Source organism: Saccostrea cucullata, unplaced genomic scaffold, assembly GCF_032062105.1.
Source record: "Saccostrea cucullata isolate Sc308-1 unplaced genomic scaffold, CSIRO_AGI_Scuc_v1 ctg7863, whole genome shotgun sequence".
In the NCBI taxonomy this organism is placed as follows: Eukaryota; Metazoa; Mollusca; class Bivalvia; order Ostreida; family Ostreidae; genus Saccostrea; species Saccostrea cuccullata.
The window spans coordinates 1-57,084 of NW_026933277.1; the positions used below are offsets into that span (position 1 = coordinate 1).

General features: G+C 33.1%; 1 protein-coding gene and 1 pseudogene across 1 annotated transcript; one reads left to right on the forward strand and one right to left on the reverse strand.

Moving 5' to 3' along the window:
• Positions 1–16,729: 16,729 nt before the first annotated feature.
• On the forward strand, positions 16,730–41,797 carry LOC134237881 (organic cation transporter protein-like). Its single transcript, XM_062720033.1, has 10 exons — positions 16,730–17,073; positions 33,093–33,333; positions 33,939–34,042; positions 34,267–34,421; positions 35,288–35,456; positions 35,913–36,125; positions 36,208–36,434; positions 36,559–36,740; positions 40,989–41,140; positions 41,473–41,797. The coding sequence occupies exons 1-10, from the start codon at positions 16,928–16,930 to the stop codon at positions 41,549–41,551; spliced, it is 1,668 nt and encodes a 555-aa protein (XP_062576017.1). The 5' UTR covers positions 16,730–16,927; the 3' UTR covers positions 41,552–41,797.
• LOC134237882 (uncharacterized) lies at positions 19,223–20,852 on the reverse strand (annotated as a pseudogene).
• Positions 41,798–57,084: the final 15,287 nt, after the last annotated feature.

A 57,084-nucleotide genomic window follows, 5' to 3' on the forward strand; every position in this document is an offset into this window, starting at 1 on the left:
GGTCCCCTTACTGACCTGTAAGGTGATTTATTTTTGAGCCCCCTATTGATGTACAATATGAGGTTACCTCTGGTCACCCTTTATTACTTTCATGTTTCTGCTTATATATATATTAGAAAGTTGATCTTTATAAAGTTATAAATATGATAATTTTTGAGTAAGACAAAGAAAATTGTCTATCTTGATAAAATTCAATTAATATATAAGGTGACCTGAGGTCTCCGTATTGATATCGATGAATTTACTTTTGTGCCTTTGATGCCTGGAGAGTTCCTAGAATGTTTTATTACTACGCAAAATGACGAACTATTTGCGGGGGACCCCAGGTCCTAGTTGAGCGTACGTTTTTCCTTCTGCGCCATACACATGTGTTTTCATTACACGATAAATTATGTTCCAAAACACAACAAATTGCGCTGGTTACTTTATAGTTAATTTAAACACATCCTTGACATTCCCCTTTCCAAATGACACTTGATATGCCCTTTAGAGCAAACAACACAGACATACAAAGATTTATTACATGTACATATCAAGTAATGCGTAAGCTTGCATAGAATACAGTTTCGAGATTATCGACCATGGTGGGCTCATTTTTCGAGAAAACAGACAGATCGATATGACAGATATTTATACATTCAATTCCACAATCATTTTTGTAGTCTTTTTGAAAATTGCAATGCATTTGGTCAATTTTTGGCAATTTCTCGAGCATTCGAAATGGGAAAGTGGCAAACACAACGCACAAAAAATGGCGACGTTCTATGTCATAAGGGCGCAGCGGAGAACAGTTCAGTTTAATTAAGATGTTGTTATGACACCTTGAGAGACTTTAAATGATTAAAGAAGAAAAAAAATATAAAAAAAATCACCAGATTTTAAGTATGCAAATGAAATGGGAATATTTTTAGCGAAGTATTTTTTTATCGGTTGCCTGGTAGCACAAACATATTGACAAACTCCATTTGTAATACCAAACGACGCTGTCACAGTCGACCGCCCATATGAGATTTTCTATTAGTTGAATGATGGCGAGAATATTGAGAATAAATCTTCAGAAGTTTTTTTTTGTGCTAATTGGTTCTTCAACCGTTGAAGGAGAATCGAGTATATATGTTTATCAATGAAATTTTTCAATTTAAGTCGGACTTATCCAACTTCATTTTTAGCAAAGATTAAATTAAACATGATACTAATTTAGACACTTTATCGTTATAATCCTTGCGCCATAAGGCGATACAATACATAATATAAAATCTCATAATTTGTTTATTTATGTATATATTTATTTGAAATTTATTTGAAATATATTAATAAAATATGTACTAAATAACAGTGAAAATTTCAGAACGCAGCGATATTTATTTCTTACATTAGACAACTTGTCCACGATTTTACCGGACAACCCTCGCATTATATCTTTTTGGATGTCACATTTAAACGTCACTGATACACAATACATGTATGAACAAAAAGTATCTAGAGTACCTTGAATGGTTAGATTTTTGAGAATGGCGTGTCATTCATGTCACTTGAAACTCCCTCCATATCATACCTTAGGGCTAGCAGAACTTTTCTTTCACACATTATAAGTATACTTTTTTATTCTTATATCACAGCAATAAATTTGAAAACCCAAGGATAATCATTCTACACGAGAAATACCAAACAATACATTATTACATTTATAGAGATGAATCTGTTGTAGAAGCTTTTCTTTTTGTTCATGCCATTGGCATACCAAATTATAGGTAAATAGGTAAAATGAGAAGAAAAATATGAATTCAATCAAAATGCTATCTAATAGATATAAATACACCAAATACTTTTGTTGCTAAGTCCCTGACATCTGGCGTCAGATATAATTACAGCCTTGAGAAATTGACATGCTTTTACTATGCACTTGCATTTCACTTGGCAAAATATAGATTTTGTAGTAAATATCGAGAAGGCAGCACACTTAACACGCAAGAAGAGAACACATAATTTATCAACTTCATTTTACACAGAATATCTCCTTTTTTGGCTGAAGTCTGTCCACACCTATTGTGATTGCAATGCCCCAGTTATCATCGCTGGAACTTATCTTGACAAAGTCAAAAGCCAGGTATGCATGCATAGTTTTTAAAATTTAAAATTAGGAATATGCTCTTCATTAAATTATAGCTTTTCAATTTGTACCTACACATTTACTTATGCTCATCCTAAAGAAAAAAAGCAAACTTTGCACATGATGTCCCTTTTAGAAAAAAAAATTACCATATAATATGTATATCTATGTCAATTTTTGCAGAATTCTGATGCGTTTTACAACAAAATACTGGATCACGTGCAGTTCAACAAACATTTGAAGGCGCACTTAGACAGGAAGAGATGCTTTGTTCTTGGTTTCCATGCAGACGGTACACCATTTTTTGATGGACTTTTTGATTTAGAAAAGTGTATTATTGAAATTGCAAGAGAAGAAAGATGGAAAGAAAGCATCCCCATAGACTGGGCTTTATGTGAGGTAGTTTTTCGAGAATTGAGAAAAAAAGGGAAAAAAATGATGTCAGTGGCAGAATTAACCGACAAATGCTTTGGTCAAAATAAAGCAAAAAGTGCGCAAATAGAAGACATCTTGAAATTTTACCATGATATTGGGGTAATTCTTTACTTCCATGAGGGAGCACTTTCTGACACAGTAATCCTTGATATCCAGTGGTTCATTGATTCTTTCAAGAACATCATTACAGACCCAAACCACGTCAGGGATGTTGCACAAAACAGGCGTGATTGGTTAGATTTTTACAAAAGTGGTCATATATTAGACACACTTTTGAATGACCTATGGAAATTGGGAAAATTCAAATTGAAAATCTGGAATAGACACCTGTACAAAGAACATATTCTTCAATATATGGAACGTTTAGGTTTAATTGTTGTTGGAACAGTTGCTCATTATATTCCGTGTGCAAATAAGCGCACATTTGGATGTGCTGAGGAAAACTATTTTCACTCTTTGGAGTACAAAACACCAGTGTTGGTCTTTCGATTTGAATTCCTGCCATATTTCTTCTACTTCCGTCTGATCGTTTCCTGTTTGACAAGGACCAACAAAGAATGGAGAGTTTTACAAGACAATGGACTTTGCCTTTACAAAAACGTTGCTTGTTTTGCGTATAAGCTGCATGCAGTCGCTTTGGCCGTGAATCCTTCCTCCATACAACTACAGGTGTTTCAACCGACAAATATTTCAGTTACCAAGAAGGTTGCATTGGAAGTTCGTAAGATTATCACACATTTATTGAATGATTTGCTGGAGAATTATCACAAAAAAATCGACATGTACACTGTTGGGTTCCAATGCTCAAAGCAGGAAGTATTTCATGAACATGATGATTGCTTCGTTAAAGAAGAGCAGTTGTTAAAGGAGGGGACTATGCTGTGCCCAAAACATGAACTGAATAACAGCCATATTCTACATGAATCAACTCTGCTATTTTACTGGAATCAGGTAATCATCACTGATGTTCTAAGTATATGTGAATAAAATCACTATAGAACATGCATATAATTACTTGTTGAATACCTTGCCTTATATAAAATATTTTTTCACGTGAATTTGGTAACTGAGAATCACATTTATTCATATATATTGAAATTTGAATGCTAAAAACAGTCGATCATCTTTATTGTTCATGCCGTATTACTTGATCATCCTGAAAATCTGACATAAATATATAAACTCAAAATTGAATCTTAAATATCATTGAACAAAAAATTTTTTGCATTCTTACATGAAATGCTTATTTTGAAAACTTATGGTTTACTAAGATATTTCTAATATATCATTCAAAAGTTTGTTTCATATTTTTTAGGATGTACTTGCAGAGTCAACAGGTATTTTTTCATCGAAAAATAAACATATTACATGAATTTGCACCTTAACTCAAAAATGACCTTGAAATTTCTTTCAGTAGAATTATATGCATTTCTTTTCACTTCTACCTCAGACCCTGACGCTCTAGTTGAAAATAGGGCTTGTAGGAATCTTCCAGAACCTGAAATGAGAAGATACAGAGTTCAGTGTTTCGAAAAACTCACAAAAAGTGGCAGAGAAGCTCTTCAGATGTACTTTGACAAGGTCTTCCCTCCGGCAGAGCTATTTATGTTACTTCAGAAAAATAAAGAAAACCTACGTAAACAGTTCAATACAGACCAATGTGATCTACTGTTTCCAGGTATCCCAGATTTTAAATTATTATTGCACGGTTTTTATTTTTGATTCACCAAGTAAACATCTTTGACCAAAGTTTAAACATTGTTTGTCTTCTTATGATGTGCTGAGTCTGTCATTATTTTTGTTTCTTTATAACAATGCAAAATTTCAAAGAATACAGCAAAAATATCATTGATCTTTCTGGAATGATAAGGGAATCTAAAACTTAAGGAAGAATGCCACACTAACTTTTTTATTTTCTAGATGTCTGAGTCAACCTTTGAAAACAATGGTTTGAGGCTTGAAGGCCGACATTAGCTCTTAATTATTTTATGATTTTTTTGTATTTTTTCAAAGAAAATTCAAAAAATTATTTACATCCAAAGTAGATGCTTTCTTTGCTTTCTTGTAAAAATTTTGCTGTAAATTAAATGAATGCATCACATGAATACCTAATAAAATATGTAAAGAAAAGCCGTAAAGATATCATTTTTTATATATATATATATATATATATATATATATATATATATATATATATATATATATATATATATATAAAGTATTTTTTATATGAAAATAAGCACACAATTTGTGAATATTTTTTTAAACTATCGTTAACATTTTTTCAAAACCAGTCACAACTGGGGAGAACATGTTCATCAATTATATTTCTGAAAGAAATTGAAACAAAATAGCCAAATTTTAGAGAATATATATATTTTTTTAATTTTTGGCCACGCCCGATCATAATTAAAACGATTTCAACCATAATTGTACAATTATTGGAAATAAATAACTTCCTCAAGATCACTAGTCAGATTAGGTGATGTACGGGCTAAAACTTTATTGTAAAACCTGACAATGAAATAGATTTCTTCATTGTAAAACATGAAAAGGCAATAAATTCGCATTTTATTCATTTTGTGTTAACTTTGATCGGGATGAGTTTAATTTTGATCGGGTTAGGTCCAAATATTAAAAAAATTAATTTCTTTAAAATTTCTCCATTTCATATTAATTTCTTTTTAAAATATGATTGACAAACATGTTGTCCTTAGTGATTCTAAAATTAAAATTTAAAATTAAAAATTTTGTTTTATATTCATAAATAATTTATAAAAAAAAAATTAAAAAGTCTAACCAGCCTCTCTTTACATATATTATAAGATATTCATAGGATGCATTCATTTACAGCAAACTTTTAATTCGGAAAAAAAACTTATTTGGACATAAATATTTTTTGTTTCATTTTCTTTGAAAAAATACAAAAAAATTAATATAAAATAATTAAGAGTTAATATCAGCCTTTCAATTCTGAAACCATTGCTTCAAAAGGATGACTTCAAGATCTATAAAATAAAAAAATTGATGTGGCATTCCACCTTAAATAAAACCGTGGTTAAATCATATCTTCCGTCATCAAGAAGTTGTGATTATGAATATCGCCTCGACTGACCTAAGTCAATAAAAAAAAATGCGTAGCAACTGAAGTGAAAGTTGTGAGTACTTCGAACGAGACCTTAAAAACTGAGGCCCCGCGGCAATGCGGTTGCACGATAGAGATCCCCACTGCTGAATGCCCCTGAATGCCTTGTAAAGGTCGCAATTTGAAGGCCTTCATTGGTATATGGTGACGTCTCTATAAAAAAATTTAAGGAAAAAAAACAATAAATATAGGAGAAAACTTCGATGCACAAGACTGCCGCTACGAAATATTAAACGAAAGTATCAAAATGCTTATTTTTTAAAGCTAACTCCTAAGGGATTGAATTTTATTTTTTTAAAATTCTAATTCATTAATTTATTTTTGTTTGATAAAATAAATTTTTTTTAAAAAGTTATTTCATTTACACAACATTTTTATTTTAAAAGTTTTCTTTCAAAAGTTTATCTTTCAGAAAATATTTATGTTATTTCATATTTTTGATATGATCATACAGTCGATAAATCGATTCCAACCTCTTCTGCCTTTGATGTGACCATCATGTACAAACTGTTGAGGAACTACGGACCAAACCTTCCTACCCCGACCAAAGGCTGGGGAAGACACCGGACCCGGGACAGAAATCTCCTACTGATGACGTAGAGAGGATCCGAGTTTATAGGAACGAAGTGGAACATAAAACTCCGGCAACTAGTGTCATGGAGAAAGAGGACTGTCGTCTGAAGTGGAGGGATTTATGTCAGGTGATATAGGATAAATCTATTTTAACTGTTACAATTGTAGGCTGAAGGTGAAAAATTAAAGAAAAAAAAATTAAGTGTTCGCATCATTTATATCATTTATTTTGAATTGTATCAAAATTGCTAAGTTATTTCTTCACTGCATTACAATGTATCATCAACTAGTGACTGCTTATATTTTGCTTAATTAATGCAAGAAAGAAATTCCTTTCTATCGATCTATAGGCTAGAAGGCTTGCAAATGACACCTTCTCTTGCAGGTAGTGATTTATTTATTAGAATGTATTCCTGTCTTGTTGATGGAGATACAAGTTTTATGACGGCCAGTTATTACATTTCTGTAGGAGAAACAGATATATCTGCTAATTTTCTTGTAAACTCAATCTATCAGATTTAATGGTATATAATCTATAACAGTACAGCTTTACAGAGTCAAAACTTCTAAAATTTTGTTTATACAGGCAATACTACGACTTAGCGAAGGAAGCCTGGAACAAGATATAATGGAACTCATATATTGAGGCACCAAGACTGAGAAAGTATTAGCGTCATGTTGTGTTATTGCATAACCATCAGACGTTTACTCTCACAATCTTTTCTCTGTTGTATATTTTCTTTAGTCAAGATTTTTTTATGATTTGTTTTCTGTGAAAATCGTTAACTTTTCAGTCAACAGACTGATACAAAGCAAAATTTTTAGCAAGGATTTAATTTTGGCATTATTAGCGAAGGTGATGAGACCGCTAAAAAATTAATTGCGTTTCAGTTGTAATGGCTTCTTTAGTGGGCTTTTTATAATATCTCTTAATTTACTTCTCGCTTAAAATGAAATACCTATTTCTAAGGATAAATCGATAAATATGTCTCTCGCTACCACTTATACGGTATATTAAGCGCACTATGGACATTTATAGAAATAAGCGCATTTGGCTGTCTATGTTTCTATCTGTCTTGTCTTTGAGTGTTCACATATTTATAAAACTAAAATGTTAATTCCCTATGGCACCTGATCCGACCAAACAAACGTCTTTAGTGAAATGGTTTACTGTTTTGCAAATTTGTTAATTTTTTTTTTAAATCTTTTGTTTTCATTGATTGTATTTTGGCGATTCCCCTTATTTCATATGTACCAGTCATAACTTGTTATTGAAAATATGTCTTAGTTAGAGTGTCCTAGTGAGAGATTCAATTTTTTTTTTTTTTTAATTCTTTATTTATTTTACACAATCTGTTTTATAAATCAAAATACACATTTTATCATAGTACAGATTGGTTTTTCAGAGAGAGAGAGAGAGAGAGAGAGAGAGAGATGGAGAAAGAGAGATAGAGGGGGAGAGAGAGGGAGAGGGAGAGATGGCATGTTATTTCTTTTACATAAATAAACAAAAAAACTTTTTCATTTCATAAAAACAATTGATTCCACTGATTCCAGTCGGTGTCAAAAATCTCTCTGTCACCATTTTTATATGCTAAATATTTTTGAGTTTCATAAAAAAAATTAATATGTGAAGTCGCAAGTCTGACATCTAATTTTTTTCCTAAGCATCTCATTGTATATATATAATATTTTATCCATAGGAACAGCAAGTTATGAATGTCTTTGTTTTTTACTAGAAATCCCAAAATAAAATTTTGCTTTGTAAATGAAAGTTGTAACCCTATCTTTTGCTCACAATATGTTTCAAAATTGTTGAGGAAGGTTTGTACATTGTCACACTCCCATAAAATATGTATTATTGTTTCTTCTTCCATATTGCAGAAAGAACATAAGTTATTATCTCTTTTCCTTATTTTACATAGATATGAGTTTGTACCTAGTATTTTATTTAGAATTCTGTATTGAAACCATTGCAGTTTACTATTTTTTGTAATCTTAAATGGAAGTTTAAAAATCCTTCTCCATTCACTTTCCCCTAAATTAAAAATATCATTCCATCTTGTTTTCCCAGTGGGTTCAATATCATTTACATTGATTAATTCATAAAACTGTTTCGCTTTTTTACACATTGAAAGAAAATGAGTGCTGGACAAAATTAATGGGTTAGGTAATTTTGCAATTATATCATTAGTGTCTGTTGCTTTCATCCATGCCTTTACAGCATGTATTATACCTGCAAAATCTAAGAAATTAAGCCTTAAATTTGGATATATGCCACAAAATTCCTCAAAACTATAACAGGAACCATTTTCATCTATAAGATCATTAATAAATCTAATATTCAAGTCATACATATTTTTATTATAAATAACTTTCCCACCAATGACAATTTTAGGATTATAAAAAATTGGTATGTCTCCTGCAACCTTGGATAAACTATAGTTTTTATTATTTAATTCAATCCAAGCCTCAAAGACATCTTTCCAAAACTTGTTTTTAAGATTCTTCATGATGTTTTTAATATATTCAATGCCGCATGTTAATATTTTTATCAAATCTAGATTAGGTAAAAAATTTTGTAAACCTTTATCTGACAGTATAAGCTGTCTCATCCAAAATAATTTAAGTGATGCAGTGAAAGCTCTAATATTTATCATTTTTAGTCCACCTTCTTCATATTTTTTCACTAAGACATCTTTCTTTACTCTGTGTTGAGGACCATTCCATACAAATGAGAAGAATAATTTTTCCAGTTCCTTCAAAAGGTTTTCTGGTGGATTTGGAATAGCCATTAGTATGTGGTTTAATAGTGGTAAAACTAGAGTTTTAAGAACAGTTATCTTTCCAATAGGTGTCAAATATCTTTTACTCCACTGACTAATTACAGCTTTTATTTGTCTTAATTTTGGTTCATAATTGAGTCTTTCAATTTCATTCAAATCAACATCATAATGAATTCCAAGTAAGGTAAATCTTGTACATCCCCACTTAAGATTATACTCATTACTTAGTATTTCTTGACTAAATCTTTTGGAACCGATCCAAACTGCATGGGATTTCGAACAATTGATGTACAAACCAGACATTTCTGAAAATTTCTTTAATGTTTTCATCACTTCTGTTAATGATTCTTTGCTACCATCTAAAAGGATTGAAGTGTCATCTGCTAATTGGGATATTTTCTTTTCCATATTTTTTACTGTAATTCCCTTGATTTTTTTATTTTTTCTTATCATTATTGCTAAAATTTCTGCACACAAGATAAAGATATAGGGTGATAGGGGGTCTCCTTGTCTACACCCTCTCTGTATATTAAATCTTTGTGAAAAATTACCACTTTGATTAATTGTGGAATTTATATTGGTATAAAACAATTTCACCCATTTTTGTATTGAGGGACCAAAATTAAAAAACTGTAAGGAACTCTGAATAAAATTCCATGAAATAGTATCAAAAGCTTTCTCGAAGTCAATCAAAAGCAACAAGCCTGGTATATTTTCTTCTTCTGTGTACTGCATTATATCATAAATTAAACGTGTATTTTCTCCTATGTACCTATTTGAAATAAATCCGGTTTGATCACTATTTATCAATTTGTCCAATTTATTTTTTATTCTGTTAGCAATAGAACCTGATGCAATTTTGTATACAGTATTTAGGAGTGTTATTGGCCGCCAGTTTTTTAGAAATTGTCTTGGCTTATCCCCCTTAGGTAAAAGCGTTATTATACCATGTCTCTGTGTGATAGACATAAGATTATTCTCATATGCATAATTAATTGATCTAACAACAAAGTCTCCAAGGTATTTCCAAAAAACTTTAAAAAATTCTGCCGAAAAACCATCAGAACCAGGTGATTTGTCTGCTTTCATTTTATTTAAAGTGCTAGAAGCCTCCTGTAAAGTAATGAAACCTTCTAATTCTTCAGCTTCTGCATTAGATAATTTTGGAGAATTCTCACTTATTAGATCTGACTCAAATTCTTTCAGTGGTTTACTCAATACAGATTCAGAATATAATTTGTCATAAAAATTCTTTGTTTCTTCTAAAATTTGTGCTTGATCATGGATTATCTCCCCTGTATCTAATTCTAGCATAGGTATTATTTTACTAGTATAGTTTCTAGATTCTAGAGAACAGAAATATTTTGTAGGTTTTTCTCCCTCATCTACCCATCGTGCCCTACTTCTTACACATATACCTTGTAATTTATGTTTTCTTAAATTTTCAAGGTCTTGTTTTTTGTTTTCCAAATCAGAAATATTTTCATCTGTAATATTTTCTTCAAGTTTATTTATTTCTTCTCTTAATTTTTTTTCTGCATTTTCATTTTTCTTTTTTAGGTATGAAGAATATGAAATACTTTTGCCCCTGATTTCCATTAGAAGAGTTTCAAGAAACAATTGATCATTTATAGTAAAACATATGTCTTTGTCGTGAAGAGAATCTATACATTTTCTTTCATAAACTGGTACAGCATACTGCTTTTTAATATTACTAATGACCTCTTTAATGCTATCTAAGTACTCTTTGTCCCTTAAAAGAGAATTATTAAACTTCCAGAAGCCTCGTCCTTTTTTAAAGTCATGAAATTTTAACACCAAAGAAATCATTGAATGGTCTGATCTATAGCTAGTTTCAATGTTACATTTATTAAGGTGAGGTAAAAGTGTTTCTGACATGACAAAAAAATCAAGACGACTCTGTTTAAAAGGCTTTTTCTTGCGCCAAGAATACCTTCTGTGTTTTTCATGTAGTTGTCTAAAGGGGTCTATATATCCATTGGACTCCATAATTTCTAATAATTTACTTCTAGCCTTTGGGTTGTTTACATGTTTATAATTAAAATAATCGAGTTCTGGATTCAATACTAAATTAAAATCCCCGCACCATACAATATTACTACAATTCATGTCCTCTAAATATGATTCAATATTCTCAAAAAAACTCGGAGTGTCATTATTTGGACCATATACAGTACATATTACTAATTCATGACCTTGAATACAAGCTTTAATAATATGAAAATTTCCATCTTTATCACCTTTTTCTGATAAGACCTTGAAATCAAAGTTGTTATTTACAAGAAGTGCAACACCTCTGGAGTTGCTTGTAAAAGAACTAAAAAAACATTTATAACCCCATAAGTTTCTCACTTCATTCTCAATTTCAGATGAGAAGTGAGTGTCTTGTAAGCAATATATGTTATATTTAAGTGTTTTTAAATATATAATGAAAAACATCTCTACGTTTTGCGACATCACCCAGACCTTGACAGTTAACTGATAATATTTTAACCTCCATCAAAACAGAGTAATGACATTGGGACTTGACACCGACTGGAATTCAGACTGTAAATGAAAGGTTTGATTTTATCACTTTGTTGAAAACATGCCGTACGAAAAGAGAAAGAAGAGGAAAGTAAGAGAAGAAAAACATGAAAAGAAAAATAAAACATATTTTGCGTTACAGTAATGTCAGTAGAGGATTGTCCTGGCAATAATTCATACCATTAACCACATGTATGGAATGTCCGTATAGGTAGTAGCTCAATACCGGTTGTTTATCTGTGCCGTGTAATCTCAGAACCTGTGCGTAGTATAGTAATTTCCGGATTGCAGATTTTACTCCTGGTCTTCTTTAGGATTTATTTTTTCATCTATGTCGTCAAAGATGTCAAACACCACCTTTTCCTCCCCCACTTGGCCATAGATGTGCCCGTTGAAATACCATGCAGCCTTGATTTTGGGGTTTTCGAGTAGGTTATTTATCAGTTTGCTGTTCAAGTAGGTCACATCATCACTGAGGCGAATCGAAAAATCCGTGTTTTTCTTCATGGCTGACCGATGGATCATAATCCTGGTTTTGGCCGTATTGTTTCTCATTTTCATCAGAATTGGCCGTTGATAACCCGGTCTTCCCGGAATACGATGTATAGCAATGATATCACTCTCCGGAACTTCCACCCCTGTGTTTCCCTTAATAATTTCTTGTGCGACCTCCATGACATTTTCTCCTTTAATTTCTTTCACCCCATGTAATTTAATGTTGTTTTTTCTCGAGTATTGTTCGTTCCAGTTTGATTTGGCCAGTGCTGAGTTGGCAATTTGTTTGATTTCATTGTTTTCTGTTTTCAGTTTTTCTATGTCGGATCTTTGCTTATCAATAGTTTCTTGTAATGATTTTATTCTTTCCTCATACATTACTTCCATTTCTTTATTGTGGTCAGAAATGATTTCTTTGACAATGGTACTAACAATAATTTTCAGATCATCATTTTTCACAGTTTTTTTGACGCTTTCTTTCAAAGACTTTAGATCCGCCAAAATACTTTTCAATATCTCACCACCTTCTGATTGTTTTTCCGACTGTTTTTCACCGATTGTATCATCACTAATACTAACATTGGCAGATGCACTCCTATTTCCAGACCTTTTATTTTTACCCTGACTGACGGACATTTTTAAAACCGCAATTTTTGTTTTCAAGCACCGGTAATCTGTTTACTGCACAACACTACACTGAACTGATTCACATGAACACTTTTCACGTGCACTACTCGAACACGGAACTCTCCATAAATTATGCCCCACAAACGACAAATATCAATAATAACTCACAAAAGTAGAAGCTTTTTCAGTGTATAAAATAGAAACATACTTTTGATATGTAAAGAGCGGGTACTACTGCCAATATTGCCAGTCTCTACGGAGCCGTCTACCAAACGTCCGTCTTGCTCACCGCCATTACCAATGCCCGAGAGATTCAATTGAATCTCTTGAATGAGAGATTCAATTTTAACTTCCTCATAAACTCTAACAGAATGCAAGAAAATTCATATATTGTTAAATATTTGTGGGGGTTGATTTTTGTTATTTGAATGGAATAGAAATGTATCGAATAAATGTCCTTTTTGTGAATCACTTGAAGATACAAAAGTTAAACACCAAATTTTTTATTGTAGATATGTAGAAATGATTTCGGAAAATATAGAAAACTGTCTGAATTTGAATATAAAATGCAAAAATTTTGTTTTGTTTTTTTTCTATGAACAAAAAAAAACGACTGTTTCACTGACGTATTTATTATCTTACATAGCATTTTTTTTTTGTGTAAGATAAAAATGAAGCTAAGATAAGAAAACAGAGATGAAAATATAAAATGATATCTTGTATTATGTAAAGGGAAACCTTATGTATCAAAATAAGATTTATTAAAAAAATTAGATGTAATCTTTACATATAAATGGTTCTATGATATTTCGATAGCTTTGTGATAATAATAGTCTGACTATCTGAAGGGGTCTGTCCTTCAGTAGTGTTGCCAGGTGGGGGTAATTATTATGGACTCTGTGAGGTGGAAGATGTACCCCATGGCAGCGAGACTTAATTATTATTATTCAATTATTTATCTATTTATTTATTATTATTATTTGCAAAAAAAAAATATTTGCATATTTTTATATTTATAAGGTAGTGCATCATTCCGATTCATATGATGTTTACATCTATAATTTCTATGTCTTTATATTTATATATATTTATTTATATTACACATACATATCTACATATAAGATATAATTTATCCAATAAAATGGGCCCCTGGCACCATAAGTGGGGATTAGCCGGTAATATCTTAGGATATATTATCCCAACTTCTGTTGTAGTTGAAAATAAAGATTGACAAAAAAAATTTCGTTATTTTCTAGGTATGAGCAGACCCACGAATTTATGTCCACCACGAAATGTAAAATATTACGGACATAACTACTAAAGAATTCTTCATCAACGACTTCAAATCCCCATGAACCAAGAGTTTTTACTCAAACCACGAAAAATTGACCCCACGCAAATATTTGTTTTTACAGTAATAAAGCTATAATTTTATAAGCTAACATAACGTTTTGATTATGGTAGCAACATTTTCAATTTCCTTTGATTAAATATTTCTTACTTCCTCAACCAGTTAATGATAAATACTTTAAGCAATTGGTACATGGCTACTTAATCTTTTTATTTGTTTCAGTTCGTATGAGGGTATTATGTTCTTGAACATTTGAAAATTAGGAGTTGTATTTTCCTTATATCTTTGCGTTAATTTTTTTTTAATTTAAGGATATTTAATTTTAATATTTTAACATTTTTATTATGCACGTAATTGTGTAAATAACTTGTAACATTCATGTTTGTATTCAAAACTAGAATATTAAAGACTTTCTTTAGGTATTTTTATTTGTTGCTCATGTGCTTAAAATTGAACTTCCCAGTACTTTCAACTGAATTGTACTACAGACTACAAATGAAACAGATAGCACAAATTCATTCAAATGAGAGGACATGCATCCGGCTTAAGACTGATGAATGAATTTTGTTTTTAATGCAGGAAGGCTAGTTTCTCCGCCAATTCTGCTGGAACATCTCTGATCAAGCAGTTATATGAGTGAAAGAGTTTAAAATAGGATGTAAAACAACATGCAATCAATCATCATTTTTGTAAGACAAGAACTAAAACAGATGACTTCTTCTCACGAGAATTTTCTTCTGACCAACTAAAAAGATGGAATTTGATGACTGTGATTATAAAAAATACTGTTCATTACTTTAAATTTGTGCATAATTTATATTCATATATACATATATCCCTCCTCCACCATTAGGATTGGAGAATTAGTTTAATGCGGTATTGGAGAGAACGTTCAGGGATGACATCAGACGAATACAGCATTAGAAACCAGGGATAAAAAGATATATCACCTTATCAAGGAGTATAATTTACTTACAAAGGTACAATGTATATATATAAGCACACCATACAAATAACGTTCTGAATAAAATATGTTATCAGTATAATATCTTAACTAGGAGTGCGTGTTTTGCATGTAGTTAGAGAACGCATGAATTTTGTGAATAGATTTTAGTCACGTGACCATTTGTTCTGTGTCTATAAATAATATACCATATTCACACAAAATATCTCATAACCATAAATTCATATATAAGAACGCAGGTCAAGTCATCTTTGCATTTTATTGATAAAAAACTGATTACAAAGCAATTTAAAGATTTCAAGGCTCCTAATGCCTCATATAAAATGTTGCTTAATTGAACCTCAATGATTTTCCATAGGAAATGTAATTTCATAGGTAAAATGCAATTATAGCGCTAGCGTAGCTTGCGGGGCAAAGTTGAACAAAAGTGACACTTCAACTTGAAAAATTTATAAAGGAATAATAGGCATTTATGTAATTAAGAGTTATCTCTCTTATCAGAGTATCGATGAACCTTAAACGAATCTAAAATCTTTAAAATACTAATCATTTAAATTGTAATATTTTAAAGGCTACAGTCTTGCAATTATATTAACTACGTACATGTATTTGAATGTGTTATGGGTGAGACCAAAAACTTAATTAGAATATTAGTAATATTTAAAAAGAAAATCACATTTGTTTGCGCGTCCCTTTAATATAAATGCAAAATGAGGTTCTTATACTATTTCAATCATTCCGGAAATTGTAGTAGCTAAGCTTTGAAAAAAAGTATATTAATGAATTGATTAACAATGTCATATTCAATGCAGAGGTAGGTTTCTGAATCTAGTTTCTTGGTCCCCCTGTTTATAAAAATATAGACACTGAAATGATAGACCTGAATACATGCTTGAATTTCTTTGGAAGAGAAATTGAATAAGTATAAATACTAACATATTTTCTTATTGTCAAGGTTTGATAATATTTCATTTACAATGTATATTAAAAAAAAATCGACACCCCTTTATATTTAATTGTTCAAAATCGTGTTATTTTCTACAGAGTACATAAAACGACACTTTAAGTTATTTTCTTTTATTTCTTTTTTTTTATTCCTTATTTGTAGATGTAAATTTGACTCAGACATTCCTTTATCACTGTGTTTCTGGTCTGTTTACATCTGTTATATGATTATCTTTGGAATTCCTTGATCTCTACAAACAAAAAATGAGGTCGGAGTCACCCGAATTAACCCAGATTTCACTCAGGTGAACTATAAATTCCATTCTTAAATGTTTATGAGTGAAGTACACTGAGCAATGCAACATTATTTTTTTAAAATAAAAATAAAATTATCAAAAATAAAGGAAAAAAAAAAAATAAAACCAAAGTAAAAAAAAAATGAAAACACTAACAGCATTATCAAGAAAAAAAAGTATCAAACAATGTTGTATTTTATCAATTTTCAATCTGGAGTTGAAAGTCATTACATGACAAATTAATCATGTGATCATTTTCAATTTCTGATTGATAATTAATTAAAGAAAAAATTAAAGAAACAAGTCTCACACAAAGAAAGTTTAATGATAAGAAACTCAAAACTTCTCCTTACTTATCATGCTTATCAGCTTAAAATATTAAAATTTTGGTAAGCATAATAATTTTATCTAAAAATTAGTTTATCATCTTCGCACCAGATAGTAAGAAACCTGACACTAAGAAAACCATGTCCACTCTAGATACGTGAAGTGCTACGGCAATATGTAACCCAAAAATTTGGAGATAGAATCTTTTCAACTTGTCAATTCAAAATCATTAGCAAACACCCCGAATGATAAGATTAATGGTCGTCTGTCGGCCTTAACTGTCCGCCGTGCCCCATATCGGAAGTCCTCCAAAGAGCACAGGAAAGATGAATTTTGACGACATTCTGATTAAGTTGGGGGAGTTCGGGAGGTATCAGAAACTCCTCTATTTCCTGGCCGTCTGTCTGCCCGGAATCAGCTGTGGTGTTTATATGGTCATTTCCGTTTTTCTGCTTGGTGTTCCGGATCACCGGTCAGTATTTTATTTCATGTTAACTTTGCAAAAAAGGTTCTTTCCGAAAATATTTCGAAAGGTACACAAATATGTAAATTCAATTTAATGTCAATATAAGAGTTTTCCTTTTTTTTAATTAATTCACTAACTTTATAGTACGAATGTAAGACGAAATTTTACTCTTAATACACATTAAGATTAATAATATCAATTTAACTCAATTTCGTAAAATTTAAATTGTTTTAAACTATTCCTTTGACAGTGGTAAGATCTATGGTCAGGGATGTTTTAGCAAAAGAAAAGTCACAGTTCCGCGAAAAATGAGAAAATACTGTGTCCCTTTGATAATTCAATTAATACAGCTACCTTAAAATGTATTAAATATGGGATCTTGGACCGGGCTAAACAAGAAGTATTTGCTAAAATTGAAAGTTCGCAAAAATGTTCTTTTTATAAATATCTACTTGATGGGTTTACCTTCAGTATTACTTAAAGAAATCTATTCCGGCTAAGTTCCAAAAATGTATATCAAAGTTAAGATTATCATCACACCTGTTAGCTATTGAAACTGGGAGATATAATAAAACTAACAAAACGCATAGGAAATGTTTTGCTTGTCATGACTGAAAAAATATTTCATTAAAAAACCACCCATGTTCAAATTATTGCAATTATTCAATACTGAGAATTATAAGGATATGTGTTTACCTTGGTAAATATATTTATTATAGCTTGAGGCAAAGAGGTGATCTTGTAATCCGATAATTGTATGTTTTCCTTTACTTTTTTTTTTGTTTGTTTGTTATTTATTTCTATCATTTTTGTACGTACACATTGTTCTCCTGTAAATTATCCACTTCTGTACTGAAACTATTTATATTATTTTGTACTGATAAGCTGTAAAGCTTAAAGTTACAATAAAGAAAGAAATAAAACGTCATTCCCTACGGTTTTAAAGTAATTTCGCTACAAGAAAATCTGGTCCTATCTCTTGTAATGTTTGAAATTTTTGATCACATAGAGAAACAATAAAACATTGACGTAATCATCAATTTTCACGCGGGAAATCAATGGAAATGAGTCTTGATCATCAAATCGCTTTGGTATATGTGAAAAGGCATGCGTCTAATTGATGGAGACGATAGTCGCGAATATTTTGAAAACTTATAGTCGGATAAAAACAAACAAAAACGATACCATCTTAAACTTGATCAATTCCTCAAGTAAATGTTGGCTACATAAAATATAAATTTAAGTTAGACACATGCATCACCTATATTCAAAAATGAATATAATTTACAATTTTAGAATATAAAGAATATAAAACACGAACCTTGCATGGTACGTTTTTATGCGAGAATAAAAATTCGATATTCTAAAAAAAGGGACCTGCCGTTTTTTTCGATAGTAAATGATAACCAACTTTACATATTATATATAAAAAACATATATATTTTTACAGATTCACTTTACGGAAGTAAATATATTATGTATCTCGTTTATAAAGGTAAAGAACATTCTGATTAACAAATGTTTCAATGTTTACATATAAAACTAGTAATTCTGAATTACTACTCCCACCCCAATCCCCATACACTTACAATGAAACTGGTCCTCCGGGCTGCAATAAAATTGTATGAATATTAAACGTGATTAACGTTTTTGTTTGCATATCAAACTAATACATGAAAGAATCAAATGTTGAACATCTTGTAAATTTACTTGAGCAAAAAAAGACAATAACTTTTAACTAAACCAGACATACTGTTGTGTTAATATATATATAAATAATACAGTGAAGGAATGATAAATAAACGATAGTGAGTTATGGGAAGTCAATAACTCACCATAAATGAGTTACCGGAACTCACAAGCCGATGAACGTCTATATGCTGTAAGGTCTGGAGGGTAACTAATAAAAACTGTTTATATGCTATTAATAGACATTAAAAGTATTCCGATCCCGATGATAAATACATCGGTTATCACCACATTCCTCCCCATCATATTTGAAAGGTCTTGTAAATATTTTTCAATACATATAAGGCCAATAAAAACTTAAAAGGAACATGAACGTGTCAAAATAAAAACTTCTGAATATTTATTACACACGGACAATGAAATTGACAACAATCAGACGATCCGATTATTTATCAGCACCGTCCATATGCAATAAATAATGATAAAAGATACTGTTAAACTTTAAATAATACTTTGTTGAATTTTAATCTTGAAATCGTCCAGTAAGAAATCATTTCCCAAATCTGAGAGATGGACGCCATCTCTTCTAAATAAATATCTTTTCCTTGGTTCAATTTTACCATGTCTAATGATATGTTCCATTCCAATAAAATCACTAATTCCTTTGTTAAACATAGATCTTTCCTTTTCTCCCTCTTACCAAATTAAACCCCTCCAAGTAGGTCTTGTTAATAGTTCTGAAAATATAATTTTGCAATTTGGAAACTTTTGTCCAGTTAAATCATTTTGCATGTTTGGTAATAGTTTTCTTGAACATCCAAATTTAATATCATTGGATCCTAAATGTATAATAATAAAATCTGGCAGAGGAAACTTTGATGTACAAAAAGAAACAGCATCCAATAAACTTTCCCACTTCATTCCTCTTATTCCATGCCAAAAAATATTCAATTTTGTCTTTTCAAATTCAAGGTTTTCTACACTAATGTCATTTGCTCTTTGAGCAGCCCAATGTACAATTGACGAACCTAAAATCCATACTACATACTTTTTGTAAATTTTAAAAAGAAGATCTGGACAACTAGAAATATCTATAAGTTTGCTTAAAATCTTCCAGTGTAAAAGAGATGAAACATTATCAACTGGAAAAGGTATTTTTGATACTGTTAATCCTGGAAACATGTCTTTTAAAAATTTTTCACAATAAACAAGATGATCGTCTTGAAAAACAGATCCCTGGCAAAGTTGAACTGTTCATTGCTGTAATGAATTTAATCAGGTTCTCAAAAGTTCCTAATTTCAAAACTTGAATAATCTGTAAGAACAGGTAATACATAAAATCAATCCAAAAACGACCAAACTGTACAGGGATATTATTGTTATGCTGATTTTCCACATGCATATCTAAAAAGTGTTTCTGGCCAAAGTTAATTTTACATGTTGGGCGGCATGTAGATGGATACGCATACCATGGCAAATGGTCTTTTATAACATGGCGCTTAACATGTGTGAATTTTGCCAAGCAAATTGAGCAAGGTTTCCCTCTTTTACTAGTGGTAGAACCAGGCACCTTAGATGGAGGACTGAGTAGTTGATCATACTCGTAATCAGGAACGAAGCCCTTTTCTTCTTCCATTCTAACTAAATACACATGTAAAACACTGAATATATCATACTTGTATAAGTGGTACTTAAAGTACCGAATATTTATATACATATATGTACATTTTTATACATTTTTTTTAGAATAAGTGTTCTTATTCATTATCATATTATAGATAAAATATCTGGGCTGAATTACTGAATTGTATGTCATTAAAAAAATATCTTTATATATACTACAATAAAAGATTAATTTGATAGTGAATTAATCATCAAGATCATAATCAGCCAAATATCTTGGTTTTCTCCTATTTCTCTCTGGCTTCTTTTTAGAATTATCTGAGACATCACAAGACAATGGTATCAGAGTATCCGACTCCACTATCTGTTGATTTCCAGATAAATCTTCACTATCATCATAAAAATCATTTTCTCGGCCATTAAAAAGTTCTGAAAGGTTAAACACATTGTCAAAATCTGTTTCTTGAACAGAGTTAAACTCAACATCGTTTTTTTAAGAATTTGATTTCTTAACCGAGATAACCATACAGGATGGTTTCGATCTGTCATGATGAATAACTTCCTCTCTCTTTCTGTTTTTTATTTTATACAGAACAGGGGATTTTACTTCTGAAATGATGTAAGGGCCTTTCCAAGGGGATTTTAATTTTGGACTTTGACCAACAGTTGTGGCTGAATTCAATTTATATACAACATCCCCTATCTGATATGTATTTTGAAAAGATTTCAAATCATAATCTCTTTTTTGTCTTTGTTGTGAACATTTGAGATTATCTCTTGCTTCTTTATGGATAAGTTCCATATTTGATCTTAATTTTGAAACAAATTCATTTGCATCTGTTTCTTTTGTATTGATTGTTGTACCAAGAAATATGTCTAATGGTTGCAAAACATCTCTCCTTAACATCATTTGATTTGGTGTAAACCCTGTTTGTCTGTTTTTTGTAGCTCGAATAGCTCCTGCAAGCTGTTGTAAATATGAGTCCCAGGTATCTTGTTTGTTTTTTATGTAGCACCTTAAAGCTTGTAAAATTGTTCGATTGTATCTTTCTATCTGACCATTTGAAGCTGGGTGATATGGGGTAGTTCTTGTCTTAGCAATTTGTAAAAGATCACAGATAGTTCGCACGATATTACCATCCATATTTTTACCTTGGTCAGTGTGCAATTCTAATGGGCAACCTAGTCTACAAATGAAGTTATCAACTAATGTTTTAGCTATGAGCTCAGCCTTTTGATTTGGTAAAGGGAAACATTCAACCCATTTAGTAAACTGATCTATGATCATGAGAATGTATTTGTTCCCTAATTTTGTTTCAGGTAAGGGGCCTAAAATATCCATATGGACTCTTTCCATTGGAATGCCAGAATGATACTGCCCTAATTGACCTCTAGCTTTGACATTTGGTTTTTTATTTTTATTGCAAACTTCACATGATCTTACATATTCCTTACAGTCAGTACGCATATTATACCATATAGCACATTTTCTCAGTTTCTCTAGCGTATTTGTTTGCCCTAAATGTCCCGAAAGTGGAATATCATGACATAATTCCAGTACATTTTGTATCAGACTTTTTGGAACTACATAAAGTAACCTCGGCATTAAAGGGTCTTCCCACAAATAGTACAAAATACCATTTTTTATTTGTAGCTGTGATCTACATAGCCAAAAATGTCTTACAGTCTTACTGGATAATTGAAGTTCCTGAATAGATGGTTCATATTTGTTTGTTAACCACAACTTAATTTGACTAAGGTCTGAATCTTCTTCTTGCGCATTTTTGATAATATCATTGTCTAATTCTATGCTTTTATATTGATCTAAATCTGAACTAGTTCTTGTGGATCTTATTGATATGGGAACTACATAATCTATGTCTTCTTCAAAAGTTTCCCATTGTTTTCTAGCTCTAGTACAGAAAGAACAACCTCCACAAGGGAGAGAATCAAGTGGAATATTTGCTTTATAGTTATTACATGATGGTAGTGGGTCAGGAATTCTTGACAATGCATCTGCATTTCGATGATGTTTACCACATCTATGTTGAATGACCATATTGTATTGCGCTAATTCTTCTAACCACCTAGCTAACTGCCCTTGAATATTCTTGAAATTCATCAACCAAATCAGACTGTTATGATCTGTTCTAATAACAAAAGGTCTTCCTAATAAAAAATGTCTGAATTGTCTGGTAAAAACAACAATAGATAATAATTTTTTCCTAGTTGTACAATACTTGCGTTGTTGTGGTGTTAAAACTTTACTAGCAAAGGAAATTGTTTTTTCTGTGCCTTCTTGAATTTGACTTAATTCTGCTCCTATACTCTTATCTGAAGCATCAGTATCTAATATGAAAGTCTCTTCAGGATCTGGGTGGTTTAATATTGTTGCTTTTAACATAGCTTCTTTCAATTTGTCAAATGCCTCTTGATGTTTATCTAGCCAATTGAACTCTGAATGTTTACTAACAACGGTGTAATGGTTCAACGATGTCAGCAAAATGATCAATATGCTCTCTATGATAATTTGCAAAACCAGGCCAATTTTTCATTGTTGTTATATTTTCAGGAGTTATCATAATCCCTTTTCCATTTACAATCTTGCCTAAGAATTTAACTTCTTCCTGAAAAAACTGGCATTTCTTTGGTTTAAGCTTGAGATTATATTGCTGAAATCTTGATAGTACATGTTCTAACTTTTTAAGATGATCTTCAAAGTCAAAGCCTAGAACCAATATGTCATCTAAGTATGCTAAACACTCTGTCCATGTTAAACCCTGAAGTACTAACTGAATTACTCTACTGAATGTAGCAGGGCTGTTACACAGACCAAATGGTAGTCGATTATGTTCAAACAAACCATATTTTGTTATGAAAGCAGTCTTGTGTTTGTCATCTTTATGTACAGAGATGTTCCAGTATGCGGCTTGCATGTCAAGAGTACTCAAAAAATTACTCCCCTTTTATGATTCAATACAGTCAGTGATGTTTGGTAAAGGGAAAGCATCTTTAGTCGTAACCTTGTTCAATGCTCTAAAATCTATGCAATACCTTAAACTACCATCTTTTTTTCTAACTAATACTGGAGAAGAAGCCCAATCAGAAGAGGACGGTTCTATGATACCCTTTTCTAACATTTGATCTAAATGCTCTTTTTCTTCTTTCTCAAAACATAAGGGCGTTCTTCTTAGTTTTTGTCTAATTGGTTAATCATCACCTGTGTCAATTCTGTGTTGAACATCTCCATTGAATAAACCCATGTCAAAATCATTTTTTGCAAAAACATCTTGAAATGAAATAATGAATTTTGCAAATTGAATACTTTGCTCTGTCGACAAATTTTCAATTGATTTTTCAAACATTTCTGTTAAATGTTTTGGTATTTTTTGTCTAATCTGATCTAAGTTTAGATTTTCAATACCTATTTTTCTGATTTTAATAAGGTCTTCACGATCTAGTGATTGTGATCTTTCATGTTCCAAGACCTCATCTAGTTGTATACCAATGCCCACATCAAAGTTTTTCTTGATGGTTTTATAATTGTCTGTTGGGTTTTTCAATAAGATAAAATTTTGTTCTTTGCTATTTATACAATTTGGTGACAAAAGATCATGAAGATTGTAACATGGACTTATGGCAAGTCAAATTCTGGGGTAATGTCATAATCTACTTCAGAGTAAATATAAGCATGTGGAGGAACCACCACTTTCTTTTTCGTGCGTATTCTGAAAATTTTTATTTTCTCTTTGTCCTCATTTGCAATACATTTTGCAGGAATTTTTACAATTTTTTATTGTTACTGTAAAATCCTGTAAATTAATAGTTGCCTTATTGTGTTCTAAAAAATCAAGGCCTATTATTATTGGATCTGACACGTTAGCCACTACAAAATTCCATTTAGTGCTAAAATTTCCTATTGATAAGGGTACATTTTGACATATGACAGAATCTACCTTGGTGTTACTTATACCCTTAAAGGAAACATGGTCAGTGAGTTGAGGACTTGGATTCAGTTTTTAATACAGTTCACAATTTATGATGGAAACTTGAGCTGCGGTATCTAAAACAGCTTCTGTTCTAATGTTTTGAACTTTTATTGGTAGATAGAGTGTCTTGAATTTCATGGAACTCTTTTTTGCTGGTATGATTTCTTTTATATTTGATTTAAATTTAGTGTGAGGTTCTGGCCTGGGTGTATTGATGTGAGCTGAAGAATGGCCTACTTCCTCAGCTCTTGAAAGTTTAAATTTCTTTGTGATCTAATGGGTGACTGTGAGGGTGATCTTGATCTTGAGTGTGTTTGGTATGAACAATCTCTTGCAAAATGACCTATCTCACCACACTTGAAACACTCACTCTTTCTCTCTCTCTCTCAGGACTATATGACCTTGATTGATCATTTCTTGTTGGAGATCGTGAGGGTGATCCGTATCTGGTAGGAGATCGAGATGGTGACCTGTATCTTTGTCTTGATTCCCTCTCTGCCTCAGTCACTTTCAATTTTTTTAAAATTTCCATAAGTAATCTTTTGAACTCTTTATTGTCATTTTCCAGGGCTGTCATTCTTGTCTCCAATGAAGGTACACTTTTAGGTGTGGTTCTGTTAATAACCCTTATGCTCGCATCTTCTTGGTGTGTACTCAGAGTTGGGATTTCTTCTGACTTCTCTTGGAAAGTAACCCTTCTGATTTCTTTGTTAGGCCCCATTATTAACTTCTGGTTGGTGATGGCACTTTTCATATGTTGAACTGCCTCATCCAATGTTTTTGGGTCTTTATCTAATGTGACCAGCGCCGCTCTTTTCTCCGTACAGCCCCTCAGGAAAGCATTGATGGTTATGGTGCTCCTGTAGTATTCTGGGGTGTCTGGATAACCGTCATTTGTAAGGTCTTCAATTCTCTCAGCAAATTCTTCTACAGTCTCATCTGTGTTCTGTTTTATTTCCTGTAACTGTCTTCTGATGATGTGAGGCTGATCTTTCTTGTCAAACCTCTCTTTCATTTTCTGGCATAAGATGTTATAATCTTTCTGTACATTTTCTGGTCTAGAACTGAAGAATTTTAAAGCTTTCTCTCTTAAACATTCTATCAATTTGTCTACCTTTTCTTTTTCATTCCACATGTACTTCTTTGCAATGTGATTAAACTGTACAAAATAAGGTTTCCACTCTGATTTCCCATCATAGGTTGACAATTTTGGAGTAGCTGGACTGCACGGTGTATTTGTGTTACTTCTGTTGTCTTCTGTTTTTTCACTGCTATGGTAAACATTTTGGGGAGCCAACCTATTTATGTGTGAAATATATTCTTCCTGCTCTCTCTCTCTGCTTTTATTTTTCTCAAATCTCTTTCTCTCTTTACAATATCTTTTTCTCTCTGATCTAATTCTCTCATTCTTATCCTGAATTGTTCCTCTCTTTCTGCTCTTTCTTTTTCGTCCAATCTTTTTACTTTCTCTTTCTGATCTACAAATCTTTGCATTTGGTCATCTAACTCTCTTTCTCTCAAAGAAAATCTTTCATACATTTCTTTCTCTTTCATTTCAAACTTATTCTGCATCTCTTCAAATATTTGTTCTGCTTTCTCTCGACTAGAAATGGAGCTCTTATGTAACAAAGTTAGTTCTTCTTCTTTCTCTTTAATTTCATCCTTTTTCTCTCTAATCAGAATCTCACTTTCCCTGATCTTTCCATCTTTTTCCCATATTTCTCTCTCTAATGCCTGAATTTTCTCTATTAATTTCTTTTGGGGATCTTCTGAGGGCTTGGTTGTTTGAATGTGTGGTATATTTTGATCTGAAATTTGTTCTATATTGTAAGATTGTCAAACAATGGATGGTACAATGATTATTTCTTCTTCTACCAAGGGATCCCAGATTGTGCTTGGGAAATTGGGGATTAATTTTAGATCTAATGTAGCCACTCTCTTTTGATCTCTGACCTCAAATATTGCTTTTGCCCTTTTATCGCCAATATTTCGGATTGTTTTTAAAGTTTTGAGTGAGGCCTCGTTAATATTTATAGGAGTAGTCATGATCTAAATGCTCCTATACCTAAATACACCTTTTTTGTTTGATCCTACGTAGTGTTTTAACTAAGTCATCAGACAATCCGACGATTTAGTTGTGTTGTTTTGCTTTGAAAAACATGTAGGTGTATTCTAGGAAAAATGAATAGAAAAAAAAATTAATAAATAAATAAAGCTGAAAAAATGAAAAATAAACAAATATAAGGGAAAGAAAAAAAAATAATAAACTATTTCTCAAAAAAAAATATTGTCTTCAAGGCTAGAAGACAAAGAGAAATAAGTTGCTTTCCCACCAAAAAATCTACAAAAAATAAACAAATACTTTTCTCCAAAAAAAATATTGTCTAGAAGAGACAAAGAGAAATTTCAAATAGACTAGCACAAAATAAATAAATACTATTTCTCAAAAAAAAAATATTATCTATAAGAGATAAAAAAAATCTGAAAAAATGTGTCTTGTGAAAGAAACAAATAGAGTTTCTCAAAATAAATGTTGTCTGTAAGAGACAAAGAGAATACTACAACCTGACAAAATAAACAAAAAATGTTTCTCAAAATAAATATTGTCTTTAAGAGACAAAGAGAAAGTTAAAAAAAATTCTACAAAATAAACAAAAAGGGTTTCTCAAAAAAAAATATTGTCTTTATGAGACAAAGAGAATTTTAAAAAAACGGCGTTAAAATGCACGATCCTCTGTGCGGGGTTTATGGTAAAACTACCACTTCTGACACCAATGTTGTGTTAATATATATATAAATAATACAGTGAAGGAATGATAAATAAACGATAGTGAGTTATGGGAAGTCAATAACTCACCATAAATGAGTTACACCATTATGTTAACAACTTGTATTCCGGGTTCGCATAGTGTGACCCGTTTGGTTCTGTGTCTATATTATTTTCTTGTCATTTCACGTTTTCCGGTTTAATAAATGTACTGGTGCATTGCTGCGTTAACATCTGTGTGTTTGTTGCTGTGTTGGATATTCACTAACTGGCGTGGTGGCAGCGGTCATTTACGAGCCCAAGCTATTTTTCATGCATATTCAACTCTCCTAGAAGCGGACAGCAACAGCGTGATAAAACATTCACCCCGGAAACTCAGGTATTATCGTATTTTGCACGACACCGTGAACAACATGGCGAATAGGGCGCCAAATCAGTGGTGCTTGACAAAAGTAGAAACTGTCAACTCCTACGAAAACTGGAGACAAAATTTATTATATACTCTATCCCTGGACCCTAATTTCTTACCATATCTAGAGGATGGTGCAACTTGGGGGAAGAAAACCCGCGCTAACCCCCATAGAAACTTCGTGGACGACAATGAGGATGTCCCCGAGGCAAATCGCAAGACCCGCGCACAGAAAGTCAGGACACTCGAACTCATGCTCGGTCAGATCGCAAATTATACACCTATTATTTCAAGGAACACCATAGTAAATAATTCTACAACACTTAGGGACATATGGCAGATTATCCGCTTACACTATGGATTTCAGTCAACTGGTGCCCATTTCCTGGACTTTGTAAACATTCAATTACAGCCGAACGAAAGACCTGAGGACTTATTTCAGAGACTCATGGCGTTCACTGAAGATAACCTCTTGAAAACTGAACTGGGTATTACACACAATGGCCAAGAAATCCAAGAGGATGAAGAACTTACCCCTACCCTGGAGAACTTTATTGTACTCACTTGGCTTACCCTCATCCATCCCGATCTTCCAAAATTAGTGAAACAAAGGTATGGGACCGAATTAAGATCACGTACACTAGCTACACTGAAGCCTGAAATTTCCCAAGCCCTTGATTCGCTACTAGACGAACTACGAAATACGGAGGGTGCTAGAGCTATGCGCACTCAGTTTTCGTCAGTGAAAAAAAACTCGTCACCGCAAGTTCAGAAGTCATGTCCTTTGTGTAAAGCCTCTGGTCGTCCTTACAATCACTACCTTAGTAAGTGTTCCTACCTACCCAAAAGTGATAAAAAGTACTTTGCCAAGGCAAGACAGAAAATGAGTACAGACAATGACCAGTGCAGTGATGAAGAGGAAATATCATTCGCTCAGGATGCCTCTGTTGGCAGGGTACAAATCCGCCAATCTCCGTACATTGACGCATTTTTGGCACACCATTCTGTTCGTATTACCATAGACAGTGGTGCAACTGGTAACATGATACGATCTGATGTTGCCAACAACCTACAAGCATCAGTCACCCCTTCATCACAATATGCCCATCAGGCCGATGGATTATCACCGCTCCATGTATATGGTGAGACTAGACTTACCTTTAATCATGATGGGCAAGAGTTAACATTTGAAGGACTAGTTGTTGACAATCTGGACACCCCCATTTTGGCTGGAATTCCATTTATGGAGGCAAATGACATTACAATCAGACCAGCCCGACAGGAAGTCAGAATTAGTGACAAGTGTGTATTCCGGTATGGCACTAATGCTCAGAAGGGACACCACTCAATTCGGCTCACACAAGTACTCCGAGCTCCAGTGGATCACACCACAACTCTGTGGCCAGGAGAATACATTGAGGTCAAACTTCCTGACAATATGACCAGTCCGGATGAGTACAACACATTTTCGCTGGAGCCCACATCATGCCAAAGTTCTATAACGAATTGGCCCCCTCCTTCATTTATAGACAGTGTGGCAGGAAAAGTACGAATTGCAAATTTGTCGAATGATCCTTGTACCATAAAAAGAAACCAGCACTTGTGCCTAGTGAGACCCACTTTCTCCCCGGATGTTTCTCCATATGAAAGCACTACACCTGACCTGAAGCACAACACTAAAGACAGCAAAAGATCAACCACACATTCTGCTGCAGTCAACCTTGACCCTGATAATACTCTTTCTCCCGAAATGAAAGCACAGTTCAAAAAGACTCTTGACATATACAATGAGGTGTTTAACCCAGATTTTAAAGGTTACAACGGTGCTAGTGGTCCACTCAAGGCCGTTGTTAACATGGGACCAGTTCAACCTCCTCAAAGAAAGGGACGCTTACCTCAATACAATAAACAACTTCTTTCAACACTTCAGGACAAATTTGACGAGTTGGAAGCATGTGGTGTTTTCACTAAGCCAGAGATTGTGAAAGTCAATGTCGAGTATGTAAACCCATCATTCCTAGTCAAAAAGCCATCTGGAGGCTTCAGATTAGTTACATCTTTTGCAGATGTTGGGAGATACAGCAAGCCCCAGCCATCGCTTATGCCTGACGTAGATTCGACTCTCCGACAAATCGCTCAGTGGAGATATATTGCAATAACAGACCTAACACAGGCATTTTATCAAATCCCTCTGGCAAAGGAGTCCATGAAGTACTGTGGTGTGGTAACCCCCTTTCGTGGCGTCAGAGTTTACGCTCGTTCAGCAATGGGTATGCCTGGCTCAGAGACCATTTTAGAGGAGCTGACCTGTAGAGTTTTGGGTGACTTAGTCCAGGAAGGAGTAGTTGCCAAGTTAGCCGATGATTTGTACTGTGGTGGATCTACCCCTATGGACCTCCTTAATAATTTCACAAGGACTCTTCAAGCTCTACAAAGAAATGGCCTTAACTTATCTGCATCGAAAACCGTGATTGCTCCAAGGGAAACCACAATCTTGGGGTGGATATGGCGTGAAGGCACCCTTCGTGCAAGCCCTCACCGAATCGCTGCATTAGCTAACTGTCAACCCCCATCTACTGTCAGTGGCATGAGATCATTTATTGGTGCTTTCAAAGTTCTTGGACGTGTCTTAAAAGGATGCTCACAAGTTATTTCTCCTTTAGATACCGCCACTTCTGGCAAGGACTCTAAAGACAAAATTCAATGGACTGACGATCTCCATAACCATTTTGAAAAGGCCCAGAAAAGTCTCTCATCCAATCAGACTATTACTCTACCCCAAGCTAAAGACCAGTTATGGATAGTCACTGACGGTGCTCTTCGTAGTGGAGGACTTGGGGCTACACTTTACGTAAACCGCAATGACAAAATTTACCTCTCGGGATTTTTTAGTGCAAAGCTCCGAGCCAATCAACATACATGGCTGCCCTGTGAAGTCGAAGCACTTTCAATCTCAGCAGCTGTAAAGCATTTTAGTCCATACATTGTACAGTCATCACTAAACACCTGTGTTCTCACTGATAGTAAACCATGTGTGCAGGCCTTCGAGAAAATGTGCCGTGGCGAATTCTCTACTAGCCCACGTGTATCAACATTCCTGTCAACTGTGAGCAGGTTTCAAGTATCATTGCGCCATGTATCTGGCGCAGCTATATTACCAACAGATTTCAGCAGTCGAAATGCTCCCACTTGTGATAATCCCTCATGCCAAATCTGTTCCTTTGTTAACACTACTGCCCAGTCAGTCGTTCAACGAGTAACTACTGAGGACATAGAGGAGGGGAGGGCCAAAATGCCATTTACCACAAGAACCTCATGGCTTGCCATCCAACAAGACTGTCCAGGCCTGAGACGTACACATGCTCACCTTCTGCAAGGCACAAGACCGTCAAAAAAGCTAACAAATGTTCGGGATGTCAAGCGCTACTTACAGCATGCAGTCATTGCCAAGGATGGTCTACTGGTGGTCAAACGTAATGTACCATTCCACCCAACACAGGAGTGCATCATCGTTCCTCGCAGCGTTCTCGACGGACTCCTTACTTCTATACACATTTCACTGGACCATCCATCCTCCAATCAACTAAAAAAAGTGGTAAATCGGTTCTTCTTTGCACTTGACATGGACAAAGCTATTAACAACACCTCGGACAAGTGTCATCAGTGCACCGCATTGAAAAGTACACCTAAATTTCAACCAGAACACACTTCAAGTCAACCACCTGACAAAGTTGGCTATCTGTTTGCAGTTGATGTCCATAAGCGAGAACGCCAACTCATACTGGTTCTGCGTGAGTACATAACTTACTATACATGGACATTACTCATTGAAAATGAGCGCCATGAAACACTTCGGGAAGGACTACTCATTTTGTGTTCAGAGCTACTACCGTTAGATGGCCCATTTGCTGTAATCCGGACAGACCCTGCACCTGGATTTACTGCATTAATCAATGACAAACTCTTGGCCAAACATCGCATATCCATTGAAGTGGGACGTATAAAGAACGTCAATAAAAACCCCGTAGCAGAGCGAGCAATACAGGAACTAGAAACAGAAATCTTGCGTTATGATCCAATGTGCCGCACAGTTACTCCATTGTCTTTGTGTTTAATTACCTCTCGACTAAATACACGAATTAGAAGTAGAGGAATCTCTGCCAAGGAGATGTGGACCCATCGTGACCAGTTCTCACATGAACAGATCCCTGTGGACGATAACGAGCTTATTTCCAAACAACATGATATTAAGCTTGATAATCACCCACACAGTCAGGCCTCTAAACAACCTGGAAAGAGCAGTGCCCCTGGATGTAAGAGCAAAATTGGTGACTTGGTGTACTTATATTGTGACCGTAATAAATCAAAAACCAGAGACAGGTATATCGTAGTATCTTGCGATGGGGAATGGCGACACATTAGTAAGTTCAGTGGCTCCCAGCTCAGACGAACAGCTTATCGTGTTAAAGACAGTGATTGCTACATAGTACCATCAGAGGAAATACACCAAGACTGTATTCTAAACAACCCACCCTCTGACGATGAGTGTGATGAATCGCCTCATGACTCCTTGGCTTGGAAACCGACTTAACCAATCCCACATACCCATCACCACCACCAATACCTGCTATTCTCTCGGATCCACCAACTCCATTTCATCCCTCATCAACCGCAGATGACCTCACAGAACCACCAGTCTCTGAGATAGCACACCCTGACAGTGCCGCCACATTACCACCTACTCCCAATGATGTTGTCCTTCAACCTAGACCCACCCGTGTTCGCCATCCACCAAAGTGGGTATCTGATTATGTATGTGATTAAACCGTGTGATTTGTGTTTGGGGCATAATAATCCCCTTTTAAGTGTTAATTATTGCCATATGTCAGAATTCAGTTTCAGTTGCCATTGCATATATTATATTGTATGATTAACAGTACTTTTATTGCATTTAGTATTTTTTTGCATTTGTATAAAAGAAAGAAAAAAAGAGGAAAAAAATGGTGACACCATTATGTTAACAACTTGTATTCCGGGTTCGCATAGTGTGACCCGTTTGGTTCTGTGTTTATATTATTTTCTTGTCATTCCACGTTTTCCGGTTTAATAAATGTACTGGTGCATTGCTGCGTTAACATCTGTGTGTTTGTTGCTGTGTTGGATATTCACTAACTGGCGTTACCGGATCTCACAAGCCGATGAACGTCTATATGCTGTAAGGTCTGGAGGGTAACTAATAAAAACTGTTTATATGCTATTAATAGACATTAAAAGTATTCCGATCCCGATGATAAATACATCGGTTATCACCACAATACCAAACATTTAAAAAATAAGAGAGAAAATAAAAATAAATTTAACCATTTATTTTTTCGGATATATGACATAATAATTATGCCAAATAGTTCTAATCATATCATTTTGATCAAACTTGTGTGTTTTTGCTTTCTTCAAAATCTACGGGTACAAAAACACAGTTTCAAACATCCAAATTAGACGTTGGATATAACCAAACTGAAGTACAGATTTCTTTTTTTCTGTTTTATAGATGTGCATTACCTCTCATCCAGAACGACACATACGCCATTCAAAGTGAGATCCATCGATCATTGATTGATCTGTATATTCCGAACACCGATCCCGATGATGATACATTGGTATACGACAGATGCAGCTACTATGTCTATGACAATACGTCATTTATCAGCCCTAATGCCTCCCGACACAAAGAAAAGTGCTCACAATGGGTGTATAGTGAGGATGTTTTCAAGTCGACATTTGCAAAAGAGGTAATAACAGTACGACATTTAACTCTGGACATGACATAGTCCTGACTTTTTACTACTATTTTTCATTGTGATATCACAAATATTTTATATCACTTGGTGGGATTTCTTAGCACTATCCCAGAGTTTTATGTTGAGCTCACAAACATCTCAACTACTAAAGATATGGAATCCTAAGTCTCAGAATCCCATAGGAAAATGGTGGGATTAATCCCATCATTCTCCCATGGGAGGAAAAATGTCAGATGGGATATTTCTCCTATTGGGATTTTTTTTTTCTCCCACAAATTTAATCAAATGGGAAAAATACCACGGACATCGACAATCCTTTACATTGTGAAACATGAAATACCGGTATCAGACAGTATCTCATACAATGTGACAATGACATATTTCGAAATGGTAGCAAAAAGTCTTGACTATATCGGGTCCAGAGTTATGTGTCGTACTGTTTAATATAAAATAGAATTATATTTTGTTCTCGGGAAAATAGACAAAAATACGCAGGAAATTTGAAGTTAATTAAACATTAAACAGATAAAAGACATTTATATTCTACCTCAGAATGAAATGGCTTACAAATATATTTGTTCTCATAATATTCACAGATAAATTTGGTGTGTGATGACCGCTACAAAACATCATTAGCAAAGTCATTGTTCTTCCTCGGTGTCTTACTCGGTGCCCTCGGGCTCGGGATTCTGTCTGATGCGTGAGTACAACAAAATGTAAATCAAATATATCTATTTAAAACACAGGGTTTGAAATGAAGACTTTTTCTAAATTGTTGGAATTGAAAATCTATTTCTTTTCAACTTAATAAGAGACCATAAAAAGCAGTTTAAGCTGGTTATTCATGGGAAATTGATTAGAAATATATTATAATTACCAGGTATGATCACTTTATGCGCCAAGGGTTTGCGTTTTATATTACAGAATTGGCCGGAAGAAGACCCTATGTCTGTCTGTCATTGCGATGATGGCCTCTACCATAGGACTAGCCTGGGCCCCCAGCTACCCCGTGTTTGTCCTGATCAGAATCTGTGTTGGGGCCGCTACATCCGGGGTCTTCATGACAGGATTTGTGATAGGTAAAGATCATGTATATTAAGATTTGCCCTTATCTTATCTTAATTAGTTTTTATTTCTCTAGTTGTTGATTTTTAACGTGAAATTAAAGTTTAGTTAATCGTGTGTTATAGACTGAACAGCCGTATCTAAAATGTCATCAACACCACTTACACGAAAATTTTCCCGACAAACTTCGCTTTTTTTTGCTGCTCACCATCAATCTCTCACCAGAGGACGCGCTCCTCAAGATCACACTTACAAAGTGTTGGAACGGAGCTAGCTGCAAAAATAAAGTCCTCTCCTTTTCTATCCATAAAACATCCGATAAAAAAAATTGGAGAGGGCTACATTATTGCAGCTAGTATGGAGCGTAAAACGTTTTGCTGAATCGCTCACCATATCAATTGTACACGCATCACGCATTTTCACGCACTTTAAAACGTTCATTTAATCTTCAATTTATTGCCAGTTCCAACAATTTTATACTTGCTTGAATCTTATAAAATAAGAAAAGTTATTTTCTAATTAAAATATTATTTCAGAATATCATTTACGCTTTTAGAGAAATGTGTACCCCGCTTTAAAGTTCTTGCGGGGAAATGGTAAAGTAATATTTCTATATATGACGCTAGGATTCAATGTATGTTGCATAGCAATTCTGTCAGATGTAAACAGTTAACTATAATTGTAACGTATATTGAATTGTGAGAAATTGAACTTTTCCCATTCGATCGATATGCATAACATTAAACCGTTAAAATGATGAAAGAATATTCAGTCGCTCTGAGGAAAATTTCAAACATAAGGAAAGAAATAAATCAACACTTGCCAAAGAATTATAAATAATACATTAATATTTCACAAAGTCGTTCTTTTTCCAATCTAGGTATGGAATTGGTAGGGCCTGGCAAGCGCCTCTTTGCTGGTGTTGTGAACGAGATTTTTTTCGCTGTGGGCCTCGTTCTTCTCGCAGGCGTGGCCTTCGCTCTCAGGGACTGGTTTTGGATCGAGTTATCTCTGTCCATTCCAACTGTTGTGTTCATTTCATTTTGGTGGTAAGTATCCTTTCAATGGAGACTTAAAAAGTAGCTGAAATCACGTCACATTAAACTCCATCGCGTCAAAGTTGACGCAACTGCATCACAGTAGGCACTGACACAAAGGTTTTATTGACCATCCTCTGTTGCACTGGTCTTGTTTTGCGTTAAAGCTCTTCATGCGAAGTAAAATTTCTCTAGGAAAAACAAAATCAGAAAAGTATCATTATAGAACATATAAATTAGTTAATACGTCAATAAAACAAGACATTTTTAGTTTATTCATTTATTTTAATGGTTTTACTTTTTTATTACATTAAATTAAAAAAAAAGTGTATTTAAAAAAGAACAGTTTAACGACCGTAATATTTGGTTACTATAAACATTTATCGTACGTTTTTCTTAATGTTATAGCTATATTTTAATAAATTTAGGCTGAATAATTAATTCCTTTTCATCTTTTGAGGAAATTAGCATTTTACCTGAATCCCCCAGATGGTTACTTAGTAAAGGACGAATCGACGAAGCAGAAGAGATATTACGAAAGGCAGCAAAAGTCAATAACGTCACACTTCCGGACAAACTGTTTGACGACGATGTCATGAAGAAGCCCGAGACTGCCGCCTTGTGGAATCTGTTTACTTCAAGAGTTCTACTTTTCCGAACACTAATAATATTTTTTAACTGGTGGGTAAATATTTTCTTCGGGTTAGTTTTAAATAAAATGGCACTATGGTTATTTAAATTGCATTTTTTATGTTTTACTTAGGATGGTTGTAAGTATGACGTATTACGGTTTGTCGTTAAACACCGGAAATCTTGGTGGAGATTTTTACGTCAACTTTTTGATATCCGGTGTGGTAGAATTTCCCGCCTATGCACTCTGTCTGATTTTGTTAGATAGATGGGGAAGGAAGAAATGTCACTGTACCTCTATGCTTCTAGGAGGAATTGCATGTTTATGTACCATTTTCACAATCAGTTTTGGTGGAAAAGGTAAAAAGAAACATAATTACGTATTTTTGAACAATTTCCTTGAATAAAAAAACAAAATCAAGAGAGAAACGTATTGAGATGTGTCGAACAATTATATCATCGTTGTTTACGTTGGTTTCAATAGAATTCCAATGGTTAACAACGACACTAGCTATGATAGGAAAACTTGGATCCGCCGCTGCATTTGCTGTTATCTATGTTTTCTCAGCTGAACTTTACCCTACTGTGGTCCGTAACGCCGGTATGGGAGCCAGTTCCTGTTGCGCACGCATCGGTGGTATATTGGCGCCATACGTAGCAGACTCGGTATATAGTTTATATTGTAACAAATATCTGAAAAAAAAGTGAAAAAATAGAAAAATGGACATCTAGACTATACTGGGTAAATAATTTTAACAAATATATTTAAAAATACTTAAAAATTTGAAACAAACTTATCTTACCCTAGCTACGATCTTTAATACCCCCTCCAAGTACTACTGCTTTGGTGTGTCTGGTAAGAGAAATGTTATTACCGGCCGCCAGGAGGCGGTCGGTTACTTGATATGGAAGTTTCAATCGCATCATCTCGGGTCTTTCCGTCAGAGGTCGGAAAAACAACCTCGAATGTATTAACATCGCCGGATGTTAAAAATTTATACATTTCCTGTTTATTCAAATATCGGATAGACGAAGTTAGAAGTCCCTTCTATAGTATATTTTAGGTAATATCATTACATTGAATAAAGTTAAACTCCTTATTCTACAGATAAAAGGTCTTCATGCATTTATTTCAAAGATCGTGAAAAAGGAGGGTTGTCATGGCGTCTTCCATATACATTCGAGGTCGTTTTTCCGCTTGTCGGAAAGGCCCGAGAAGTTGCGATTGATGGAAGTTTGAAGTCGACCTGCGTTTCTGCGGAGTTAAAACAATTTAAATAAAAATATTTAACTTTCATATTATAGAATATTAAACAAAGATATTTTTAAATGTTTAGCAAAAAGCACAATAATCATAAAATTAAAATCTTACACATAATGGGGGCAAGTGTTTCATCCTATCCTGATTGACATACTCCGACATGATTAAAGTGCGGCGAAGTTATATGTACATGTAGGCATAGTCTAAAACAAAGACAGCGTTGAAAATCAACAATTTTACTTTCTCTTTTTTAACAGCCTAAACGGGATTTGTTGTATTTATTTTGAAATCGACGTTTATGCATTTTATATGGAAAATTCTCAAAAATTTGATGAAATATTTATTTATTTGAGAAATGAATTTAATTTTTGAAGATTCATGAGGTTATGAACTACGACACTTCACGCTGGCATATTTCATGAAGCGCGTTAGCGCTTCATGATAAATATGCCGGTGTAAAGACGAATAATGACCCCCATCGAATAATGACCGGGGGTCATTTTTCGACGGCGAAAAATGACCCCCGGTCATTATTCGACGTAGAAAAATGACCCTTTTGCCCGTAGAAAAAGTGTCACTTCCCTAAAAATTTGCAGAACCCACGTGAAGAAAAATGACCCCCGTAGAAAAATGACCCCCTGTAGATTAAAGCTAAAATTTTTAGTGGGCAAAAAAAAAAATTGGATAAAGAAGCATATTGACCAAAATGCTCACCTGGGCTTATTGGGAATAAACTGATGATATGTTGATCTCATAACATTATACAATTATAGCTATATTTTAAGGTAAATGCAATGATTCAGAATCTAAAGGAGTAAAAAATTTATCAAGCCTTAAGGGTTAGGTAAACATTGTTTTTGATGGTGGAAATCATCGAACTGACAGAAAAAATCAGCAGTATTATATATTATTATATCCTCCGCCTGAAAAGCGGGAGGGTATAAATAGTGATTGGGATGTCCGTCCGTCCGTCTGTTACGCTTTGAGGTATCCATCTCTTATCCGCAAATCCTCATATATAAAAAGATGTGTTTGTGAAACAGCTATGCCCCTGTATGGCAACATAGCGAAGTTAAACTTTTCTTAAATGCAATTTAAATATATTGATACCCAAAGTAGGGTCTTCTCACAATAAATACAACTGCAAAATAGGAAAGCCCTAGCACCACTTGTTCAAAAGTAGTGGCTAAGGATAAGTTTTTGAAAGGTAGATCAATCTCAAAGGTCAAAGTTGATGATTTCTTAAGAAAATGTTTAATGTAACATGGATTACATATGTGAAGTATGAATACCCTAGCCCTTACCGTTCAAAAGTTATGGCCAAGGTAAAAAAAAATCATAAGTGCGGAAAACTCCAAGGTCAAGGTCAAAAGGTCAAGGTTTTAAGTATCCAATGAAAGGTAATGCCAAAAAACTACATATTTGAAGTATGAGAGTACTAGTATCTACCGTTTAAAAGTTATGACCAAAGTAAAAGTTTGGCATTTTTGTGTAAAATGGGACAAACTCCAAGGTAAAGGTCAAAAGGTCAAATTTGTTGGTACCCAAAGTAAGGTTTTGTCACAAGGAATATACATATTAAATATGAAAGTCAAAGCTCCAATAAATGAAAAGTTATGGTAAAAGTTAAAGTTTTTGCGGACAAACAAACCGCCAGTTAGACAGACGGACATACAGACGAACACGATAAAACTATATACCCCCGAATCTTCGATTACGGGGACATAAAAAGAAATGGTCTTCAATTAACTTTTCATATTAATATACATTGTAAAGAAGACGTTACAACAATGAAAATGTTTGTTCTGATTTTCATATCAAATTCTCTGAAAAATATACTCAGAACTGAGTAAAAGGGTGGAGTAAAACAAGAATTAAGGTAGAACCTATATCGGAAAAGTCTTTGTCACAAGATTTTCAAACTTTTCAAAATGATAAATTAGTACTTGCTTATCAAAATTAAGATGTCATGATATGTTTCCTTGTTTTTTTAATCTAGAACAGCCTGTGAAACTTGGTGTGGTATTTACATACTGCGACTTCACATTTTCAAATATTTTTAGTGGTACTTGTCAAAAGGGAATATGAAAAATCACAAAAATACTTCTTCAAACATTGTCGTTTATAAACTTTTTTAACTGAATAATATTAAACAATATTTTATCAAGAATAATTTCTTTTTAATTCAATTAACAAAAAAGATAAGTCCACCATTAAAAAAAAATAGTCAAATGAACTCTATTATTTTTAGTCAATTATTCACCCTATATTTGTAAATATTTTTTAGACGTCTTTGTCACAATGTTTTCAATCTTCAATATGATGAAAAACATAGCCAAATGATTACAAAAAGGTATTAAGATATATACCTTTCCCCTCTAACTAATGAAATAAAGGCTATTTACCGATACTCATATTCTTGACCTTTTTGCACTTACACGGGATTTAATAATTAAATGACTGTTTGGGGTTACTTTCAGATTAATATTTATCAGAAATTGTACTTTTTCTTTAAATAGATCATATTTAATAGAAAAATTGTAATCAAACACCAAGAATATGAATAGGTAACAAATAATTGTTAAAAGGAATGCACATCATTTCATTATAGATATCACAAAAATGTACACACGATCAAACGATCTACAACACGTACATCTTTGACTTAGACACATTTCATCAAGATATTACACTATATAGCTGGCAACTAAAGATTTCTAACGATTTATGCATTCCTTCAAAATGGTTACATACCATTCAAATTATTAAGAAAGTTGTATGTACATTGTAATTTCATTACACTAGATAGTCTTGGGTTTGTCAACTTCAGGTCTAGATCTAGTAAATAAAAGGAGCCTACATATTTTCTCTTTTTCCAGAAATATATTGCCATTAAGCATTATAAACTAAAAAATATATGAATTGAATCAAGATTATGTTGGCATGATTGAATTCTGCGAATTTCAAAAGAAGGAATATTAAAAAGAAATTTTATTTACTTGACAATTAAAGAATCTCTTTTCAAACACAATTTTAGCATTGAAAGACTACGTGAATCTCTTAATTATTTCATACGAGTTTTTGTATTTTTCTGGTTACAGAAAATGAAAAAATTAGTTTCGCTCTGAAAAAGATATCAAAGAGTGTATATTTTGCATCACTTTAAAGGGGGTCATTTTTCAAAGGGGGTCATTATTTTATAGGACTAACATATAAAATAATGACCCCCTAGGACCCTTTTTCTACAAAAAATGATTTTTTTCTACGGGTGGGGGTCATTTTTTGTCGTTGAATAATAACCCCCCGGTCATTATTCGATGGGGGTCATTATTCGTCTTTACACCGGCGTGAAGCGTTGTAGTTCATATTTCTCATGAATCTTCAAAAAATTAAATTCATTTCTTATATTTACATTATTTTTCTGATGACTTGCCATAAATGTACGCCGTTCTACTGTCATTTTTAAAACAAAACACTGTGCACTATATTTTTGACTTTTTGACATTAAGATTGGTATTATGACGTAACAATGGAGATATTCACGCTAATTCGTGATACATACCTAATGTAGTTCATGAGAAAATATACTGCATTTGATTTTGTAAAGAATTATAGGGGAAATTTATTGGAAATGTAATATTTTTACTTATCAGGGTGTTTTGATCGGTGGGCAGTTTGGTCAGGCTGTCCCACTAGTTATATTTGGTGGCGCCTCGGTGTTGGCTGGTCTCCTGTCCCTAAAACTTCCTGAAACACTTGACGAGAGTCTCCCGGAAACTATAGATGACGGCATCGCGTTTGGAACGTAAGGAATTTTGGTTTACATTTCAATTAGACACCCACGAACACTTTCCATAATATTATCAACTTAAGTTTTAAAAAAGCACTTTCAGTGTAAAGATTTATTATCATTTCTATAGCAAGATAAAAGGGAAAAAACGTGTAATTTTATACAATTTATAATGTACGTTTATCAACCTTGCCCCAAAATTCTAATTATTGTATTAATTCATAGCGTATGGTCGACCATAAAAATATGTACTTATAAACGTGATAATTATGATTTTTTTGTTTTATCGACCTAGTGCTAGTCTCTTCTGAAATTAGCAAATAAAGCCATGCTTGTTAATATTTCAGGCCAGAATACAGGAAGAAGTCTCTACTGTCCCTTACAGTGGAGGCCCCCGCCCCAGATATCGGAATGACGAAGCTCTGATACCCGCTAAATATAGCAGAACGAACCAATAGCACGAGTGCTGGTCTAGATCTATTGTGACTATGTACACAGATACTTATGACGAGAAATAAAGTTGTTGAGAGAATGAATGCCTATGTCTAAAAATCAGTGATATTATGCATGCAAGAAAGATTGATTACCTTGACGTTTTATTTAAGCAATCGATGTATACGTAATTTTCAAAAAAGAGACTGATATATTTAAAAAAGTGCTCCCCTCTCCAATAACTGCATTTTGACAATCAAAATCAATATATTTACAATAATATAAGGCAATGGAATAATTTTTATTAAAAAAGAAACCATGATTGAATTAAATATACATTAAGGATTTTTTTTAATTATTTATTATTTACATGCAGATTTCAAATAAAAATGTTATTGCAATTTTGCTGAAATATTTAGTAACCATTTTAGAAATTAAATTAATTCAAGAACAGGTAGCAGTCGGCTTTGCTTCTTCTTATTAATTTACAAAAATAATTAAAACATTCGGAAAATACATGTATTAGGTTAGCAATACCAGTCCCCTAATAGCAAGACAGTTTAGTGTTATTTGGTACCCATGAAAAACTGAAATTGATTTAATTCCGTCAAAAATCATTAAAGCGAAACATAATGCAAACTTGATCTATACCTCACTAATAAGGTTGACTCCGCTGCATTTCATTTCCGGAAATATGCATAGCATTTCCGACATTTTTTTATTTCATTTCCGACATTTTTTGTTTTCATTTCCGACATAATTTTCTTTTCATTTCCGGAATTTACCTGTGCGGCAATTCAATGCTAAGTAAAGGGAAATTGAATTTTAAAAGTATTTATACCAAATATTAATGAAAATTCAAAAGAATATGTATACATATACGCATATAAGTAGCACTAAGTCTAGGTAAAAAAGTTCAATGAGCATAAATCTTGTTTCAAGACATTTAATGTACACAAAATTAACAGTGACAGCACCATACTAATATGTCCAATTCACTGATAGATTTACAAAATTGGATTACAATGATTTATTTATGATTTATTCCTTAAATTTTTTCATAAGTAAAGTTATCAAATCTGTTACTATATGCACTACATATTTATTTGAAAAATGTCGGAAACGAAAACAAAAAAATGTCGGAAATGAAAACTAGAAAATGTCGGAAATGAAAAGTTGATAATTACCAAAAATTATCTCATCACAAAAGTAAGCTCAAATAACAAGAGGCCCATGGGCCATATCGCGCAACACCTAAATTAACTTAGCCATGCTGTTCTTTACAAGATTTCCCCTTTGTAGTACCTATTGTGGACCCATTCTGCCCCCAGGGGTCATAATTTATATAACGTAAAATCTACACTACCCCCAGGATGCTTACACATATATACGTTTCAGCTTTTCTGGCATAGAAGTTCTTGAGGAGGAGACTTTTAGAATATTTTTCTCTATATATTCCGATGTTAAACTTGGAACCCCTAATGTGGCACCACCCTATCCCCCGGGGTCTTGACTTGAACAATTTAGAATCTACACTACCCACTACCTCAGGCTGCTTCCACATAACCTTCAGCTTTTCTGGTCATTTGTCTACGATTCATCAAGATTCACTCACATACCAAAACATCCGGTTGCGATTGATATCATGAAGCTTTAAGAAAAAAAGCGAAAACCCGTTAAAAATCAATAAATGAAAGGCCGTTATTTCTTCCAAAATCATTGAAGTGGAGGGAAATCCAAACATGATCTGAAATCCATCAAGATACACTCACAAACCAAAATTCAACTCAGTATCCGCGAGCGTTTAAAAGCGGTATTTTGCAGAATTACAACCTTTTTAATCATTAATATTATCTCTCGCAATATTGAGCTTATGTATGGTATTTCACTGGCGAGTTGAAGATCAAGTTTGCATTTCGTTTTTCTTCAGTGATCCTTGACAAAGTTATGACATTATAATACATTGTGAACCAGATTGCAGGAACTTGTCGGGATCTGTCATTGTATAATACTCTCAGAATGTTTGTTAACATTAAAAGAGTACACGAGCAGAACTTCCTGCCAAATAATATTGCCTTAAAATAGCTTTACATATGATCTGATATCTGTTAGCTATTATTGTAGAAGATGAATTTCATTTTATTTTGAAGTACCTACTGTATATTGATCTAAGAAAGAAATTCTTGAAAAAGTTTATTGTACTAAGTGTCTTTAAATGAATTCAACTGTTAAGTTCCAATAATATTAAAGATCTCTTATAGTATTATTTCCATGTATGTGTTCTTGACATTCACTCTCTCTGAATATATTTAGCTCTACTGGTCAGAGAGAAGAAGAGCTTATGAGATAGCAATGCGTCTGTCGCCCGTCTGTTCAGCTGTCTGTCTGTAAACAATTTGGCACACAAGTAGACTACACTAAGTCACATAATTCTATGCATCGGTTTTTTATTTCGCTGAACGGTGTTGCCATGGTTACTAAAAATAGAATTTTTTATTACCTAACCTACTATATAATTGTAATGAGGCATTTTGAACTGTTTCACAATTTATTAAATGTTTTTGCGTGATCATGAAACAATCGAACTGTTGACTGGGCCACAGAATGAACTGTTGACTGTTGACTGTTTAAAGCATCATCGAGATATTCAAGCGTTTTGATGATCATGACATCACTATTTACCTGCTTAATGATTAACTAAATTGGAATGAAATACACAAACTATCAATAAATCATAATTATTAATTTAAATTATTTAATATCAGTTTAATAAAAAACAGTTGTAAAACTCTTTATTGATTGTGTGTTTTTATACCAGTTTGGTTAATTATATAGTAGGTTAGGTAATAAAACACTAATTCAATGATTACTCAGTGAAACTAGGGAAACAGTCAAGACCTCGGAAACTGTTGCCTTTGGCCTTCGGCCTCGGACAACAGTTTCCCAGGTCTTCCCCACAACCTCGGGACAACAGTTTGACTGTTTACCTCGTAGTCATTAAATAAGTGTATACTATGAAATACTTTCAAAATACTACTCGTCCTACAGTTTTGATCCGACTTCAATATAACTTGGCACACGAGTAGACTATACTAAGATATATTATTCTGTGCATCGGTTTTTGGATTGAAATCGGACAAAACTGTAGGAGGAGTAGCGTTTTGATAAAATGTTAACAGACAGACGGACAGACGATGGATGCATTACTATCGCATAAGCTCTTCTGGTCTCCGATTAAAACTTTTACAGTTTTATTCTGATTTCAATATAACTTCACACACAAGTAGACTTTACTAAGATACATAATTCTGTGCATTGGTGTTTAATTTCGATGAACGATGTCCCTGTAGTTACTAAAAATAGAAATTTCTGTGAAATGCTTTCAAGATGGTTCTCCTCCTACAGTTTTGATCTGATTTTAAAATAACTTGGCACACAAGTAGAATATACTGAGATTCATAAATCTGTGCATCAAATTTGATGAAAGGTGTTGTCGTGGTAAAATAGAGATTTCTGTAAATTAAATTGAAAATGCTATTACAAATACAGTTTAAGTTTGCTTATTATAGTTATAATGTGTCATGCAGATAGATTTTATTTAGATACATTATTGTCTTTATTTTTTTTTCTTATTTATTTTGATAAATGATGTTGCCATGGTAACTAAAATTCAAAATTCTTTAAAATTTTATTAAAATCAACTCCTTAAGTTGTAGTCTTATTGTACGAAAGCGCAATGAGCTCATTTTTGTAGGTAAAAAAATTTAATTTTTCGCGTTATAACGCGTAACTTTCGAATTTTAAGGGAATTAACACAAAATTTTCGCGAATTTACGCGAAACTTTCGCGATATAACGCCAAACTTTCGAGAATAACGCGAAACTTTCGCTTATAACGCGAAACTTTCGCGAATAAACGCGTAACTTTCGAGTTATAACGCAAAACCTTCGCGAATAAACGCGTAAGTTTGTTGTTTAACCAGACATTTGCTTTAGTCTAAACTTTCTTTTGATTTTGACATCAAGTTTATTTATTACAATGATAAGCAAAAGGCTATTTGTTGTTGGACTATCACAAGATAAATTGTAAGCTTTCTTGCTATTGAATCTATCTTTTCCGTCTCAATTTGTCTTTCTCAACGCTGTTCAAACAATTCAAAGATATGCAAGTTTTCCAAAAGTTAAACTTCAAGATTATTAATTTTGGGGAAAATCACCCCTTTCCGGCGTCTTTTTTGTATCTAGAGAAATAGAAATAATTTAATTTTATGGAGATCAAGATCAAGATCTCAAAATGAGGTAGATTTGTTAATTGTGTCCCACCGCATTTTTGAAAATTGGATAGCAGATTTTCATTTTGTCTCCGCTGGAATCACTGTGGAAATACGATATCCTATTTTGAGGTTGCACCACTTTGTCATTCCATTGCTTACCAAAACATTGGCGATTCAAAGTGTACAAACTCTGCTGCATACCTTCATAGGTTTTATTTATGGCTAGTCCACGGACTTCTCTATAACCCAATATATAAATATTGGAGAAAATTTAGAGAATCTTCTTCCTACTAAATAAATTTGTATATAATTAACAATACCAATTATAATTGTTATGTAAACCAGGCACGTAGCAACAGAGGGGGGGGGGGGGGCTTTCACCTATGATTTTAAAAAAAGTTTGCCTCTACCCCCCCCCCACCCCAACCCGTTAATTTGCGAAAGTTTCACGTTATATTGCGAAAGTTTCGCGTTATAACGCGAAAGTTACGCGTTTATTAGCGAAAATTTCGCGTTATAACGCGAATTTTTTTTTTACCTTCGAAAATGAGCTCATCGGGCTTTCGTATTATTGCAATATTGCCACAAAAAGTTACTTAATCAAGGATCATTATTCTATTTATTGCTGTTTTAAAGTTTCAAGCCCTAACTGGCAGTAACTGCTACTTTTCTCTCCCTTTGTTATAAGTTTAAACCAGTAGAGCTACAGTCTCGACAGAGACTTATGGTTTTCTTATTGTTATCATGTATGTATAACTTCTCTGATGAGCCAGTTGGATTTAAGAATTATAGATACTGAAAAACTGATACATTGATTAGGAAAATTACTTGATCAGCAACTATGGTGAATTTTAATTAAAAACTTACTTTCGCTTTCAATATTTTACCCCAACTCGTAATAGAAAAAATGAAAATAAGGTCGTTGACACCCTTTCATCGATAATCTACAGTGTATTTTACTTATAGGACATGTTTAATCCATAAATAGTGAATACCATATATTCATACAAACACAATTTATTCATTCTTAAAGAAAAAACACTTAAATGTTATGATATATTCAATTCAATCCTAAATACGCAACTACATGTTATCCATTTTTTTCACCTTTTTTCTATGAGTATACTTAATTTTACTAGATTTTGTAACAATGTATACAATCATTTATTTCATTTAATTCTTCACTGTCACGTTATTTGCCATTGACCGTCCCACATTCACTGTGAAAAATAGCTATAAACAGATATCAATAAATTGTTCATTTATATGTGAGTATTCGGGATGCTGCATATATTGCTTTTATTTTCAAAAGGTATTTTCAATTTTTAAAAATTAAAATACATGTTTATGTTTTACATTGATAACATTGCATATGACATTCCACAATGTCTGAGGAAACTGTAGAAGCTTTGCTAAACCGTTTTTTTTTTAAGTTCGAATAGCACTTTAAAGAAAATCTCGCCTTTTTTACTGTAAAACACAATCGCATCGAATGTGGTTATAATGCTTGTAAAAAAAAATTGAATGGACACAATATTTTCCTATCCAAGGATTTCTGTAAATTATGCATCTATAGATAAAGTACATTAATGTGAGCTATATTAAACATTTAGAGGAAGCCTATTTACTACTGCTAGGTTAACATACAGGGGACGTCAAATTTCTGTGATGCTTCTTGTCAACAAAGATTCTACCATATGTCAACAGAACACGTAAACTGCACACTATGTGCACTGAGCATATAATTGTGATAAGCCACTGATTTGCAATGGATTTTGACGATGTGTTGAAGAATATAGGAGAGTTTGGTCCCTATCAAAAGCGAATATTAGCCTTGTTAAGCGTAACATGGATTATTACAAGCCCCATTATGATTTATTCTGTATTCGGGATCGCCACGCCAGATCACAGGTTCGATCTATTTTTAATTATTTTTTAAGAAAAGCTTAACCGGGTAGAAGTAAAGACATATTATGTTATGCATGCCCTAGAGCTCAGACAATAAAATAATGTATATTGTGCTCTACTAGGCGCTTTGATTTCAAAATGACAATTGTTTTTTAAACAAACTTAAGTAAGTTGCTTCTTTTACCAGCCTAAACTGTTTTATCAAGTTCACTTCAAAGCGAAACGTCTTCAGACAATGTTCCAATGACTCAAATGCAAAACGAATCATAATATGATATTCAGTTTACAACCTGCACATTTTCACCGCGGATAACATCAGTTGTGACCGGTCGGCAAGGGATGCTCATTCCTCCGTGGCACCTGATCCCATTCCATTCCAAGAAGTCCATGCCCACCCCCCACCCCCCCCCCCCCTGATTGGTATTGATTGGATTTGAGTTTGAACACTCTTTATTATCTGTATATATTTCACCATGTCCGTCGTTTACTGATTTCTATTAGAAAATTAAATAAGTACATTATTTTAAATCATGTACTAATTTTTATCTTCAAATAAAAATCAGTAAAAGACGTATCAATAAAATGGACTACATTTGGAAGAAAACTCTTTCAAATCGCGTCTGTCTACAGTATATTTTATAGTCACTGAATATTTTCTCCTTTACGTACTGCAAGTGTGAAAACCATTTTCTTTAATAAAACCATAAACTCTAAAATAGTTTGAACCGGTAATTTAAAGTAATTTTTTAAGTATCATATGGGGTTTCAACTCCGAGCCGGTGATTTCAAGCATTTCGAAAATTTATTTTTTGAAATTCTTTGCTTATGAATTCTTTGGGACCAAATGACATGCGCACGGTTGTAAGAATGTAGTACCTTCCAATTAAGAGCAATAGGCTGTTCGAAAGCGTTACGAATTGTGGTAACACTTCTGGGGCCGTTTCATCAACGGTCGCACGCCCAGTCGTAGCGCTACGCCGGTGTATTTGCATTTCATTAAAGAGCGTATCGTTACGCCTAACTACAGTTAGGCCAAAATTTTACGTCTACTCATGGGTAGGCGTAAGTTTGGGTGTAAAGTTAAAATAAAGCATTTTACTGATTTTAAAACAAATTAGCAAGTTCTAAAGTTAAAGCACGGTCCTATGAAGTCTTCAAAATACAATCGATGCATTATCTAATTATACAAGCATGTACTTTGAAGAGGGGGGGGGGGTTGTTACAACCACTCGGGACGTAGCTGATTGAAGTAATAACGTATAAGTTTAATATTTTAATAACTTTCTTCTGAGAAGAAAAGATTGTGTTATAATTAGAGATTTGTTCGACCACCAGTTCTTACGTTTTGACAATGCATTCATACACATTTGCTTGTTGCATTGTATGTATACGGTATTGTTAAACTTATCAACTGTACATATATAGCTATATTTCTACCCCCTAGGTAGAGGGTGGGAGGGTATATAATAATCGGGATGTCCGTCTGTCTGTTACACTTTGGGGTACCCATCTCTATCTGCAACTCATACGACTGAATGAAATGTGATGAGACTTTCACAGAATCTTTATTACATAATGTCATTGTGCCTTATTGTACTTTTTGATCCGATGCATGCATATTTTGGGTTTCCCGTAGCAAAACATTGACACTGTCATTAATATCATATGGGAGGCGGAGGTACCTTTTATTGAGCTCATTACTTACGGAACCTCTAGTTATACGAGGGCTGATCCAAAAGTAATGTCACAGTCTCCATATCTTTTATATTAGGCGTCATATTATCAAATATAATATACCAAAAGATGCATAAATATAAATGTAATTAACATTAAAATTTTAATGTAATAATTTTTATTTGAGTTTATTTTATAAATGTTTAAAACATATAGCTTAGGGGACGTCGCCGCGTCACAACGGAACGTCACGATTCAAAGTGTATTTTTGTGTAGAATGTAAAAGACAAACGCATTGAAAAGATTCTAAAAAAGCAAGTAATCTCCCAATTTTTTTGAAAAACACATTTTTCGTCATTTTATAGTCTTTAATTGATAATTAAATGACGGCATTGGAAATCATAAACATTGTTGTTTTACTCTGTTGAATTGAACAAAGGGATTGTCGAAATGGGAAAAAACGGTTCGAAGAGTTGTAATGCATTTGTTGCTTCAAAATATGGGAATCATCATAAGCGACAGTAACATTAATTAATCAGACTTACAGAATAAAGAATCTAAATAAGAGACACCTTAATAGATGGTTTCAGCAATATTGGGCGGGTGATTGGTCACTGCATGATCAGCAGAGGACAAAAAGACCGAAAAACAGGAGATCGGACGGAAACGTTCAATGCTGTTTGACGTCAAAAAAGACACAAGTATAGAGTGACATGCATATGTGAATTTCTAAGTTGTCTTTGCTACTGTTAAAAAAAATTTGACAGAGGACTTAAATATGAAACGAGTGAGTGTATAATGGTACCAAGAACTCTTATACAAAGTGGAATTGGTGAAAGTGTTTGCGAATCACAAATATTTTTTAATGAAACGAAAGGGAAACGCTTAAAAGTATGACGGTGCGTATCCGTATTATAACGTTATTTTTAGGTGCGGCGACTACCATAAACGCACATTGTTTAAAATTCGATATTTTGGAAAGTATACATCATATTCCCTTGAAATGTTCAGGTCTGATTTGAAATAAATAAAGCTTCTATCATGCATAATTTGATTGCTTTACGTCGATTTATAGCAATTTTATTAAAGTTGTGACATTACTTTTGGATCAACCCTCGTATTTTTTGTTTCATTCATTAAAATGAGATCCATTTAATTTGTCTATTTTTAAATAAAATATTCCCCCAAAATATATTTTAAGTTCAGCTTTCATTCCTTGAATCGCCGAAACATGGCTGAAAAATTGCCGACTCGGCGTTAAACAATATTCAATCAATCAATCTTTCACTGAATTAAACATCAGTATGACAACATTGAGCTTGTTTTTTGCCAAATAACGCACATGTTTGTTCCAAAAATATGTCATTTCTTATGAAATGACAACATATAATATAATACATAAAACTGAATAAAAAAGACTGGGAGGCAATGTAACCTTAAAACACAATTCCTGAGAAAAATTATAAAACAATTATGCAATAACAATTAGTCTCCAAGTATGTGACTATTACATAACATGTATAATTTGGCAAAATAGGTGGCCTCCAAATTATGGCCTTATAAATATGAATTGGCTCAAAATTTCATTATTTGGCCTACATAGTATATGACTAACAATATAATATACAAATAAAAAAATTATTTACAATGAAAACATAGACATATGAGCTTGAGGTGGCCTGATGTACAGTTAAAGTCTGTTTGGGGATGGAGGTGGGTAATCCAAAAAATATTTCAGCAAATGTTTGGCCGTCTTGTCTTTACAATAGCAGTAGATATAATGATGCTAGTTCTCTTATCTCAAAAGGATAAAATTACCGGGCGGTCCCCACGGGTTTACAGATAAAGAGGCACAAAGTGGGGAAATACAAATTAACATATATTACATGAAACTTAACTCAAATAATTTTACTAGCATAAAATATCATTTTTGGAAAAAATCGATTTCAAGGCACAGTAATCCTCTTTTTCCTTGTTATTTTCTACATCTAAGGATGACATTTACTCAGGTGTCAGAAAACAGGAAGTAAATTTCATAAAGTGTGATATATTAAATCAAAAATTGTTTTAAATAGATAAAATTACTAAGTTTTAACACAATATCAATTTTCAAATTTCATATTTAATCATTTGAATAAAATATACAGGAACAAAAGTCAATGCATGGGAATGCAGAGGAAATTCGGATAAATTTTTTATTTTTTTTATTTTTGTAAAAATGTTTTATTTCTTGCAGTATTTATCAAAGTGTAAAGGTTGTGTGTGTTTTCTGACATCATTTTGCAAATTTTATGTGTCTTAAAGCTAATAAATTATTTCAAATAATTAAATGCTATTAACTAAAGAAATTCAGAAATATGAACAAAATCCATTTCAGGCAACATATCTCAATAATTTGATCACTGACCCCATATGGGTCAATATAAAAAAAGCAGCTAATTGTGTCACTTCTTTGTAAAATCCTATTTCTTATTTTCTCCCAATTTTGGATTGTAGCTTTACAATCTATGGCATCTGTACTTTCTATTTACTAATAGAAATTTTCACATAATTAATTTCATTAAAGTCAATGGATGATTTTATCACACCAATCAGCCAAATTCATGCTGTCAATGGAATTTTTCTCTTCAAATAAGGATAAATACGCCAAAAATTATATGAAATTTTGTCTGAAAAATCATGTATACATAAAATAAACGTTAAATAGAGTATATCTTTGAATAAAACAATATGAGCCCCACCTTCCATTTAATTGATACAGCATTTAATATGACTGTACAAAAAAGTTGTGTCATTGGTGTTACTAGTTTTGTTTTTGCTACAAAAGAGTTATCATTCCTGATAAGAAAATATAAACAGTCCTAAGTCATATTACATCACTTCTCACCAAAAACAACAGAAACTGCTCCTTGATATTCATGATCAGAACATATTAATGGACTTCAGAAGTAAAAAAGTACACTAGTACAAACTTTTTTTGTCAGTGGTGTTTACATCGTTATTTCAAAACGATTTTAGATATTCATTGAACTCTTTTACGAAAGAATGTTCTTTAGGGAGACTAAAAGCAATGTTGACAGAACTTTTACTTTATCCAGGGTAAATAAGAAATACCAGATCATTTTATGACTAATACGTCATTGGTGTTACGGTCATTGACATTACTTTCTAAAGTTTAACACCAATGATAGGAATGGTTACAGCATTGACAAAACAAGTACTTTTGGAGGCAAAATATATTCTTCTTATATTGAAAAATTATTTATTTGTATTCTACTTTGCAAACCTAACTTATGGTATTTGAAAGTAATTGATTTATTTTCCAATAAATATTTTTTTTCCACGTACGGAAGTTTTAAATATCTGGTAATGCCAATGACAACTTCAGATCACATACATGTAACACCAATGACAAAACATTTTTTATGCTCAAAAATATATTTTCCCATCTGAAAAATTCTTTGGCCATGTATGAATGTCAGAGTTTATCACCTAATTAAAGTAAAATTAGTCAAGTTTAACTTAGTTTGTATAAATCTCTCTACGAATAGTTAACTTTTATGGAAACACCAATGACTGGTGAAGTAACACCGGTGACAAGAGATTTTGATGAATGCATTTTATCTACTAGTTCTCTAATAAAGAATGTGGGATTTAAAACATCATATCCTTCACAATTGAGACCCTTTTACCCTACAAACATTATTTTTTTTTCAAACCAATGATAAACAAACACTGCATATCTCTTGTCACCGGTGTTACTTCACCAGTCAATATTTACATTCCGTGTATTTTTTCCTTATGAAATTCATTAGAAATTAACGGCATTCAAATTTCTATAACACACGCGAAACCTTGTCACTGCGCGTTAGAAGACACAGTAGGAACTATATGCATTTTCTATAATCTTTGAACCCAAAATGCACAATATTTTGACTCAATTTAATTAAAAACTATAATTCTGTCAAATTAATGTAAAAATACTACAAATGTGCGTTTAAAATTAATTTGTCACTTTTTCCCCTCGCAATGTTTGTTTGCGTTATTTAACTTTGTGACGTCATCTGACGTCACAAACGGCTCTTACGTCTATTAACTGCGTCAGTTTTTAACGGCGTTAAATTCTCATTAAAGATTAAGGAAATAAGCAGTTATGAAGATGGAAAATTAGAGAATGTAAATATAAGCATTGAATTCATATTTTTGGCAGTCTTTGGTCCTATAACACACCTGGCCGTGCCGACAAATTTATCATACCGCGCTAACGCGCGGTATTCAATTTGTCGGCACGGCCAGGTGTGTTATAGGACCGAAGACAGCCAAAAATATGAATTCAATGCTTAATTGGTGTTACCATAAAAGTTAACTATTCTGTCACTGGTGTTACCAGATTTCTTTTTGTTATAAGATCATTTTAAGTATGAAATCCCAGAAACTTTTTTTCATTTTTGTATGTTAGCCATGCAGTGTATTCTGTCTATCACATGAAGTTTCATGTTATAGTATGTTTAAATGCTAATTGTTAACTGCTAAGTCATTAGTATTACTAATTTCGATCATTGGTGTTACAGTTGAGCCAGTGGAGTAACCAACCTAAAACTTGTTATTATTTACCTTTAATAAGTTTAAATGTAAGAAATCTAAGACGGAGCCAAGGAAGGGGGTCTAATAAACAATAAGAGACTTTTTAAATGGTGAAATATATTATCATACTTTTATAATATCGATGTAAGACGGTGATAATTACACTGTTAAGTTCAAGAAATGAATTATATTGCTTAAAATATTTTTCTCAGACAAACGTTGATGCAGAAGACATCTTTAATTTTCATGATTTTGGCTAAAAGAGTAAATCTTACAAAGTATAAGATAATCTGAGCGCATATAAAGCACATATAAGATGAAAATATACATATTTTAGATTTCCCGCATAACTGAAATTTTCAATGAAATCAAAATAAAGAGTCCGACTCTCTCTCTCTCTCTCTCTCTCTCTCTCTCTCTCTCTCTCTCTCTCTCTCTCTCTCTCTATGCGTACTCTCTAACGGTACTTTACATTTAAGCTGCAGATAGTAAAGAGTGTTTTTTTCTATAACTGCATGTACCTAGAGTCTAGTATTTCAAAATTATATTATGAACCTTAGTTCCATTTTTATAACAATTAAAAATATTATAATGACTCATCTGAATTGAAAAAAAAATTAATAGACTTAGAGAGGATTGTCTTATATGCACCTTAGAAGTAGTAAACGTCTTAAATTTATTTCTTGACTCAAAATGTATACATATGTAAACTGTTTGCATTTTTATACATTTATTTTTGCTTGCATATGCATTTATTATGAAAAAAAAGTTTTTAGATCTTATTCTGTCATAAACTTTATTATTAGTATTTATCAGTGGAATCAGTATTTATCTAAATTATTAGTATTTATCAGTGGAATTAGTATTTATCTTAATTATTAGTATTTATCAGTAGAATCAGTATTTATCTAAATTATTAGTATTTATCAGTAGAATCAGTATTTATCGAATCATAAAATTTATTATCCAAGGCGTAGTCATTAATCTGTATCTATTTCGGGAAGAGGGAGTAAGGGGAGGGGTGTAATTAAAATTGCAAAATAAATAGTTTCTTCTTTTCAATTTATAAACATTTTCATCATTGAAATGTTGAAAAAAAAACTTGAACAGAAGAAATTCTTTGATGTTTCAATCAGTGCAAGTATTCATTTATCTATGATTTGTTTTATCCTGTACTTTGACGTGCAACAATTTATGCATACTGGGCAATGTTTATGTTTTTGCGCCTGCGCAATGCTACGTTGTCAAGGACTTGGTCCTGCGACTAAGCGTATCGTTTACGACTAGACTTACGCCACTTGGTGAAACGCAAAGGATGTATTCACTATGACAAAAGAATTGACCTATAGGAGAATACAATTTCCCGGAAAAAGTGACATTTATAAATTAATCTTTATTTGTTGTTTTCTACCGTATATATGTCTAAATTTTTCAAATTTTTAATTTATACCTAATATTTATTATTCACAACTTTACAATAAACCTCCAAAGTTGGCCGAAACACCATTTTGTCCGTTAAAGCGTTTATGTTTGCATGTATTTTGGTCTAGAAGTCCTTCAGGGCAGGCCTGTCCCTAAATAAAACTGTAATATTTTGATAGGTTGGAATGTAAATAATAATTTAAGATAGGATTTTTTTAGGGGCACCCCTGCTCTCGGGTCGAAATTCACAAAGAAAAACATATAAAAAAATATTAAAGAAACCTGATTTTGATAATCTGCTTAAAATTTATGCCAAACAGTTTAGTAGTCAGACTAGCTCAGTTGATAAAAGTGCTGACTTTTACACTATAGATACTTTCTTTTTAAAGTCGGTGGTTCGAATCCAACTGGCACTACACTTTTAAAGTTTTAATTTTTCGCCTTTCCAAAGACTATTTTAATTTTTTATAGACTTGTGCATTTTCTTTCAATTGTCTATCCTTTATGCATGCCCATTCTTGATATAAGAAACACTAACGAGAGATCAGATCGTAACAATCCAATGTACTATTGTCAGCAAGCGAAACAATATGAGCACACTTTCTCCGGGGACAAGAATAGCTCAATTTGAGTTACTCGAAACAGGTATTCTTGACAGCATTGAGCGATGATATTCCTTAGAATTTAATCACATTGACTTTGACTACATATATCAGTAACTGTTTTCCTTGGATTTCATTTATGCGTATATAATTTGCACACATTAATGGCATGTTTTATTATATCCAGTTCAGAGACAGTAGACATTATCATTACATGTATGCATAATGAGAAGTAAAGAAAAATATCAATTATTACATTTGGAGATAACAAACTCAGAAAATCAATGAAAGGCTTCCTCCTATCTCTACTCACTGAAATTAAGATTTAGGAAAAACAAATTGTTATATGTATTCAGCCTAATGTCATTAATCAGAAATCAACAAAATTTTTGTAGAGAGAAAAACCAAGCCCGTTCCTACAGGTCAAATCCCTTTTTAGAATGAAGTGATCCTAATTACGACAGACTAAAGTTTGGCATAAGCCCCGGAAGTACATGTACGCCTAAGTTAAGTTTAAATTTACGAATTTTGATGAAACGGGCCCCTGGACAATTCAGTCGACTGGAAAAAGTTGTGGTGTCGCTTACATTCTTTGCTCTTTCGTTTTCCAAAACGGGCGTTTAAAGCTCATATTAAGGATGATTGATAAAGATTGATATTAACCAATCCTTTTCTCTCAATTTCTGTAAGAAATAAAAACTTTTGGTGGTCAAATTCTATTTTGCCTAACTGGGTTTCAAAGTTTGTTACCAAAAAGGGGTTTCAACTCAAAGGCTTTTTCTATGTTTAAATCTTTGTTTCTTTCAAGAATATGGATTTCGTCAATACACCAAGAAGAAAAAGTGAATGGCCATGTGTTAGGCAAAAGGTGTGTTTGTCAACTAGATGAACAGACCATGTAATATGAAAGCTCACATAAGAGGAAGGTTGCGTCTCCTACACAAGGATTTCCCTGTAGTAAATGTAGGAAGGAATTCTCACGTAGCAATGTGGTGGGCATTTCTTCAAAGCATATTTTTTTCTTTGGAAAATCTTCATTGAAATACCCACATTTTGTTGCAGTA

Excerpts from the sequence above, each read along its gene's own strand:
- LOC134237881 (XM_062720033.1), top strand. The coding sequence starts at position 16,928 with ATGAATTTTGACGACATTCTGATTAAGTTGGGGGAGTTCGGGAGGTAT. Across the intron at positions 34,043-34,266 it reads CTCGGGATTCTGTCTGATGC|AATTGGCCGGAAGAAGACCC; the intron begins GTGAGTACAACA and ends TTTATATTACAG. Across the intron at positions 34,422-35,287 it reads CATGACAGGATTTGTGATAG|GTATGGAATTGGTAGGGCCT; the intron begins GTAAAGATCATG and ends TTTCCAATCTAG.